The 70971-nt window shown below is 48.5% G+C and overlaps 1 protein-coding gene and 1 pseudogene across 3 annotated transcripts; one reads left to right on the top strand and one right to left on the bottom strand.

The window, feature by feature from the left end:
* Positions 1–992: 992 nt before the first annotated feature.
* On the bottom strand, positions 993–1350 carry LOC132234077 (large ribosomal subunit protein eL31-like; annotated as a pseudogene).
* Positions 1351–27352: 26002 nt separating this feature from the next.
* LOC132234621 (rho guanine nucleotide exchange factor 18-like) lies at positions 27353–69902 on the top strand. 3 transcript variants are annotated; one of them, XM_059695734.1, is made up of 10 exons: positions 27353–27594; positions 57423–57547; positions 64982–65241; positions 66183–66333; positions 66925–67039; positions 67659–67716; positions 68038–68082; positions 68636–68713; positions 69429–69534; positions 69662–69898. In XM_059695734.1, exons 2-10 carry the CDS (start codon positions 57533–57535, stop codon positions 69809–69811), a joined length of 978 nt encoding a protein of 325 aa, XP_059551717.1. In that variant the 5' UTR covers positions 27353–27594; positions 57423–57532; the 3' UTR covers positions 69812–69898. The 3 variants fall into 3 exon arrangements, with proteins under 3 accessions (XP_059551717.1, XP_059551718.1, XP_059551716.1); XM_059695735.1 differs by lacking the exon at positions 27353–27594 and adding an exon at positions 29555–29697; XM_059695733.1 differs by lacking the exon at positions 27353–27594 and adding an exon at positions 32089–32188 and having other exon boundaries at positions 69662–69902.
* The last annotated feature ends 1069 nt before the right edge of the window (positions 69903–70971 follow it).

Raw genomic sequence — 70971 nt, 5'->3', positions numbered from 1 at the left:
CTTCTTCCCTGTCAGGCGTGCATCTCCTAAACTCTAAGGGACCCCACGAGACTTGCAACCAGGAGAGCAGTGGGCAGCAGCTGCTCGTCCCAGGCTCACCCCCTGAACCTGACCCAAGGCCCCCTTTTCTCTGACTTCTCAGGGAACCAAAGCATCCCTCTTCTGTTGCCTCTTTTATCGTAAGTCCTTTCTTAAAAGAAATAAAAATTTAAAGATCTCAGAGACACAAACAACAGTGTGGTGATGACCAGAGGGAAAGGGGGTGGGAGAGGATAAGAGAGAGTAGAGGGGGGATAAATGGTGATGGAAGGAGACTTGACTTTGGGTGGTGACAACACAAAACAATATACAGATGATGTGCATAGAATTGGTTATATCATTTTATTAACCAATGTCAACCCAATAAATTCAATAAAAATATTTTTAAAAGTAAGAAAAAAGAAAAAAATTATTTACTCACGTTGTAGCAAGTGTCAGTGCTTCACTCCTTTTTTGGTCCGACGATATTTCATTGTCAGGATGGATCACATTTTGTTTCTTCCCTCCTTGGTTAGCGGACATTTCGCTTGTTTCCATGATTTGGTTTTTGTAAATAATGCTGCTATAAGCATGCAGGTGCCGTGGGTTTTTTGTTTGTTTTTTGTTTTTTGTTAATCCTCACCCAAGGATTTTTTCCATTGATGAGAGAGAGAGAGAGAGAGAGAGAGAGAGAGAGAGAGAGAGAGAGAGAGAGAGAAAGAGAGAGAGAAAGAGAGAAAGACATTGTTTGGTTGCCTCCCACAAGTGCCCCAACCGAGGCCAGAGATTGAACCTGCAACCCAGGAATGTGCACTTGACCGGGAACCGAACCCGAAACTCTTTGGTGCACAGGCCAACACTCTAACCACTGCGCGAACCGGCCAGGGCAGGTACAGTGTTTGTTTGAAGACTGTTTTCAATTCTTATTTATTTATTTTTTTTTGCAGCTATATACCTTTATTCGACCATCAGCATTAGTTCTCGCCCACATTAACAGTGTAGATTTTTGAAAGTGGTGACAGGCACATAGGTGGCCACTGTATACAGCTTGTTTGGTGAGTCTTCAGCCTCATTTCGTTTTCTGGACAAACGTACCCGGATACGACATGGGGCATCCCTTCCTCCTCCGGCCCAGAAGCTTTGTTGAGCCTGGTGTACGTCCGCAGTCCCCACCTCCTTCAGGGCGACTTTCCGGGTGTCCCTGGGTGCCCGAGGGGCGCGCCTTGAACCCCCGCCCTGGGTGCGCTTGTGCATGTAGATGGTGTGCTCCCTGGTCACCACCTCGGTGATGGCGGAGCGGCCCTTCTCGCCTCCCTTCTTCGCGGGAGCCATCATGCCCGGCAAGTTGGAAAGAAAGAGCGTGGGGTGTTGTGGGAGAGGGAACTGTTTTCCATTCTTTTGAGAATATACCCAGAAGTCAATCTCCTCGGTCAGACGATAATCCTTAACTTAATTTTTTGAGGCCCTGACAAGCTGTTTTCCACAACTTGTGCACCATTTCCCATTCACACCACCAGTGCAAAAGGGTTCAAATTTCCCCACATTCGGGCCAGCACTGTTATTTTCATCTTTCCTTTGTTTTCAATGACAGCCAGGCTCCTGGGTGTGAGTTGGCACTTCAATGTGGTTCAGCCGTGCGTTTCTCTAGTGACTAGGGCGGCTGGACCCCTTTTCAAACACTATCGTGCGTGCTCTTTGGAGGCCTGTCGCGTCCTTGCCCATCGGCAGGTATTGCTTTGAAATCTGGTGTGTGCCCCAACATATACCTTGCGCCCCAGCTCCTTCTCTGCCCGCCAAGCGCCGCACAGCTATGTCCCTAACCACTGTGAGGCCTGGCCTTCCTCCTGTGGGCTCGGTCTCTGCACACCTCTGGGCCACAGGAGGTCTCGAAAAGAGGCTCCAACTGGCTGAGACCCAGAAGACACAGCAACCAGCTTTCACATGAGGTCTCCAGGCCTGGGGAACAGTCTGCCCCTAATTCCTGGTCAGCTGCCACCTCTGGTGCTCGTTACAGCGGGGTTCATGCCCTCTCATTCTCCACTCCCACACCCTCCCCCCCCTCCACCCCACACATACACCCGCTGTGACCCTCCCTCCCACTCCTGAAGGGAAAGAAGTCGTGGAGAACACCCCATGCCCTCCCAGCCGGTACCGTCCTCCATCGGCACCTATCCGCCCTGCTTCCCTCCTCCCCCCAGGCCCCTTGTTCCCATCTGGAGCTGGTCCTTCCCCCACATCTGGTCCTGTCCCTCCACACCTGAAGGGTGTCATCCCTCAGTCAGCCCAGCTTTTGTGTGCCCCTGACCTTCACCACTCCATTCCCCCCCCCCACCCCCACTCCGCTGGGGGCTCACACAGATCCAGCCCTGATCCCGGCTCTGCCACGTTCTGCCTGAACGAGAGGCCGATCCACCTCCCCAAACCTCAAGTTCCTTGTCTGTAGGACGGGCTTTGCCAGGCTCTAGTGAGGGTGGCGAGAGGGAACACGTGGGCAGGGCAACACTGGCCAGCTGTGCAGTAAATACATCGACTACTGTGTTTGCTGGTTACGTCCTGTTAGTCAGCTTGGGGTGCTGTAAGCAAGTACCACTGCCTGGGCAGCTGGCCGTCCACGATCCAGGTGCAGGCACAGTCCGTTTCCTGCGGTCTCCGTGGTCTTTCCTCTGGGTGCACCGCATCCCTGTTGTCTCCCTTTGTGTCCTAATCTCCTCTTATGAGGACCTCAGTCAGATTAGGGCCAACCCTGACAGGCTCATTTTAACTTAACTATCTCTCTAAAGGCCCAATCTCCAACTACACTCACGTTCTGAAGTACTAGGAGTTGGGGCTTCAGCATATGAATCTGGGGGGACACAGTTCAGTTCATAACACGTCTCATTGGAAAGCGGGAGTCCGTTCTCTTTCAACTTTAAAGTAACAGAAACAGCTGCTGCCCCATTCATCTTGCCTTCCCATGCGTATTCCTTTATCTTTGTTATTCAGGTGTCCTGCTGGAGAAAATCAGGCGGAGGGGGATAGAATCACTGGGGCCGATGATGAGATTTTAAATAAGGTGGTCAGAGAAGTCCCTGAACGAGTCAAGAACAAAATCATGTGGACATCTGGGAGAATACTGGTCCAGGCAGAGAGGATAGCATGTGCAAAGGCCCTGAGGCAGAACTGTGCCAGCATGCCGACAGAACAGCAAAGATGTGCATGGGGTTGGATCTTGAAAAATGGACCATCGTGAGCAGTCGTGGAAATAAAATAATAACCTTCCACCGTCACCACCAGGTTATCAACAGCCAACAAAGCTCCTGGGACTCAGCCTCAGCCTCACCATTCTTCAAGGTAGCCTGACCTCAGAGTCCAAGGGGTGGGTCTGTCTGACACCTTGATGCACGTTCTAAACCCAGGCCAACCACACAGTCAGTTTGGAAGTCACCCAAACTCTGCCCACCATCGGGCAAGGCCAGAACAAGCAGCAGCTGATAAGCTGTCTCTATTCTGAGCAGTTCCCATGCCCAGCCCTGACGTGATGAAAGCCACTTCTCTCTCCTTGGCTAAGAAATGTGAATTTGCTCAATGGTGGAAAAAAAAAATCTATAAATATAAAAAGCCAGCCCTAACTGGTTTGGCTCAGTGGATAGAGCATCGGCCTGCGGACTGAAGGGTCCCAGGTTCGATTCTGGTCAAGGGCATATACCTTGGTTGTGGGCACATCCCCAGTAGTGGGTGTGTAGGAGGCAGCTGATTAAGGTTTCTCTCTCTTTGATGTTTCTAATTCTCTATCCCTCTTCCTTCCACTCTGTAAAAAAATCAATAAAATATATATTTTTTTAAAAAGCCAGCAACCAGAACACTGTAACAACCAGAATGACCAGTCGCTATGATGCCCTCTGCGGCCAGCAAACCAGCCCCATCGTGGGTGAGGCTGCTGGCCAACCTCCTGTGGCTCCTCCCCCTGGCTGCCTCCACCCCGGATCATCCCCTACTATCCCAATAGGGGGCAGGGCCGTCCGGCCAACCATCCGCAGCCCCTCCCCCCAGCTGGCCCCACCCCCATTTGCCCCCCACCACCCCGATTGGCCCAAGGCCCCAGCCTGATTGGGCCCCGATTGGGGTGGGCTGGCCAGCCAACCTCCCATGATCTCTTCTTCCTCACAGGCCAGGCCCTGATCTGCCCCGATCAGGGCCGGGCCTGCCGGACCCCACCCAGCCACGAATTCGTGCACTGAGCCTCTAGTAAATAGATAAAACGATTGGAAATGGGAAGTTTATTAAGTTAGGACAGGATTTCAGTTGACTTTGGGGTCCTGTGCATTATAGGATTTTTAGCAGCATCGCTGGCCTTTGTTTTCAGATGCTAGTAGCACCCTCTTCCCGGTCAACAATGTCTCAGACTTAGCCCAATGTCCGCTAGGAGGCAAAATGATCACTGCTGAGAACCACTATGCTAGAATGCTAGCTGCTCTAACAAATAAACCCCAATGTTTTAATTATTTCATGCTCACTTATGTGATCATCTCTTTCTAGGCCTCAGTTTCTACATCTGTAAAGTGGGTGTTCACAGCTGATGGATGATGATGCAGGGATGCCACAAAACAAGGGCCAGGTTTTTTTGTTTGTTTGTTTTTTAATATATTTTATTGATTTTTTTCAGAGAGAAGAAGGGAGAGGGATAGAGAGTTAGAAACATCGATGAGAGAGAAACATCGATCAGCTGCCTCCTGCACGCCCCCTACTGGGGATGTGCCTGCAACCAAGGTACATGCCCTTGATCGGAATCGAATCTGGGACCCTTCAGTCTGCAGGCCAACGCTCTATCCACTGAGCCAAACCAGTTCGGCAAGGGCCAGTTTTTGTAAATAAAGTTTTATTAGCACACAGCAATGCCCATTCATTTACGTATCATTGTGGCTGCTTTTTTTGATACAACAGCAAACCTGAGTAGTTGTGACAGATACCATTTGATCTGTAAAGCCTAAATATTTACTCTCTGGCCCTTTAAGAAAAAGTTTGCCAAATCCTGCTATGGAATATTACACCATCCTTAAAAGTAGCATGCTAAGTCATGTTTTCCAGTAATAACATGGAAAGATAAGCATGATCTATTACTAGGTTGAAAAGAAGTTGCAGAAAAGTATGCATAGTAAAATCCCAGCTTGGCAAGAATTATGGGTGATGGTATTTTTTTCAGCATTTTATTTTATTTTTCATTTAAATTCTTTATTGTTTAAAATATTACATAAGTCTCCTTTTTCCCCCGTTGACCTCTCCCTGGCCACTCCCCCCCTCCTCCCTCCCCCCCCCCACCCCCCCAGCACATGCCCTCACTCACCTACTCTCTGTGTCCACTGGTTATGCTCATATGCATGCATACAAGCCCTTTGGTTGATCTCTTAGCCCCCCCACCCCCATCCCCTGCTTTCCCTCTGCGGTTGGACAGTCTGTTTGATGCCTCTCTATTTCTGGATCTATTTTTGTTCATCAGTTTATGTTGTTCATTATATTCCACAAATGAGTACGATCATGTGATATTTATCTTTCTGCAACTGGCTTATTTCACTCAGCATAATGCTCTCCAGGTCCATCCATGCTGTTGCAAATGGTAAGAGTTCCTTCTTTTTTACAGCAGCATAGTATTCCATCGTGTAGATGTACCACAGTTTTCTAATCCACTCATCTGCTGATGGGCACTTAGGCTGTTTCCAGATCTTAGCTATGGTGAATTGTGTTGCTATGAACATAGGGGTGCATATATCCTTTCTGATTGGTGTTTCTAATTTCTTGGGATATATTCCTAGAAGTGGGATCACTGGGTCAATAGGGTGATATTATTGATTTATTTGAGTATAGAGAACATAAGAAAATACATATGCAGGTATGTATTTGTGTTTATTGCATTCTGGGAGGATATACAGGTTCATAGTGGTTGGGATCACTGCAGGGGACTTCCACATCCCACATTTTTATGTTTTGGGTTTTTTTTTGCAACATGAATTACTTTTTTCAATCCAGCAACTTTTAAAATTCTTAAATTGTGGTAAGATACATATAACATAAAATTGACCATCTTAACCATTTTTTAAAATATTTTTTATTGATTTTAAAGAGAGAAGAAGGAAGAGGGAGAGAGAAACATCAATCAGCTGCCTCCTGCACACCCTCCACTGGGGATGGAGCCCAAATCCCAGGCATGTGCTCTGACTGAGACTTGAAGACTTGAACCATTTGGTGCGTGGAACAGCGCTCAGCCAGCTGCCCACACCGGCCAGGGCACAGCTCGACCCTGTGTAAGTGCAGAGCTCCGTGACATGAAGTGTACGCACAGCGCTGAGCAGCCACCCCCACCACCGGAATGTTCTTCATTTTGCAAAACCGAAACCCTGTCCCCATTAAACACTAACCCTCCACCCTCTCCTGCAGCTCCTGGCACCCACTACGTTCTTTTTTAAAAAATTAAATTTATTTGAGTGACATTGACTAATAGGATCATATGAGTTTTAAGTATATATTTCATTGATATAAAATCTGTATATTGCACTGTGTGCCCACCACCCAAAGTCAAATCCCGCGTATGAGTGAAATCATATAGTTCTTAGCTTTTTCTGACTGGCTTATTTCACTCAGCATAATGTTCTCAAGGTCATCCATGTTTTCGCAAATGGGAGTATTTTGTCTTTTCTTATGGCTGAGCAGTATTCCCCTGGCGGGGGACAGTGTGTCCCAAATCTCATTGTGTATACAGACCACATCTTCTTTATCCAGTCCTCTACCGAAGGACACTTGGTTTGTCTCCGTGTCTTTCTCACCGTGAATAATGCTGTAATGAACATAAGGGCACATATATCTTTGAGAATACATGTTTTTGAGGGGGGTTTTAAGTATATACCCAGGAGAGGGATTGCTGGGTCATATGGTGACTCTAGTTTTAATTTTTTGAGGAATCGCCAGACTTTTCCCATAGTGACTGTGCCGTCTACGCTCCCACCAGCAGTGAATGAGGCTCCCTCTTCTCCACAACCTCCCCATCAGCTGTTATTTGTATGTTGATAGTGGCCATTCTAACAAGTGTGAGGTGGCAGCTCATTGTAGTTTTGATTTGTATTTCCTAATTGCCAGTGAAGTTGAACACCTTTTTATATCTCTGTTGGCCATTTGTATGTCTTCTTGGGCGAGGTGTCTGTTCAGGCCCTCTGCCCTTTTTTAAATTGGGTTGTTTGTTTGTTTGTTTGGTGTTGAGTTTTATGAGTTCTTTATATATGTTGGATATTAAACTCCGGTTGGAGCTATTGTTTGCAATTACTATTTCCCATTTGGTCAACCACCTCTATGTTTTGTTGTTGATTTCTTTTGCTGTGTGGATCTTTAGTGTGACATCGTCCCATTCATTTATTTTGCCTTTACTTCCCTTGCCTTTGGGGTCAAGTTCATAAAATGTTTTTTTGTGACCAAGATCCACAAGTTTAGTGCCTGTTTTTTTCTGTGTGATTTATTATGTGATTTATTATTTCAGATCTTATATTTAGGACTTTGATGCATTTTGAATTAATTTTTGTACATGGGGACAAAATGTAACCCAGTTTCATTTTTTTGCATGTGGCTTTCCAATTTCCCAGTCCATTTAATGAAGAAGCTTTCTTTTCTCCACTATGTGTTTCTGGCTTCCTTGACAAAAATGACCTGCCCATATGCATGTGGTTTTATTTCTGGGCTCTCAGTTTTGTTTCACTGATCTGTGTGTCTGTTTTTTCTGGCAATACCATGCTGCTTTGGTTATCATAGCTCTGTAGCATAATTTGAAGTCAGCGTGATAGTTCCAGCTTCGTTCTTTTTTCTCAGAATTGCTTTGGCTATTAAGGGTCCTTTGTGGGTCCATACAAATCTGATTTTTTTGTTCTATTTATTTTTGAAATGACATTGGGATTTTGCTGGGGATTGCATTAAGTCTGTGTATTGCTTTGGGCAACATGGCCAGTTTGACTGTGTTGAGTCTTCCAATCGATGAACACGGGATATTTTTCCATTTTGCCGTATCTTTTTCAATCTTTTAAAGTAATGCTCTGTAGTTTTCAGTATATAGCTCTTTCACATCCTTTGTTAAGTTTATGCCCAGGTATTTTATTCTTTTGGTTGTAATTACAAAAGGAATTTTTTGTTCTAAGGGTTTTTGTACACCACATCCCCTGGGGGGCAGTGTGTCCCAAAGTCTCGTCTCACATAGCCGCAGCTTCCTCAAGTACAAAACAGGGCCAATGGGACCGGCCTCCCAGGAGGGCTGTGAAATTAAATGAGTTGAAATAAGCCCCATAGAAAGCGTCCAGAGAGTGAAGACCCCACTTTTATGATCCATAACCAGATCTATAATCAGAGCCACTTTGGGGCGCATCTTACAATTGGAAGTATGAGAAAACAAGACTGTGCTTCTCTGGGCGTCTTTTATGGGGGCGCTGGGTTCTGTAAAGATGTGGTTTCCTTGCTGAAGCCCCTGAGTTCCCCCGCAGGGGGGGGGAGGGGTAGTTCCCGAGCAAGGAATGGGCCGGAGGAGGAGTCCAGTCTCCCCCAACCTCATGCTTCTGCCTGGACTCGGGAAACCAGCCCCAGGGTCTGAGGGATTACCACAGAGGGTCCCTGAGCAGGGCCCCTGTTAGCTAATTGCCACAATTAGCAAATACAAATATATTTTCTCTGGCAACACTGGATCCTTAGGTGGGCTGGGCACTCTCTCTGGACAGAATAAATACGTAATGTCTCCTGCACATTTGTAAGTCTATGTTTTGTAATGTGGGCAGGTGTCATTTTTGTTTTTGAAATGCAAATGGATTAAAGGCATTAATGAACTAAGGGTTTTGCCTACACACACACACACAGACACACATGCACACACACATACACACAGAGACACACACACAGAGACACACACACAGAGACACACACACACAGACACACACACAGACACACACACAGAGACACACACACAGAGAGAGACACACACACACAGAGACACACACACACAGAGACACACACAGACACACACACAGAGACACACACAGACACACACAGACACAGAGACACACACACAGACACACACACAGACACACACACACACAGAGTTATGCAGTTGAAAGGAGACCAGAATACTAGTCCCACGAAGGGAACTGCAAGTGCCGAAGGCCTGCAGCTGGACAGCTGCTGTCAGAAGGAGCTGCACGAAGGCCTGGCTGTGGCCGGCGGGTGCCAAATCCTGTTCGGGGCCTTCGCCCGCATTGTCTCATCTAAGCCTATGACGTGGGAATATTACCAAGCAGGAGCTGCAGCACAGACAGGTAGGATTAGGCCCACACAGGCCTCACAGCCAGTGATTGGCAGGATGCGGTCAGCCCTGACCCCTGCACTCCTAGCTCCTGCAGTCTCTGTAACCTCTATTCTCCATTTAGAATATTAAGACTGAGAGGCAAGCATCCAAGTTTTCCGACGTTATAAAGGGACCCTAACACACGGAGAGACCACTACACACCAATGGCTAAAGTTAGAAGGTGACAACACTAAGTGCTGACAAAAGTGTGGCTCGTGTGAATGTAAAATGGTGCATTTTTCAAACCATTTGGAAGACAGTTTACCATGGGACCCAGTGTCGGAGAGCTAGAGCGCTGCTCAAGCCCACTGCTCTGAGTTGCTCTGCGTCCATATATTCTAAATTCTTCCCGACTACACCAGAGTAGGTTCCTTCTTGAGTCCTACTAGCAACACTAACTGTTGGGAACTTAGTCCAAGTTCCTCCTTCATCCTCTGCTCACTAGTTATAGGTGTTGGATCCAAGCCCCTCTGCCAGGGGCTGGACCTCCTAGGATGCCAGGTCTTAGACGGAGAAGCCATGAGAAGTTGTAGGTGTGTAAGAACGAGTCTTTAGTGCAGAAACCAGTGGTTATATTAATCAGACAAAACAGTCTTTACAACAAAGTCCATACAGGCAACCACACACCGCTGGCAAATACACATCCCTCCCACACAGTAGTAGGAGTCTCTGTACCCACGGCCGTTATCTGAGCAGCCGCACACTGCCTCCAGACCTAGAGCTTTACACAGCAATAGTACCCGAGCTCTCCCTTAGCGCTACAGCCTCAGCAGCCTCTCCAGCCTCTCAGGCTCAGCAGCTTCCTGTCTCCTGGCCCAGCACACTGGCTAGTCTCTGTAGCCTCACACAGAAACTCTCTCTGAGCTTCACTCTCAGCACACTGGCTGGTTACCGTGGCAGCTGTATCTGAGTTCTCTATGAGCTCGTAGCCTTACATCGTAGCAGTACCAGCTCTCAGCTCCATCTCAGCTCTCTAGCCTTTTCCCTCCTCTCTAGCCAACTAGCTGGTCAGTACCATGTATTCTGCTCCTTGGACAAAAGAGGCCTCTAGCCAACAATGCATCAATCATTTGGCTAGAGAAGGGCACAGCGTACCATGAGATCACCGTGGCCTTGCAGCTGTGTTCAGAGTGGCCCTGGACATTCCGGAATACTATCAACAAGGCCTCCACACTAATTAGCCTTGACTATCTGGGGACTCTGGCACGGTTTCCACACCCAGCAATGCCATTCCTAGGTATTTTCCCAAAAGAAATTAAAACATATATTTACACAGAAAACTCCTCACAAATGTTTACAGTGGCATTATTCATCATTGCCAACAACTAGATATAAGCTAAATGGCGTTCAGTGGGTGAATGGATAAACAAACAGAGGTATATACTGTGCAATGGGAACACTACTCAGGGGGGGAAAGGACTCACTGATGCACACGGCAACATGGGCAACTCTCAAATGCCTCATGCTAGGTGGAAGAAGTCCGACTCAAGGGGGACTGCACGTCCACTTATATGATATTCTGGAAAAGACGAAGGAATAGGGACAGAGGAAAAGACAGGGATTTCAGGAGTAGGGGTTGCCTACAAAAGGGCATGAGGGAATTTGGGGTAGGCAACGGAATTGTTATACCAAGTGTATCTTGATGGTGGTGGTGAATACATGATGGTGTATGGGTTAGCCGGAGCTCATGGAATTGTATGCGAAAGGATTGAATTGTACGACAGTGGGGCCTTGACTTAGGAGTGTCCCCACTAACGAGTGTCTCTCGGGGGAATTTTTGCATTGAGTTGATAGAGTAATTTGAGTTAACGAGCTCCTTAACGACCTCGGTCTCTGAATGAATTAAACTCATAAGTCAAGGCCCCACTGTATACACAAATCGCATCTCATTGTTTAAACATGGAGAGAAGGGGGAAGCCTATACTGAGAAAATGTAACGCTTCTGGGTACCTTCCTCCTCCCATCTCACAGGAAATGGGATGGGAGATTATACACAACCCTGGGGAGTGAGCTGTACCCTGAAATAAGATGACACAGAGCAGAGGCTGCTGACAGGTGGCCTCAGCTGTGACTGTTTATGGTCTAGACCCGTGGTCGGCAAACTGCGGCTCGAGAGCCACATGTGGCTCTTTGGCCCCTTGAGTGTGGCTCTTCCTAAGCCTGAGGAGTACCCTAATTAAGTTAATAACAATGTACCAACCTACATAGTTTAAGTTTAAAAAATTTGGCTCTCAAAAGAAATTTCAATCGTTGTACTGTTGATATTTGGCTCTGTTGACTAATGAGTTTGCCGACCACTGGCTAGACTCCTTAGCAGTGGTTCTCAACCTTGGCTGCACATTAGAATCACCTGGGAATCTTTAGAAAATCCTGATTTCTGGGCCTCATCCTCCAGAAGTTCTGTTTCTTTGTTATGGGGTGGGGCCACAACATTAGTAACAAAGAAACAGAATTTCCAGAGGATGAGGCCCAGAAATCAGGATTTTAAAAAGATTCCCAGGTGATTCTAATGAGCAGCCAAGGTTGAGAACCACTGCCTTAGAGCAAGAGTTTCCAATTATAGGACAAATAGTGGCCAGGTGCACGAATTCGTGCATACTGAAAGAAAATTAATTAGAAGAAATATTTTAATATCACTATTCACCCTTTCCCTATAATACAAGTGTCAACCAAATTCATGATCGACAATGACAGACTGAAACATATGCGCCAGCAAGAGCTTTATATGTATTGCACATGTGTGAGCCAACAGCCTTTTATAGATATAGAATAAACTTGCTTAATTAGACCTGCTTTCTGATTTAGCTAAACTTTTTCCAGCCCAGTGAAGCACCCCACTTCTCTTTCAGGTAACTGTCAGCAACACAGCAGTAAATATCAACACGAAACAGATTATTATTGCAGATCATGCAGGGAGAACAAAGGGTAAAATATTTAAGGGCAGCAGTGTTTGACTATATTCTGCGCAGTGAGAAAACCTGAGGTCATTTTCAAGGTCCAGCATTTCTTACTTCTTTTCAGCCGGGTCAAGTTTCTAAGCTTTCTAAATCTCCGTTTTCTGGCTAATGAAAAGAAAATGGGCCGAAACCGGTTTGGTTCAGTGGATAGAGCGTCAGACTGCGGACTGAAGGGTCCCGGGTTTGATTCCGGTCAAGGGCATGTACCTTGGTTACAGGCATATCCCCAGTAGGAGATGTGCAGGAGGCGGCTGATCGATGTTTCTCTCTCATCGATGTTTCTGACTCTCTATCTCTCTCCCTTCCTCTCTGTAAAAAATCAATAAAAATATATTTAAAAAAAAGAAAATGGGATTCCACTGAGTCTCCTGTCTACCTACTCCAGGACTCCTGTGAGGATCAAATGAGATGAGGCATGGAAAAACACTTCACAGACATTTGGTTACAGTAAAGTGTTTCTACCTGGGTATATAGTAAATCGTGTTCCTGGGCTGAAGAAACTGCAAGGAAGCTAGTTGTTGCTAGGAAGAGGAAGCTGGGCGTTGCTACTTGACCTCATTACCCGGACTTTTGGACACTTAGCATATTAGCCTTTTATATAGATAGATATGCATCTCTGCCACCAGAGGTGAATCACCTTTATAGGTTAGTTGTTTTTTTGTTTTGTTTTTTCAAGCAGTTGAGCACAAATATTTTAATTCTTTAAAATGAAATTTTCTCTAAGAGTTAACTATAGTTCAAAGCTCATTTTTATGGGATCTCACATTCATCACCCTTTTAAGAGACATCCTATATAATAAAAGGCTAATATGCAAATTGTCCCCTCAGGACTTCGACCACTCACTATGATGTGCGCTGACCACAAGGGGGTGACACGGAATGAAGGAAGGCCCTGGCTGGCAGCCGGCAGCTGGAGGAAGGAAGGCCCTGATCAGCCCTGATCACTGGCCAGGCCTAGGGACTCTGCCCATGCACAAATTTCATGCATCAGGTCTCTAGTCCTATATAATAAAAGCCTAATATACTAAGTGTCTGGTCGTCTGGTAAGCCATTCAACCAATCAAAGCATAATATGCTAATGATATGCTAAGGCCGTTCAACCACTCGCTATGACATGCACTGACCACCAGGGAGCAGACAGTCAATCAGTCAACCAGTTGCTATGATGTGCACTGACCACCAGGGGGCAGATGCTCCAACTGGTACGTTAGCTTGCTACTGGGGTCTGGTCAATTGGGACTGAGCGAGATGGGCCAGACAAGCTCTGGAGCCCTCCCATGGTCCCTCCCTGGCTGGCCAACCTCCCACGTCCCTCCCCCGAGTCATGCACTGGTGGGATCCCTCGCTCTGGCCTGCACCCTCTTGCAATCTGGGACCCCTCGGGGGATGTCGGAGAGCCGGTTTTGGCCTGATCCCACAGGCCAGGCTGAGGGACCCCACTGGTGCACAAATTCGTGCACTGGTCTCTAGAAACATCATAAAAGGATATCAGTAGAAGATACCTAGACATTTCAGCTGAGGGTTAAGATAAAGTTAAGGGTATTTTCAATGTGGAAATCCAAAGAAGACAATGGGAATGAAACAAGTTTCACATGGTCCTACAAATCTTGGTAAAGGAACCAGGTGGAAGCCCAGGCTGGTGGGCAAGTGGGAGAAGGCAAGAAAACATGGTTCAAACAGATGGCACGAGGCAACCGGTATCTAGATAATCCCTATTTTTTTGGCATAGGTAACTCTAATAATAGTCCTGTTGTTACCAAACCAGTCTAGATCCTACCAAGTTAAAAAGAAGTTCCTTACCCTAGCTGGTTTTTCTCAGTGGTTAGAGCATTGGCCCGTGGACCGAAAGGTTGAAGGCTCAATTCTCTGTCAAGGACATGTACCACAGTTGCAGGTTCCATCCCCAATCCCCATCAGGGTGCATGCGGGAGGCAACCAATTCATGTGTCTCTCTCATGTCTATGCTTCTCTCTCTCCTTCTCCTCCCTCTCTTCCACTCTCTCTAAAAATCAATGGAATCATGTCAACCAATGTCACTCCAATAAATTTAATTTTTAAAAAATCAATGGAAAAAATATACTCAGGTGAGGATTTAAAAAATAAAAACGTTTTAAAAGTTTTAAAAAGGAGTGCCTCATCAATTTATTGGGTGTAGGTAGTAACCCATGTCCTTCCGCACCAAGCTGGGTCAGTTCTGGCAAGAAAGTCTCACCATGCCTGAATGGTACTTTGGGTAGGAAGCCAGAGGCCAGGCACACCCCAGTGATGCTCTGGTGACTGAGATACCAGGTGGGAGGAGCGTGGGTCTTATTACTCACTTGGATTTTTGGCCTTGGCGAAGCAATGCCGGTAGAAGCCTAGTGGCTAGTCCAGAGAGACAGAGCATTGAAAAGCTGCTGAAGTGCAGGCCCGAGTGTTCGTAACTCTTTGATATCACACCTCTCCTCTTCTCACTTCTTTGTGGAGGAAAAATCATCAATGATAGATTCCAAAAGGTCTTCTAGGCATCATAGCTCCACTTCTAAAGGTTTGAGACCCTCAGCTTTTGCAATCACTTCATACTGTTTCCACCTGCACTCTATGCTTCACATCTGGAATCACAAAGTGCTCAGGTATCCACCATGTTCCCTTGCTCTCAAAACACACTTTCGAACGTGTCATAATCTTCGGTGGTAGAGGCACATTTCTCCTTGGGTGCATCTTCCTTGGATACGTATATGGGCAGCAGAATCTGCGACCCTCCGTGGGTGAGCAGGCCACCGCACCCCAGGGTGGTGGGTGATCTCAGATGTGCCATCACCAGAAAGCCCTGGTGCATCTCTTCAGGGAGGTACTTGCAGGTGGAACGAGATGGCGAGGACCCAGCTGAGCAGGAGCAAAGGTGGCCACACTAGGTGGCAAGGGCAGTGCTGGGGTTGTGGGCCAGACAAAGCAGACAGGGGCTGGCACTGTTCACCACGGGCCGCTACGCTCCAGAAGTGGCCCTTTTAGGTTTCTCAGCACCTTTTTTTGTTTGTTTTACATGTTTTACAACAACTGCTTGAAAACTTTCCTTCAATTTTAGAAAATATTTGAAATCATGGACAAATTAGAATTTCACACATTTTCTGATTTTTACCATAATTTCAACTACAATCAGGTGATAATCAAATACATGCTGTCACTCTTCTGTTGTTGCTGTTGCCACTATCCTGGGTGGGAAATGACAGCCCGTTATTCCTGAATTCACACTCTCTGGGCTCCGAGGCTATACTTTCATGTTCTTTGTTCTTGGTTCTGAGATGCTTATATCCTTTCTCAATTTTCTATTTATGTTTGTCTTTTTCTTCTCAATGTGTGGAAATTCTTTATACAGGGTGTCCCAAAAATGTATACTCACTTTAAATGACTATAAAGTCGGTGTGTATGAATGTACAGTCCATTTTCAAAATTTAAAAGAATCTACAGAAATGAATACTTTTTTGTCAATGCCTGTTTTCAAACTGATGGCCGTTCTGGTCTAGTCACTGCTGATAACGCAAAGCAATGGAATTGTAAACATCAGGAATAATTTTGTTCGGGAATTATAGGCCATCGATTCATCGACTACTGCCCGTTTTGTACTGTAATATTTTATGGATCACCATAAAAAAAAAAGTCTAGTGGCACTTTAGGATAAACTATCTTTGTTCAAATTTTAGCCTGGCTTCACCCATTATTTCATATCAGTTAAACCTGAAAAGAAGTGAAAATTAAGTGAGTTATCAGCAGTTAAAGTGTGTATACATTTTGGGGGGACACTATATATATATATATATATATATATATATATATATATATATATATATATATATGTATGTATGTATTAACCCTTCTTAGACAAAACAAAATTGATCGTTACTTATTGGTTTTGTTTATAATATTATTTCCCTAAAATTTTTATTAATCAGTTATTTCTATCTTTTCATTCATAGCTTCCAGGTTTCCTGTCTTCATTTTTTTTGGTTTGTTTTCTTTTTAAAAATATTTGCAACCCTTTGTTGTAAAAATCGACCTGTAGCCCAGCTGGCATAGCTCAGTGGTTTAGCATTGACCTGTAAACCTAGGAGGTCATGGTTCAATTCCTGGTCAGGGCATATGTCTGGGTTGCAGGCTTGATCACCAGTGTGGGGTGTGCAGGAGGCAGCCAATCAATGATTTTCTCTCATCGCTGATGTTTCTATCTTTCTCCCTCTCTCTTCCTCTCTAAAATCAATAAAAATATTTTTTAAATAGCCTTGTAAATTCTTTCTACTATTTTTATTAGTTTTGTTTTGTTTGCATTTTATCTTTAGTCCATCTGGAGTTTGTTTTATTTTTTTCTGCAACACAGATATATTTCACTCAGCCACACCTCTATTAATGGTGGGAAGAGGCAAAGCAACCTTAATGGCTTCCTGTGTCCCACATCCATGCCCCTCACTAACTCAGGCATGGCCTGGCCCCTGGGCGGTGGGTCCAGTCCATCCCTGATTTTCTGTTTTTGACCTATGGTCTTAGCTTCGCCAGAGAAGTCCTGGGAAAGCACTGCCCTCCAGTGGCCAGTAGCAACTACAATCTGATGACAAAGACTTCTCTGAACGCTGAATAGATCTGTTCATGACTGGGCTTAAATTCTCCAGGAGTATATTCCCATAAGGATTGAAATCAGGGACTTGAACATATATTTGCACACCCATGTTCATAGCAGCACTATTCATAGTAGCCAAAAGGTGAAAACCACCCAAGTGTCCATCAACACATGAATGGATAAATGCAGTGTTGTCCATCCATACGATGGAATATTGTTCAATTATAAAAAGGAGGGAAATTCTGAGAAAAAAAACCAAGATGGCAACATAGGTAAACACCTGAGATTGCTACCTCTCACAACCACTTCAAAAATACAACTAAAAGACAGAACAGACATCATCCAGAACCACAGAAAGGCTAGCTGAGTGGAAATTCTACAACTAGAAGGAAAGAGAAAAGCATACCGAGACTCAGAGGAGGTGCGGTGCAGAAGTAAAATACAAAGGTGCGGAGGTGCATGCAGAGAGGGCTGGCAGCTGAGGACACGGTTGTCTTTTTCAATTGGGAGGGAGTCTCAAGCTCTGAGCTCCAGTTCCGGGTGAGTCTCTGGGGACCCAGACTCATACGGGAGAAACGGGACTGTCTGGCATCGGTCGGAACTCGAGGGCAGCTTTCTCTCAGAGGTGCTCGCAGCAAATGCCAGGACACTAAGAAGCGGGGCCTCTGAGGGCAGGACTGAGAGCAGCCATAACTGCTTGCTCTGCCCTGTTGATCCCCTGGGACCCCGCCCCACCCAAGCCGTGCACAGAGGCTTTTGCATATGAAAGGCCTGGCCCTTTGCAATCTGAAAATTACTTAACAAACTGCAGCTGGCCCAAGGCCCCACGACAATTTACATTGCTTCACAGCTGGCTTCTGCTGGGTAGCCTCAGGCAGAGGCTAGATTAGCACCTCCTTAGAGATCCAGGAGCCAGTGTGCCCAGTGGTCAGAGTGGAACCATCCAGATTGCAGCTCCTCAGATCCATAAAGGACACACTCAGGGGGCAGACTCAGTGAGCACCAAAGCCCCACTGAAGCAAGTCTTGTCCTGGAGGGGTGTCTCTAGCACAGAAGTTCTCCCATTGCAGAAACAGCTGATTCTCACAGCCAATTGGCCTGGAGGTCAATCCCTCCCAATGTTACCTACAACAATCAAGGCTTAACTACAACAAGACTGTGCACAAAGCCCACAAAGGGTGCACCAAGAGTGTCTACCTCAGGTAATTGGGGAGGCTGAGCCACTGGGCCCTATAGGACACTTAGCACAGAAAGCCACTCTATCGACACAGTGAAGCATAAAAAATGTCGAGACAAAGAAACAGGACACAAATACAGAAATGGAGGAAAGCATACTACTGGATATAGAGTTCAAAACCACACTTTTAAGGTTTTTCAAGAATTTTCTAGAAACGGCTGATAAACTTAATGAGGCCCTCAAGAAATCTAGTGAGACCCTTGAGGTTGTGATAAAGGACCAACTAGAAATTAAGCATACACTGACTGAAATAAAGAATATTATACAGACTCCCAACAGCAGACCAGAAGATCGCAAGAATCAAGTCAAAGATTTGAAATATGAAGAAGCAAAAAACACCCAACTGGGAAAGCAAAATGAAAAAAGAATCCAAAAATACGAAGATAGTGTAAGGAGCCTCTGGGACAGCTTCAAGCATACCAACATCCGAATTATAGGGGTGCCAGAAGAAGAGAGAGAGCAAGATATTGAAAACCTATTTGAAGAAATAATGACAGAAAACTTCCCCTACCTGGTCAAAGAAATAGACTTACAAGTCCAGGAAGCGCAGAGAACCCCAAACAAAAGGAATCCAAAGAGGACCACACCAAGACACATCATAATTAAAATGCCAAGAGCAAAAGACAAAGAGAGAATCTTAAAAGCAGCAAGAGAAAGACAGTCAATTACCTACAAGGGAGTACCCATACAACTGTCAACTGATTTCTCAACAGAAACTTTGCAGGCCAGAAGGGAGTGGCAAGAAATATTCAAAGTGATGAATACCAAGAACCTACAACCAAGATTACTTTATCCAGCAAAGCTATCATTCAGAATTGAAGGTCAGATAAAGAGCTTCACAGATAAGGAAAAGCTAAAGGAGTTCATCACCACCAAACCAGTATTATGTGAAATGCTGAAAGGTATCCTTTAAGAAGAGAAAGAAGCAGAAAAAGGTAAAGATACAAATTATGAACAACAAATATGCATCTATCAACAAGTGAATCTAAAAATCAAGTGAATAAATAATCTGATGTACAGAATAAACTGGTGATTATAATAGAATCAGGGGCATAGAAAGGGCATGGACTGACTATTTTTGGGGGGGAAAGGGGTGTGGGAGATTCGGGAAGAGACTGGACAAAAATCGTGCACCTATGAATGAGGACAGTGGGGGGGAGGTGAGGGCGGAGGGTGTGAGGGGAACTGGGGGGAGGGGAGCTATGGGGGGAAAAAAGAGGAACAACTGTAATAATCTGAACAATAAAGATTTAATTTTAAAAAAAGGAGGGAAATTCTGCCTGGCCGGTGTGACTCAGTGGATTGAGCGCCGTCCCATGCACCAAGAGGTCACCAATGCAATTCCAGGTCAGGGCACGTGCCCGGGTTGCAGGTTAGATTCCCAATAGTGGGTGTGCAGGAGGCAGCCGATCAATGTTTCTCTCTCATCAATGTTTCTATATCTCTCCCTCTTCCTTCCTCTCTCTTTAAAAATCAGTAAAAACATATTTTTTTAAGGAAGGAAATTCTAACACTTGCTTCAGTGGGGATAAACCTTAGGGATATTATTCTCAGGGCAGGAGATTGAACCTGCAACCCAGGTAGGTACCCTTGACTGGGAATAGAATCCACAACCCTACAGTGCATGAGCCAATGCTCTCGCCACTTAGCACCACCAGCCAGCACAAAGACTCACCAATCTTGTTTAACTTTTCAAAGAACCAGCTCTTGGTTTCATTAATCTTTTGTCTTGTTTTGTTTCTGTTTTTATGTCATTTATTTCTGCTCTGATCTTTATTATTTCCTTCCTTCTACTTACTCCAGGCTTTTATTGTTCTTTTTCTAATTCTTTTAGATGTAGGGAAGGAGTGTTTATTTCAGATTTTTCTTGCTTTTTGAAATAGGCCTGTAAGACTGTGTACTTTCCTCTCAGGACTGCTTTCACTGTGTCCCATAGCTTTTGGGTCATTGTGTGTCTGTTTTCATTTGTGTCCAGGTAATTTTTTATTTCTTCCTTGAGCTCATTGATAACTCATTCTTTGTTTAATATCGTGCTATTTAGCATCCAGGTGTTTGAACATTTTTTAATTTTTTTTTATTGTGGTTGATTTCTACTTTCATGCCATTGTGATCGAGAAGATCCTTGATATGAGTTCAATATTCTTGAATTTATTAAGACTTATTTTGTGTCTTAACATGTGGTCTATCTTTTATAATGTTCCATGTGCATTTGAAAAGATTGTATATTCTGCTGTGTTGGGATGAAATGTTCTGTAAATGTCTGTTAAATCCATCATATGTATTGTGTCATCTAAGGTCACTGTTTCCTTGTTGACTTTTTGTATGGAAGACCTATCTAGTGATGATACGGGGTGTTAAAGTTCCCTACAATGACAGTATTGCTGCCAATCTCTCCCTTAAAGTCCACCATGAGCTCCAGCTGGTTTGGCTCAGTGGATAGAGCATAGGCCTGTGGACTGAAGGGTCCTGAGTTCGATTCTGTTCAAGGGTACTACCTTGAGTGCAAGCTCCTGGCCTTGGTCAGGAGAGGGAGAGGGAGAGGGAGAGGGAGAGGGAGAGGGAGAGGGAGAGGGAGAGGGAGAGGGAGAGGGAGAGAGAGTGGGAGAGGGAGAGGGAGAGGGAGAGGGAGAGGGAGAGGGAGAGGGAGAGGGAGAGGGAGAGGGAGAGAGAGTGGGAGAGGGAGAGGGAGAGAGAGTGGGAGAGGGAGAGGGAGAGGGAGAGGGAGAGGGAGAGGGAGAGGGAGAGAGAGTGGGAGAGGGAGAGGGAGAGGGAGAGGGAGAGGGAGAGGGAGTGGGAGAGGGAGAGGGAGAGGGAGTGGGAGAGGGAGAGGGAGAGGGAGAGGGAGAGGGAGAGGGAGAGGGAGAGGGAGAGAGAGTGGGAGGCAACCAATCAATGTGTCTCTCTCACATTGGTGTTTCTCTCTGTCTCTCCCTCTCCCTTCCACTCTCCCTAAAAATCAATAGAAAACTATCCTTGGGTGAGGATTTAAAAAAAAAATAGGAAGTCCAGCAGGAGTTTTGTTTATATATTTAGATGCTCCTAAATTAGATGCTTATATGTTTACTAGAGGCCCAGTGCATGAAAATTCATGCACTCGGGGGGGTCCCTCAGCCTGGCCTGCACCCTCTCATAGTCCGGGACCCCTCAGGGGATGCCTACCTGCCAGCTTCAGCCCGCTCCCTGGACATTCCTCTGGACAGCTATTTATTATATAGGATAAGGATTATATCCTCTTGTTGGATCAGTCCCTTTAGTATTATGTAGTGACCTCTTTATCTCTTTTATGGCCTTTGTTTTTAAGTCTATTTTGTCAGAATTAAAATAGACTGTAGTTCCCCCCCCCCAAGTTCCTTGTTGTTTTCATTAAGTTCCTTGTAGTTCTCACTGAGTTGTTTGAGCATCCTTATAACAGTTACTTTGAACTTTGTATCTGATAAATTGCTTGCCGCTCCCTGGACATCCCTCTGGCAGCCTGGGAGCCCTTAGGGGATGTCTGACTGCAGCTTAGGCCCATTCCTCTGCAGCCACCTCTGCGGAAGGCGTGGTCTGGGACTGGGACCGGCCCCGTGCTGTAGCCTCTCCCACCGCCTCTTCGGAGGAGGAGCACTGGGACCAGGCCAGCACCACTGCCTGTGTGGATGGGGGGTGCCGGGACCACCATGCCTGGCCTGGCGACGCAGGCTTGCTATCCCCGCCCCCCACCCACTGGTCGTTCCAGCAGGTCTTTCCAGAAGGTCATTCTGCCTTCTGGTCTAATTAGCATATCAGCTCTTTATTAGCCTATATAATAAAAGCCTAATATGCAAATCAACTGAAGGCGGAACGACTGGTCACTATGATGCGCACTGACCACCAGGGGGCAGACTCTCAATGCAGGAGCTGCCCACAGGCTCCAGACAGAGGGAGGCAACTGGCGGTGGTGGGGGGCGGGGCCGGTAAGCAGGCGGCGCCAGGCTGGTCAAAGCAGGTGCCAGTGGGGGCCCCCCGATTGCCCTGCCAGTCACCCCACAGATGGGCCCTGATTGCCAGCCAGGCCTAGAGACCCTACCCATGCACGAATTTCATGCACTGGGCCTCTAGTATAGGATAAGGATTATATCCTCTTGTTGGATCAGTCCCTTTAGTATTATGTAGTGACCTTCTTTATCTCTTTTATGGCCTTTGTTTTTAAGTCTATTTTGTTAGAAATAAGTATTGCTCCCACAGCTTTTTTTTTTCCATTTGGATGGAATATTTTCCCCAATCCCTTCACTTCAGTCCGTGTGAATCTTTTGTTCTGAGGTGGTCTCTTATAGACAGCATATATGTGGGTCATGTTTTCTTATCCATTCAGCTACCCTATATCTTTTGATTGAAGCCGTAAATCCAGTTACTTTTAAGGTTGTGATAGGTACTTATTTATTACCATTATTTTCTTTATGCCTATGTTCCTTTCTCTATTTCTTCTTCTTCTTAAAGCAGTCCCTTAAGCATTTCTTGCAATGCTGGTTTGGTGGTACTGAACTTCTTTAATCTTCCTTTGTCTGGGAAGATCTTTATTTCACCTTCAATTTTAAATGTAACCTTGCTGGATAGAGCAATCTTGGTTGCCAGTTCTTGCTTTTCATTACTTTGAATACTTCCTGCCATTCCCTTCTGGCCTGAAGCGTTTCTGTTGAAATATCTTCTGACAGCTTTATGGGAGCTCCCTTAACCATCTCTCTCTTTTAATGCCTTTAAGAGTCTTTCTTTATCTTTAACCTTGGTCATTTTAATTATGATGTGCCTTGGCATTTATCTCTTTGGATTCATCTTGATTGGGGCTCCCTGTGCTTCTTAAACTTGTGTGACTTTTTCTTTCACCCGTTTAGGGAAGTTTTCTGTCATTATTACTTCAATCAGATTCCCTGTCCCTTGCTCGCTTTCTTCTCCTTCTGGGACCCCTATGATACAGATGTTATGTTTCATGTTGTCCTGGAGTTCCCTTAAGCTATTCTCATTCTTCATAATTCTTTTTCTATGTGTTACTCTGATTGGGTGTTTTTTTCCTACCTTCTGTTCCAAATTGCCAATTTGATTTTCTGCTTCATCCAGCCTACTTTTAATTCCTTCCAATGTAGTCTTGATGTCAGATAGGGTATTCTTCTTTCTGACTAGTTCTTATCCATGGTTTCTATATCTTTTTTCATATGTCTTCTGGTCTAATTAGCATATCAGCTATTTATTATATAGGATAAGGATTATATCCTCTTGTTGGATCAGTCCCTTTAGTATTATGTAGTGACCTCTTTATCTCTTTTATGGCCTTTGTTTTTAAGTCTATTTTGTCAGAATTAAAATAGACTGTAGTTCCCCCCCCCCAAGTTCCTTGTTGTTTTCATTAAGTTCTTTGTAGTTCTCACTGAGTTGTTTGAGCATCCTTATAACAGTTACTTTGAACTTTGTATCTGATAAATTGCTTGCCGCCATTTTATTTTGTTGTTGTTTTTCTGGAGATTCCTCCTTTCTTTCATTTGAGGGTTGTTTCTTTGTCTTCCCATTTTAGCTGTCTCTTTGTATTTGTTTCTATGTATTATATAGAACTGTTATGACTCCCAGTATTCATGGTGAGGTCTTATATAGTAAGTGTACTGAGGGAACCAGTGATGCAATCCCCTGAGCCAGATGCTCTAGGAATGTCCCTTGTGTAGGTTATGTGGATCTTGACTGCTATTGGCCTGTTTTGTGGGTGAAATTAATGCTCAGGCTGGCTGGCTGAGGTTCAACCTGACCACAGAGTGCAAGCTGCTCTGCAAGTGCAGCCTGAAGGTGTCTGGTTGGACTCAGTAGCACAATCTTCCAGATCACCTGTGCTCCTTGCTCCAGGGATGTTTCTTATGGGTTATGTGCACCCCCTGTTTTGGTTGCCTCTTGATGAATGCTGTTGGCCCTTTCCTGGGTGGAGTTAACCCTTCTGGCTGGGTGGCTATGAGGGTAAACCTTGATCACCAGGTATGCAATATTGTGGAGTTGTTCCCAGTAGTGTCTGGTGCCTACCAGATTCTTCCTTTAGGTGTGTTGCTTGTGTGGCTGGTGAGATCAAGTTCTGATGTGGTCTAAAGCCCACCACTAGTTTTATTGGTTTGGGTCCACTTGAGTGGGTTTTGGGTATAGATCACTGTTAGACGTTTTTTGTAACCAGTTTAGGGCTACCTGTCTGAAGCTCCCACAGTGTTCACTGTTAATGTCTCCATCTGTTGAACCTGGGTGTGCATGGGAGGGGCCAATCTGTGCAGGTGGGTCAGCTTCCTGGAGCTCTGAGCTGGAGTCAGATGAATAAAAGACCTAGACTCCCTGAGGTTGGCATCCACCTGTTGGCTACTCTGCTCCCCTTCCAGGTTGCCTGGATTTCCTCCAGTGTCTTATGCAGAAAGGCTATAGAGTGAGAACACGCTGGCCATGCCCACTGACCCTTCCACAGGGCTCAGGCTTGGTAGGTGGGGGTTACCAGGTCAGGCAGACAGGATTAGTGGATGCCCTAGTTTGGTCTGGCACTCAATGGGGAGAATGTGGTCCCGACTCCACAGCCATACCATTTAGACTCTGCCAGAGTCTCCAACTCTATCTCCCCCAGGAGGAGTGCACCACAGGGTTAGGTGTAGGCAGCTGCCCTCACTGCAGGAGGGCAAACAGTTTGAGAAAGCCTTCTTTTGGGGGTGGTACAAAATGTGCCAGAGGAGGGGGGAAATGGCACTTCTCCTTTTAGCTCTGTAGCCACACCCGCTCAAGCCGTGGACTGGAGCCTCTGAGGTAGATGCACTCTGAATGTCCCTACTCTGAGCAGAGCCTCCTTCCCCCCTCAAAACTGAGCCTAGCAGCATGGGGCAGCTGGGCTTTCCCTGCTCCCTCCCCAACCCCTGCAGGGTTTGGAGGTCAAGGTGGCCCTCCCCTTGGGGTGGTGCCAGCCCTTGGGAGGGGAGAGAGCTACTCACCTCCATCTATCTCTGCAGTGACTGCCAGAGACCCTAACAGAATGTTCTGAGGGGGTTACATCAAATGTCTCAGCTCTGAGTTGTGAGCCCTGCCCCTGAAGATATGAGTTTAGCAGATGGGGCCAGCAGATGGGGAATGCAAATCCAATCCACCCTTTGATTGAGGTGATGTGGGCCCTTGGCCCTCAGGAGGGGAGCTAGCTACCTTCTCCTAGCCTGGTGGTGTCCTGCTAGTGAACCTAACAGGAGGCTCCAAGCGGGTTGTGCCAAATGCCCCTGTTCTGCATTGAGCTGCAATGGCAGGCTGGTGCCAGCATATCCAAGTAGTCCTTTGTCGGGGGTTGTGTAGGGCTACAGGAGGGGTGCAAGTGCACGCCTCCCCCTAGCTCCACAGCTGACTGCTGCCTGAGACCTTAACAAGGGCGTCTTCCGGTGGGTTGGTGTGGCACCTGCCTCACCTGTGGAAGGGGAAAGCTTGGCCCTTGTTCCAGAGCCACTCAGTTCAATGATCATCTAAGAGTCTGTCTATAGTTTCTCCAGGAAGAGTGCACTCGGGTCCCTGTTGAGTGCAGTACAGTCTTTTATGCCAGACTGGAGGTTTCAGGGTGGTGTCTCCAGTGTTTGGAGGACAGGGTTAGTGCACTTTCTCCAGCTGGTGCTGTAAGAACAGAAGTGATCGACCCTGGGAGATGGTGCCTGAGGGCCGGGTGGGATGTTGACTCAGGACCAGGACCTCAGTAGCCTACCTTCCAGATCTCCAGAGCTATGCCACCCAGATCTTCTCTTTATGGCTTCCAAATGCCCCGAGTCTCCTTCCCCCTACCAGAGGCCCTTGTGAGTGCCAAGAGAAGCCCTTGTGTGTTGGCCCTTAAGTAGAGCACCTGGGATTCTAGCAGACTCCCTCCTCTTTCCAGCAGACAAAGTCCCCACTGATTTTTGCTGCCAGATGCTGTGCAGGCTCTTCTTCCTAGCACTGGTGCTGGGTTGGGGGTCCTGGCATAGGGTTGAGACCCCACTTTCCTTGAGGGGACTGGTGCAGTTGTGATATTTCTCTAGCTTCTCAGTCACTGTCTCTGGGTTCAGGGACCAGCCTTCTCTGCCTCTCGGCCCTTCTTACCAGTCTCTTCCTTCTTACCAGTAGCTTCCTTTTTCAATCCTTGGATACCATACTCCTGGCCAGGCGTCCTTCTGTTGTTTATTCAGGTTGGTTGCTCTAAATGTTAGCTGTTAACCTGGTTTGGTGCCGGAAGGAGGTGTGCGTTGCTTTCACCTACTCCTCAGCCATCTTAGAACCCCACTTCAACCATTTTTATAGTTTAGCTGCATTAAGTACCTGGTGATAGATTTAAGTGGTTATTACTTTTGTTCTTAACATAATTTATTTAACTGCCAATTTATATAATTAAATTTTGATGACAGCTGCATTTAACAACAGCTTGCAAAATCCCTGAACGTTTAACAACTGGCTCTGTAAGCCGACTCGAGATGGCTGAGCTTGTCTTTGTGTCTCCTCACAGGCTCCCCCTACCCTCAGAGTCCAGGTGTGTGCTCCCGTGTGCCGGTGTGTGCTCCCGTGTGCCGGTGTGTGCTCCCGTGTGCCGGTGTGTGGCTCCACATGGCACCATGCATAAGCTGTGTGTGCCTTGCATGCACCCAGCTGTCTCTATGGGTAGACTGCTCTCTCTGCACACCAACATGTGGTCCTGGACCCATAGGTGTCCACACACCTGTGTGCCAGCATCCTGTGTGCATGAACCCACGTGCCTGAGTCCCCACTCCAGTGATGTGCTGGAGCCACGCTGAGCACTTCCTCCTAACTCCACACTCAGTGACATCAGGTTGGCTGATGAAAGCAGCTATGATGGGAGTATTTGTACGATGGGAATCAGCAGATGCTAAGTACCAGGGTTTCATTTTCTTTATTTCTTTTATTTTCTTATTTTGGTCACAGAGGTGGTTATTAACAATTTATCAGCAGACCATGGGACCCAGGTGCCTCCATGCCCGATGTAACCAAGTGTGTACCCACATACCAGTGCATGGTCATAAGAGTGTCTGAGCAACTATGTCTCTGGATACACGTGACTTTGTGTTCCCATGAGTCTCTGCCTGTGTACCCATGCGAGGCCCAGAGCCCTGTTCCTCTTTGGCAGTTGGTTCTACAGGAAGCTGTTGGGGTGGGGGTGAGGGTGCTGAGGCTTCCCCCATCCCCCACTCATCTCTTCAGGACACCTGCACCCACAGGGCTGAGTGGTGGAAGTGAGTACCCTGCTTCTAGAACCCCAAGCCTATGCTGTACTCAGACCCCCACCTCAGCCCACAGCTGGGGACCGAGGGACCAAGCAGTCGGGCAATTAAGGAAAAGGAAGTTGAGGTCACCCTGCAGTTACTCTGGACTCTGACCCACTGATGTTCCCCCTGGACAGGCTGGAGGCCTTGGCCATGGGTAGTGGGGGCTGCAGGAGCCGGACTGCGTGCCTGCAGCAATGAGGACAAGTCTCCATGTGGTGAGTGACCATCCTGGGGGCTTGGGAGTGGGGGGACAGATGGACCAACAGGGACAGATTGGCAGCAAGGCCTGGTGCAGCCTGAGGGGCAGTGGACAGACAGCCCATCCTATTTCTCTTGGCCCTCTGGTCAGCCTGCTTTCAAGTGAGCGGGCGAGGTGGTTTGACCTGCTTGTTTGTCCTGCAAAAGTCTGTGGTCCTAAGAGGTCTCTCCAGGGGCTGGGGTCCATGACAGACCACAAGGTACAACAGGAGGATGGAGCCCCTTGTGGCCAAAGTCTGGGGAAGAGAGACAGTGGATGCTAGGGGGAGGGTCTTGTGCTTCCTGCAGCAGAGTCGCCAGGCATGCTTCGCTTTTTAAACTGGAGATTTTGGAACACACACACCCACACCCCATGCACCTCCCTGAAAGAGAATTTGAAAGTTGAGGCTGGGGTGCCTGACTTTCAAAACAAACACTTCTGCTTCAGGCTGATGTGTGAGAGCCAGGCCTGAGAACGGTTGCTCCCCAAGCTGGCTAGCTCACCCAAGGAGAAGAACCCTCCACCCGGCAGCCCTCCAGCTCCCCTTCCCCCAAGGAGGTGCTCCTGGCTCCCACCATGGCCCACCTCGGGGAGCTTCCCGCCCCAGGCTGCCTGGGGTGGGGTGCAGTAGGGAGGAAGGCTGTGGTTTCGTTCAGGGCACACCCAAGCCTCTGCTTCCTCCCAGCCCCCAAGGCCACACGGCCACCAGGCGGGTTCAGGCACTCTGGGGTCCGGGAAGGTGACCCGGAAGCCGCCAGGAATGGGTGCTTTTGGAGTGGATGGCTGAGGCCGTGGAGCTGGTGAGTGAGGCTGGGGCACATCAGAGAAGGCCTCCAGGGCCACTCAGGTGGCTGATCCCACTGGCCCAGGCTCCTACAGTTCTAAGAAGGTTTGACAACCAAGCAAGATCAAGGGAGGACTGCTCGCCTTTGAGCCCCCTTGCCATGGTCCCGGGCCGCTCTGGGAGGGCTTCTGGGCAGAGCCAGGCTTTTCACTGGACCTGGAAGCACCATGGAATGTCAATGGCAAACCCATCAGCATGTCTTGTCTCGGCCGTCTTCGCACACCCTGACTCCCAGCCCTGACACGGTGCTGGACGCCTGCCACACTCAGTATCATACAGATGACGGGATGGTCGTGTCAGCCTGCTGTGGGTTCAAATCCCGCTCCCCTGCCTCTGGGCAGCCATGGGCAAGTGACTTCACCACGCTGGCCCTCCCTTCGTTCCTCCATTAAAGAGCTGTCCTAGCCCTTACAAGTAAGATCAGAGCACAGGCCCCCACGCAGTAGGAGCTCAGAAAACGTGGTCAGACGTTCCTGTTCCTTCACCCTGTCCCTGTCCCTGTCCCCCAGCCTTGCTTCCCTGAGCAGTCCCTGACAGGCAACCTGTGTGCATCCTTAGCAGCTTCTGGGCCACCCTGGAAGGAGAACCTGATGGTAGGTCCAGTCGTTACTGAGTTTGCAGGGTGGGCTCCTGAGAAAGGACTAGACAGAGGACAGCCGTATCCTTGGGCCTCTTTCTGGTCTGCTTCCCAGTCCCTTACAGACCACATTCATATCCAGAAACTCCCGCGAGAAAAAACACGGCATCGTGTCTGCCTCACGTCACTAGCTTCCTGCCTTCCGGGGCCCTGACCCCTCAAGCCCCAGTGCCAGGGCCTCCCAGTTGCGGGCGGGGGTTTCCCTCCAGTTTTGTCCAGCTTTGGGGCTGTTCTTTTTAAGCCGCCTACGGTGCTGGGTGTTGGTGGACAGCGTGTGTTTTGTGTCTTTCTACAATAAGCGAGCTTGCACTGTTAGAAAGGGTGTCCTTGTCGGATTGGTAAAGTAAGATTTTTCTAAAACCTCACTGCCTACTGTGCTCTAACCTCGCGTTCCCCTGGTTCTGGCCTCCTGGGCTCCTGCCTTTGGTGCCAGGGGCTTGATGGGGGCTCTTCCTGGCTTCTCACTGCCCTAGGTGTTCCCAAAGTTCTCACATCTGCCCTCCACCCAGGGACCAAGGGGTGCCCGAGGCGTTGGTAGCCTGTTGGGAAACATGTGTGGTGGGAGATAAAGAATTCAAACCTGGAGCACAGCAGATGAGGTGCTTTTTAAATGTCCACGAGCTGTTCTCTGGGTTCTATGTTTGTGTCTGACTGTGTATGATTGTATGTGTCTGTGTCTGTCTGTGTGTGTGTGTGTGTGTGTCTGCCATTGTCCACAGGTATTAGTATATAGAGTGTGTGTTTTTGTGTCTTTGTGTGATAGCAATGAGGGAGGGGCAGGGGGGTCACCAGGGCCGGTGGGAGAGCAGGAAGTGACCAGGACAGAGCCCTGGGAACACAGAGTTTAAAGGTCAGGCAAAAAAGGGAAGATTAGGCCAGCTGGTGTGGTTCAGTGGTTGAGCGTCAACCCATGAACAGGAAGTCATGGTTTAATTCCCCGTCAGGGTGCATGCCCAGGTTGCAGGCTTGATCCCTGGAGGGGGGCGTGCAGGAGTCAGCCAATCTGTGATTCTCTCTCATCATTCATCAATTCAGCCTGTCGCATCATAGGAGGAATGAATTTCTAGAGGGATGTGGTCAGAGGTAGCCAGTCGAGGTGAGTCGGGGAAGTGTCCTTTGGATTTAGCCTCAGAGAGAGCTAGGAGGCTGAGGGGATGGAAATGGGACTGCAGTGTCTGTGCAGTTGGGCGGTGTGCAGGGGCAAAGACGGGCGTGTGGAGAACTCTCTGAGAAGGGAGGGAAGAGCCTAAGAAGTCGCCAGACAGCCAGGAATTTTTCAGGGAAGAATGAAAACACCAGTAAGAAGGCAGCACTTGGCTGCTGGCGGGTGCGCACACAGCCATAGCTCTGGGTACACCCAGATCCCGCAGACACGCAGACACAGAGCCCAGGCAAGCAGCAGAGCCCTCACAGATGCCAGAGCAGGTCCCACCCCTCAGATACTAATGGCCTGCACACACATGTGCACACACACACACTCACGCACATACACACACACACACTCACGCACATACACACACACACACTCACACACACTCACTACACACACTCACCACATACACACACTCACTACACACTCACACACTCACATACACACACTCACACACATTCACATACACACACTCATATACACACATTCATATACTCACACACACTCACATACACACACACACACATACACACACTCATGTGCACACTAACATACACTCACTCACACACCCACATACACACACTCACACACATACACACACTCACATATACACACACTCACACACACTCACATACACACACTCATATACACACATTCATATACTCACACACACTCACATACACACACTCACACACACATATACACACACTCATTTGCACACTAACATACACTCACACACCCACATACACACACTCACACACACTCATACACACACATACACTCATACACACACTCACATACACACACTCACACACACACACATACACATTACACATGCTCATACACACATACACAATCCCAGACATTTGAAAAAGCACATAGATAATATCATTCAGCCTCAAAAAGAAGGAAATCTTGTCATTTACAACAACATGGATGACCTTTGAGGGCATTATGCTAAATAAAGTAAACCAGACAAATACTATAAATAAAGAGAAACAAATACTATATGAGCCCACTTATCGTAAAAAAACATCAGGTTTGTGATTGCTGGGGGTGGGGGAATGGGTAAAGGTGGTCCAAACATAGCAACTCCCAGTTACAGATGACTATGCCCTGAGGCTGTAACGGCTGCACACCGTAAACGGGCACAGTGCTGAATGCCCGTTACATCACCAACACCGCAGGGAACCCACTAGGCCAGTGGTTCTCCACCTTCTGGCCCTTTAAATACAGCTCCTCATGTTGTGACCCAACCATAAAATTATTTTCGTTGCTACTTCATAACTGTAATGTTGCTACTGTTATGAGTCATCATGTAAATATCTGATGTGCAGGATGGTCTTAGGCGACCCCTGTGAAAGGGTCATTTGACTGCCAAAGGGGTCGCGACCCACACGTTGAGAACCGCTGCACTAGATGCTGAGTGTGAACACACACGTGGACACTCAAGACTTGCACTCAAACACTCACCTGACGGCACACGCACTATACACCAACACAAGCGCCCCGTTAAACAGGGACAGGGGCACACAAACACAGACACTCAGTTCTAGCCTGTTTCCCGAGGACCCACCGTCACCACTCCTCCGGCCTCTCTTCAGCTCCTCTTGGAATGTCTTGTCCAGCCCAGGTAAGAGGCCGATAGGGCCGGGGGTGGGGATGCTGCTAGAGCTTGGCCTCCCCCCAGACTGGAGTCCAGGGGCCCCCATAGCCGACGCCAGCCCCGCGATCCCACCAGCTGCTGCATCTGGCAGCCCTTTGCAGCAGTCCCCGCCCCTCTTACTGGCAGCCCCATCCTGGCAAGGATTCCCGGCTGAGCTCTGCTCCATCCCAGCTGCACTCACTCGCGCAAGCCTGCCCCATGGCTGACCCAGGGCTCAACCACTCCTGGCCAGCCTTCCCTAAGCTGCGGCTGAAGCGGTGGGCCTTCAAGAGAGGTAAGAGGGCCGCGAGCAGGGGCACAGGCCAGCACACAGGGTCCCCTGGACCACCTGCCCACCGCCCCGCCTCAAGCTCTCCTCGGGCCGGGGGCAGAGTGCCTGAGCCAACCCCCAATTCCACATCCCGGGACCCCATGGCACAGCCCGGACTGTGGGTCCCCCTTGCCCAGGAGGAGGCGTCTTCCCAGACTCCGCAGTAACTTGTCTCAGGAGGTAAATTTGCAGAAGGAGAGGATTCACCTTGTAGCTCCCTCGGGGCAGCCTGGTAGCTTCCTGGGGCCCCTGACACTGTGAGCTCTGGCTGGCTGTAGGGCAGGGGCTCAGCAAGAAAGAGCAGGGCTGAGACCCCAGGGGTTCTGATAGGTACCTTCCTTGAACACACACACACACACACACACACACACACACACACACACACTGGACAATGACACCCACCCCCGTCCTGGGCCTCAGTTTACCTCTGTGGTGGCTAGAGAGGCCCTTGTATTATATCCCCCCTTCCTGGGTGAATTGCTTTTGCAAAAAGATACTTCTTAAATCTCAGGAGGAATTTAGCCCTTGAAGATAAGCAGATGGTGTCAGGGCCATGGTGTGTGGTGACACTGTGCTAGCAGCCCCCATACCATTCCCACGACCTTTCCACAAGCATCTCCGAGGCAGGCCAGCCCCTCTGCTCAGCCTCATCCGATTCTGGCGCCCATTACTTGTGAGAGCTGCGTACTTGTTCAAGGTGGCAATGAATGTCCATTTGAGGGGCAATGAGAAGATTCATTAGTTCTTTTATCTACAGACTCTCTGAGGGCCTATTGTGTGCTGGGCACCCTGCTGGGGGAGATAGCAATATCAAGGGACCTGGGGGTGGGGCTGGGGAGAGAGGGTGGCAACTGAAGAGCAATCACCATGATGGGAATTGCTGCCCGTTGTTAAGTCTCATGCAATTAGACTCAGAGAGGTTGAGTGGCTTGCACAAGGTCACACAGCAAGGACAAGCTAGAGGAACCAGCATTTTAAACCAGTTCTGTTCCAAGGCCACCTTTGAGGTGTTTTACCCAATGAACAAAGCTGCCAGTGTGGGCAGCTGGAGGGCTGGGAGGGTTTTTAAATCCACCAGTGGGTGGCAATGCTGGTGAATTTAAGGCATCAGCTGCGGATCAGCAAGGCAACAGTCTGTGACCCAGGTCCTTGCAAAGGCCTACCAGCTCCTGGTCACCCAGCCCAGCCAGCCTCCCTGCCTGGGTAGGTTGAGGCTGTGATTTATAGGCAGCAGATGAGAGTGAGCTGTGGGAACCTGTGGTGACTCTTAAACCATTTTGTGGCTGGTGCTGCAGATACTGCTGGTGGAATAGGCTGCCTGGACCTGAATCCAGGCTGACAGCTTCTTCAAGAGGATCTTGTGGGGGGATGAGGGGAGCAGAGTGACTCCCCACCAGCGTCCTTCCGTCTTTAGCCCTGGAGGGCATAGGGAGAATGTCCTGTTTGTGTCCCTCTTAAGCTCTGGAACTAGCTGCCTGGAACTTCCTGTGAAAATGGTGGAGTTGGGCCTTAACTGGTTTGGCTCAGTGGATAGAGCGTCGGCCTGCAGACTGAAGGGTCGCAGCTTCGATTCCGGTCAAGGGCATGTACCTTGGATGCGGGCACATCCCCAGTAGGGAGGGTGTGCAGGAGGCAGCTGATCAATGTTTCTCTCTCATCGATGTTTCTAACTCTCTATCCCTCTCCCTTCCTCTCTGTAAAAAAAAATCAATAAATTATAAAAAGAAAGAAAGAAAATGGTGGAGTTGGGTTTAAGGAGGCAGACAAGCCAGGGAGATGGGGTGGGGACCTCCAGGGAGGTTCCTGTGGCAGGGCTGCACTACCCCTTCTCCGTTGTTCCAGTTACCCCTTCTGGCCATACTTTTTCATTCATTCCCCAAAATATAGTAAGTACATACATAATTAGTGCATCCTGAGCCTCAACTTGGTTTCTTTCTTCTCTGGATTCTCTGTCATGATTCTGACCCCATTCCATCTATACCTCTCACCGGCTCATCCCCTAAGAATGCCATCTCCTGATGTAATTCATCACTGCCTCTGGGCCCTGCCACATCACCTAACCCCCCCACCCCCAACTATCCATCCTTCCATCGTCGATCTATTCACCCATCTCACCATCCATCCATCCATCTAACCAACTATCTTCCATTCAACCAGCCAACTGTTCTTTATCCATCCACCTAACTATCCATCCATTCATCTGTTCATCTGTCTATCCATCTAAACATCATCTACCTAACCATCCATTCATCTAACATACATACATACATACATACATACACCTGAGCATCCATCCATCTAACCATCTATCCACTCATTCACCCATTCATCTGTCCAACCAACCAGCCAGCCAACTATCTATTCATCTAACCATCCAACCAGATAGCCAACTATCCAACCATCCATCCATCTAACCATCCCATTTATCTAACCATTCACCCATTTAACAATCCATTTACCCATCCAACCACCCACTCATTCATCCATCTAACATTTATTCACCCATCTATCCACTCATCAGCTCACCACAGAATGGCCTGTTGCTTATAAGTATTGCTTTGAGTTGGAAATACCTAGGTTTACATCCAGCTCTTGCCCTTACCAGCCTGGTGTGACCTTCAGAAAATCAGTACATCTCTCTGAGCCTCGTCGGGGTCCCCTTCTGTATAGTGGGGACTCAGAGGGTTGCTGTGAGGATAGAAAAATGCAATTATGTGATGGCCTCAGCAGTAGCCCAGGCACATAGGAGCTGACTACTACACATGAAGTTTTACACCCCAGCTGGTCTGGCTCAGTGGATAGCGTGTTGGTCTGCAGGCTGAAGGGTCCCGGGTTCAATTCTGGTCAAGGGATGCATGCGGGAGGAAACCAATAGATGCGTCTCTCTCACATCAATGTTTGTTTCTCTCTCTCTCCCTCCCACTCTCTCTAAAAATCAATGGAAAAATATCGTCAGGTGAGGATTAAAAAAAACAGCTTAAGATTCTACTTGGGGCTTGGAGATATGACAGTGAATCAGATACAGAACCTGCCCTTATGGACCACATGGTCTGGAGCAGGGGTCAGCAAACTCTCTGTAAAGGGCCAGAGACTACATATATTCGGCTTTGAAGGTCATGTGAACTCTGATACAACTATTGAATTTTGCTGTTGCAGAATGAAAGCTGTCATAAAGTGGGCATGGCTGTAGGCTTGGAGCCATAGTTGTATCCTGGAACCCCTGGTATAGAAGGGCACAAATAAACCAACGGCACCACAGCAGGGTGTCGGGAAAGGGTGCAGAGCAAGTCCAAGTTCTCTGGCAAAGACTCACAGCAGAGGATCAGAGTCCTTGATTGTCATGCAGGAGCGGGGGCGGGAAGGGTGGTGAGGACAGCACAGAGGCAGGCGGGAGAACACTGAGTGTGGGTTGGGGGCGGTTGAGAGGGCTGACATCCATCCCGGTGTCACAGACTGTAGCTCAAGGTTCAGTCTATGACTGAATGACAGTCTATGACTCTACGACACAAAGATTCGTGCTCAACATGCGATACCAGGATCAGAGTTGAGTCTGTCATCAGAATCCAGCTCAGCCTGTTCCGGGCTCAGAAATTTCTATCAAAAGCCTAAATTCATCCCTGACCTTTCACCTTTAGCCTTTGGACGGCAGACCTGCAGGGGGGCAAACGCCAGGCATGAGCTTCTGTCTTTGGCCTCTACAGGCTGTGGAAGGCTTCGGCCTCCATGCACCCCTGCCGAGTGCAGCAGGCAGGCCCTGCCGCCTCTCCCGAGGCCCCTGGAGGACTTGGCCCAGAGAAGGGTCTGCCTCTCCCTCCCAAGCTCCCATCAGCCTCCAGGACCCACCTCCACATCTGCTTTTCCTCATCCTTCAGCCTGCTTGTTTTATTCCAACCTTCCCCTGAGTCACAGATGTTGCCCTGGCTCCAGGTTGGGGGAGGGGCTCGATGCAGGCTTAATGAGGGCAGCAGACCAGCGTCCCTCAATCAGCCTGAGGGGTAGGTAGCTGGGGAAGCTGTGATGATGGAAACTGTGACATGGTCACACCTGTGGCAGGCCGAGGGCATCACGGCTCACCTACCTGGAAGCAGTGGAGCTGAAGCCGTGTGGGCCTGCCCCGTCATAACTCCGAAAGGGGCCTCAACACATTTTTCTGGTTACAGCTGCGTAGACATATAATTCATACACCATGTAAGTCACCCACTTTATGTGTACAAGTCAATGGCTTTTAGTATATTCACAGCGTTGTGTAGCTGTTGCAATTTTAGAACATTTCCATCACCGCCTCCCCCCCGCCCCCCCCCCCCCGCCAAAAAAACTGTATCCTTTACCTATCAGCCCACAATCCCCCCTTCCCCCACCCCAGCCTGGGGCAACCACTAATCTACGTTCTTAGACCCTATAGATTCACCTATTGTGGGTATTTCACACAAGTGCAATCACATAGCATGTGGTCTTTTGTGACTGGCTTTTTTGACTTAATGTTTTCAAGGTCCGTCCATGTTGTAGTGTGTGTCAGTGCGTCACTCATTTTTATGGCTGAGTAGTATTCCATTGTATGGATGGAGCACACTTTGTGTATTCATTTATCCATTGATGGATATTTGGGGCTATTTCCACCTTTTGGCTATTAAAAATAATGCTGATATGAACAGTTGAGTACAAGTGTTGGAGTAGAAATACATACGAGTTTATTTCTCTTGGGTAGATAGCTAGGGGTGGAATATCTGGGTCATATCTTAACCATTAGAGGAACTGCCAAGATGTTTTCCAGTCTTCTTAGTTTTCTGTACAGTTTTTGCGGGGAATGGGGGTTGCACACATGTATGTGTATATGTAAACCCTTTTCGTTCATTTATTCATCAAATGTGTTTAATTCTGCCTTGACTATTTTTTGCCATTTTTGCTACCTCCCAAAGGCTCCAGCAATTTTGTATTCATAATTTTGTATTCTTTTTCTCAAAGGAGGCCTCCCCAAATTGTATAAACTTCAGCGCCGCCCCCCCCCCCCGCCACACACACACACACACAACTTGGGGCATTATGCAACTGGGAGGAGAGGGAATTAGTGGTTATTGACAGCCCTGTGCTATCCCCTTCTCTGCTCACCGCACATTGGAATAGAGAGGGATATCCTCACCCCCACTCATCCGCTGATGGGCACTTAGGCTGTTTCCAGATCTTAGCTGTGGTGAATTGTGCTGCTATGAACATAGGGGTGCATATGTCCTTTCTGATTGGTGTTTCTGGTTTCTTGGGATATATTCCTAGAAGTGGGATCACAGGGTCAAATGGGAGTTCCATTTTCAGTTTTTTAAGGAAACTCCATACTGTCTTCCATAGTGGCTGCACCAGTCTGCATTCCCACCAGCAGTGCACGAGGGTTCCTTTTCCTCCACATCCTCTGCAGCACTTGTCGTTTGTTGATTTGTTGATGATAGCCATTCTGACAGGTATGAGATGGTACCTCATTGTCATTTTGATTTGCATCTCTCCAATGATTAGTGATTTTGAACATTTTTTCATATTCCTCTTGGCCTTCTGTATGTCCACTTTCAAAAAGTGTCTATTTAGGTCCTTTGCTCATTTTTTAATTGGATTGTTTATCTTCCTTTTGTTAAGTTGTATGAGTTCCCTATAAATTTTGGAGATAAACCCTTTATCACATGTATCATATGCAAATATGTTCTCCCATAAAGTGGGCTCTCTTGTTGCTTTGTTGATGGTTTCTTTTGCTGTGCAGAAGCTTTTTATTTTTATGTAGTCCCATTTGTTTATTTTTTCCTTAGTTTCCATGTATCATTAAATGTATTGCTATGACATATGTCTGATATTTTGCTGCCTATGAATTTTTCTAGGATTTTTGTGGTTTCCTGTCTTACAGTTAAGTCTTTTGTCCATTTTGAGTTTATTCTTCTGTATGGTGTAAGTTGGTGGTCTAGTTTCTTTTTTTTTGCATGTACCTGTCCAATTTTCCCAACACCATTTATTGAAGAGACTGTCTTGACTCCATTATATGCTCATGCCTCCTTTGTCAAATATTAATTGAGCATAGCTGTTTTGGGTCGATTTCTGAGTTCTCTGTTCTGTTCCATCGGTCTATATGTCTGCTCTTGTGCCAGTACCAGGCAGTTTTGAGAATAGTGGCTTTGGAGTATACTAATAACTTGATGCCTGAGTGGCCAATGAACAGGTTACTCCAACACACGTTTCTGTGAAAGAGAGGCTAAGGCACTAGTTTGCTTTAGGAGTAAGTAGCCTTGATTGCCTGCCTCGTTGGCTTTTTATTGTCACAACAGCTTGAACTAAAATTAGCCTCTAGATACAATCCGAAGGGTAAGTATCCTTGAGAAAGCATATGCTTCTACAAGGTCTGATCTTAAAGACTAAACAGAGAGATTCTAGCAACACACCCAGGGGATCGGACTTGTTTGGAAAAGTCAAGGCAGGGGCTGCTGCCTTCGGCAAGGTCCCCTCAGAGGCCCCCGACCTTCCAGAGAATCCTCCTCACAGACATTCCAACCACACCCCGTGCTTCCCCACATCTCCCCGCTTTTCGTTTCCTGGCTGCAGAAGACAGAGGGAGGCGGCGAACTTTCTGCTTTGGAAGGTCAGGGTCCGTGAAGCGCGTTCACTGCTCGAGTTCTGATTTTGTAGACTGTAAGAAAACAAAGAGAATTACAAAGACAGCAATGGTTAGTCCGATCAGGTACCAATTGATTTTAGGAAACTACGTGGTGGGGTCTATCCACTCCAAATGCTCCTTTACCGCATTCCAAGCAGTAGTCTGTTTTTCATGTTTATTGATAGCAAGTAAGGACTCTAATTTGCCTTTGACACATGTTTACTTCTTCAGTCAGGGTATCATGAAAGACCCCCTATGATGCTTTTTAGCACCAATCCACTAATGGCGACGACTGTTCCATTTCAAAGGGGTGACACATACGTGCTTATGCTCCCAATCGCAAGTTGCTATAGCGCCCTGTCTTTCCCCCAGATATTCAGTGGCTGCCTCTATTGTCTGTAGTCTAGCTAATTTATTTTATCTATGTGCTGCTGTACAGTGAATTCCCTAGTTACATTATATGCCGTATTGTCCACAAATGTGGCCGTCTGCACAGACTCAGAAAGACCCACCATGGCGACACTGGCAGTGGTAAGAATAACTACAGCCGAGATGATGGCTGCAGTGAGCATCCCCCAAAATCTTCTGGGCCGTAAGTGGCTCAATGCCCCTTCTAAAACTTTGATAGCTGACGAGCCTTGCTATTTCCTGGTGAGATCAACAGGTATTAGGATTTCTGCTTGTCTCCTAAGCACCATAATAGTGCTGATGGCCAATGAGGTAATATTCTGGGTGGTAATACAGGGTGGAAAATGAGCTCCTTCTCTAACCTGTACTAGAAAAGATGAACTATGGCTGATTAGTAGATCGGGGCCCGTAACAAAGACAAAGGGGTGAGTGGTGCAAATCAGACTATTGTCAGTAAGATTATTAGTGGCCAGAGGGGTTCTGACAATCACCGTGCCACAATTTCAAAGGGCTAAAAACATGGCCTAATCTCCATAAAGTTTCCTGAACTGGCAAGCCTAGTACTTGAGGTCGTGGGGAACTCATCCCTCCCCCAGTCCACACCTAAGGCGTGCCTGCATCACCCATGTAACTAGCATTAGGGGCACGGTGTACCAGAGTGTCAGTGTGGCTGGCTTGCAAATGAGCATGTGGGCTTCAATCTATAACCTGTTGGTCCCCTAGGACCGTCAAATGGGCATGATTTCCTCAATCAACTTCCCAAGGAATGCCTCAGCAGAGGGGTCCCACCGCTTATTTTGCTTGCACGGAGGGATGGGGGGCACAGTAGCATTGGTCAGATTACCACAGGCCAGACTGCCTGCTGAGAGAAATAGTTAATTTACCAAATAGCTTTAAAAATGCCTCCTTATATCTGAAAAACAGAAAATTTAAGAATTAGTAATACTTTTCAATAAAAGTTACAAAAACTATATAATCATTTTCTTTTTATTTAGTTTTATAATAAAACTAGAGGCCCGGTGCACAAAAATTTGTGCACTCGGGGGACTGGGGGGGTCTCTCAACCTGGCCTGTGCCCTCTCGCAGCCTGGGAACCCTCGGGAGATAACGACCTGCTGGCTTAGGCCTGCTCCAGGGTGGCAGAGGGCAGGCCCAATCCCTAGGTGCAGCCCCTGGTCGAGCTCAGAGCAGGGCCGATTAGGGAGTTGGGGCGCCGCCCCCTGTCATGCATAGAGCAAGGCAGATTGGGAGGTTGTGATGCCACCCTCAGTCACACTCAGGGTAGGGCCGATTGGGGGGTTGGGGCACCGCCCCCTGTCACACTCAAGGCAGGGTCGATGGGAAGGTTGTGGCACCACCCCCTGTCAAGCACAGAGCAGGGCCAATCAGGGGGTTGGGGCACTGCCCCCTGTCACGCACAGAGCAGGGTCCATCAGGGGGGTTGGGGCGCTGCACCCTGTCACACACAGAGCAGGGCCGATCAGGGGGTTGGGGCGCCACACCATGTCACACACAGAGCCGCAGGGCGATCAGGGGGTTGGGGAGCTCCCCCTATCAGGCACAGAGCAGGGCTGATCAGGGGGTTGGGGCGCCTTCCCCTGTCACGAACAGAGCAGGGCGGATATGGAGGTTGGGGCCCCGCCCCCTGTCACACACAGAGCCGCAGGGCGATCAGGGGGTTTGGGCGCTGCCCCCTGTCACGCTGATCCCGGTGCTGGGAGGCATATTACCCTTTTACTATATAGGTTAGAGGCCTGGTGCACGGGTGGGGGCCAGCTGGTTTGCCCTGAAGGGTGTCCTGGATCAGGGTGGGGGTCCCCACTGGGGTGCCTTGCCAGTCTGGGTGAGGGGCTGAGGGCTGTTTTCAGGCTGGCAGCTGGTCACACACCCTTCAGGGTTGGGGTCCCCACTGGGGTGCCTAGCCAGTCTGGGTGAGGGGCTGAGGGCTGTTTTCAGGCTGGCAGCTGGTCACACACCCTTCAGGGTGGGGGTCCCCACTGGGGTGCCTGGCAAGTCTGGGTGAGGGGCTGAGGGTTGTTTTCAGGCTGGCGGGTGACTGAAGCTCCCAACTGCTCCTTTTTTTCTTTTCTTTTTTCTTTTTTAATTTATTGCTTAAAGTATTACAAAGGGTATTACATATGTGTCCATTTTATCCCCCCGCCCTAGACAGTCCTCTAGCATCCCCTATCCCCCAGTGTCTTATGTCCATTGGTTATGCTTATATGCATGCATACAAGTCCTTTAGTTGATCTCTTACCCCCCTACCTCCTGCCCCCCAACCCTCCCCGGCCTTCCCGCTGCAGTTTGACAATCTGTTTGAGGCAGCTCTGCCTCTGTATCTATTATTGTTCAAAAGTTTATAATGGTCTCTATTATCCATGAATGAGTGAGATCATGTGGTATTTTTCCTTCATTGACTGGCTTATTTCACTTAGCATAATGCTCTCCAGTTCCATCCATGCCATTGCAAATGGTAAGAGTTCCTTCCTTTTCAGAGCAGCATAGTATTCCATCGTGTAGATGTACCACAGTTTTCTAATCCATTCATCTACTGATGGGCACTTAGGCTGTTTCCAGATCTTAGCTATGGTGAATTGTGCTGCTATGAACATAGGGGTGCATATATCCTTTCTGATTGGTGTTTCTGGTTTCTTGGGATATATTCCTAGAAGTGGGATCACAGGGTCAAATGGGAGTTCCATTTTCAGTTTTTTAAGGAAACTCCATACTGTCTTCCATAGTGGCTGCACCAGTCTGCATTCCCACCAGCAGTGCACAAGTGTTCCTTTTTCTCCACATCCTCTGCAGCACTTGTTGTTTGTTGATTTGTTGATGATAGCCAGTCTGACCGGTGTGAGATGGTACCTCATTGTTGTTTTGATTTGCATCTCTCGGATGATTAGTGACTTTGAGCATGTTTTCATATGTCTCTTGGCTTTCTGAATGTCCTCTTTTGAAAGGTGTCTATTTAGGTCCTTTGCCCATTTTTTGATTGGATTGTTTATCTTCCTTTTGTTAAGTTGTATGAGTTCCCTATAAATTTTGGAGATTAGGCCCTTATCAGATATGTCATTGGCAAATATGTTTTCCCACACAGTGGGTTTTCTCGTTGTTTTGTTGATGGTTTCTTTTGCTGTGCAGAAGCTTTTGATTTTGATGTAGTCCCATTTGTTCATTTTTTCTTTAGTTTCAAGTGCCCTAGGAGCTGTATCAGTGAAGAAATTGCTTCGGCATATGTCTGAGATTTTGTTGCCTTTGGATTCTTCTAGAATTTTTATGGTTTCCTGTCGTACATTTAAGTCCTTTATCCATTTTGAGTTTATTTTTGTGTATGGTGTAAGTTGGTGGTCTAGTTTCATTTTCTTGCATATATCTGTCCAATTTTCCCAACACCATTTATTGAAGAGACTATCTTGGCTCCATTGTATGTTCTTGCCTCCTTTGTCAAGTATTAATTGAGCATATTGGTTCGGGCCAATTTCTGGGCTCTCTATTCTATTCCATTGATCTATATGCCTGTTCTTGTGCCAGTACCAGGCAGTTTTGAGAACAGTGGCTTTGTAATACAACTTGATATCTGGTATTGAGATCCCACCTACTTTGTTCTTTTTCAGGATTGCTGCAGCTATTCGGGGTCTTTTTTTATTCCAGATGAATTTTTGGAGAGTTCGTTCTAGATCTCTGAAGTATGCCGTTGGTATTTTAATGGGAAGTGCATTGAATTTATAGATTGCTTTGGGTAGTATGGACATTTTAATGATGTTGATTCTACCAATCCATGAACACGGTATGTTCTTCCATCTGTTTATGTCTTCCCCTATATCTTTTTTCAACATCCTGTAGTTTTCTGAGTAGAGGTCTTTTACCTCTTTAGTTAAGTTTATTCCTAGGTAGCTTAATTTTTTGGTGCGATGGTAAACGGGATTGTTTTTATAATCTCTCTTTCTGAAAGTTCACTATTGGTGTATAGAAATGCCTCAGATTTCTTGGGGTTAATTTTGTATCCTGCTACATTGCCAAATTCATGTATTAAGTCTAGTAGCTTTTTGATGGAGTCTCTAGGGTTTTGTATGTATAATATCATGTCGTCTGCAAATAAGGACAGTTTTACTTCCTCTTTTCCAATTTGGATGCCTTTTATTTCTTCTTCTTGACTAATTGCAATGGCTAACACTTCCAGTACTATGTTGAACAGGAGTGGAGAGAGTGGGCATCCCTGTCTTGTTCCTGTTCTTAGGGGAAATGGTGTTAGTTTTTGTCCATTGAGTATTATGTTGGCTGTGGGCCTGTCATATATGGCTTTTATTATGTTGAGGTATGATCCTTCTACTCCCACCTTGCTGAGAGTTTTTATCAAAAATGGGTGTTGAATTTTGTCAAATGCTTTTTCTGCATCAATTGATATGACCATGTGGTTTTTTTCTTTCAATTTGTTTATGTGATGTATCACGTTTATTGATTTGCGGATATTGTACCATCCTTGCATCCCTGGGATAAATCCTACTTGGTCATGGTGTATGATCTTTCTGATGTACTGCTGGATCCGATTTGCTATGATTTTGTTGAGGATTTTGGCATCTATGTTCATGAGGGATATTGGCCTGTAATTCTCTTTCATTGTGTTGTCTTTACCTGGTTTTGGTATTAGGGTGATGCTGGCTTCATAGAATGAGCTTGGAAGTGTTCCTTCCTCTTGAATTTTTTGTAGTAGTCTGAGGAGGATAGGTTTTAGTTCTTCCTTGAATGTTTGGTAAAACTCCCCTGTGAAGCCGTCTAGTCCTGGGCTTTTGTTTGATGGAAGCTTTTTGATGACTGCTTCAATTTCTTCCATAGTTATTGGCCTGTTGAGATTTTTAGATTCTTCCTGATTGAGTTTTGGAATGTTGTATTTTTCTAGGAATTTGTCCATTTCCTCCAGGTTGTCTAGTTTGTTGGAGTAGAGCTGTCCATAGTATTTTTTAACAATCATTTGTATTTCTGTGGGGTCTGTTGTTATTTCGCCTCTATCGTTTCTGATTTTGTTTATTTGGGTCCTCTCTCTTTGCTTCTTGGTGAGTCTGGCTAGAGGTGTGTCAATCTTGTTTATCCTTTCAAAGAACCAGCTCTTGGTTTCTTTGATTTTCTGTATTGTTTTTTTTGTCTCTATGTCATTTATTTCTGCTCTAATCTTTATTATCTCCTTCCTTCTGCTCACTCTGGGGTTTTCTTGTTGCTGTCTTTCTAATTCTTTGAGTTGTAGAGTTAGATGATTTACTACCATTTTTTCTTGTTTTTTGAGATAGGCCTGTAGAGCTATAAACTTCCCTCTCAGGACTGCTTTCATTGTGTCCCATAGGTTGTGGATTTGTGTGTTTTCATTGTCATTAGTTTCTAGGATGTTTTGAATTTCTTCTTTGATTTCATTGGTAACCCAATCAATATTTAATAGCATGCTATTCAGCTTCCAGGTGTTTGAGTATTTTGGTTTGTTTTTATTGTAGTTTATTTCTAATATTATGCCATCGTGGTCTGCGAAGACGCTTTTTATGATTTCAATCTTCTTGAATTTGGGGATACTTTGCTTGTGACCCAATATATGGTCTATTTTTGAATATGTGTTATGAGCACTTGAGTAGAATGTATATCCCGTGGCATTGGGGTGAAGTGTTCTGAAGATGTCTATTAAGTCCATCTGATCTAGTGAGTCATTTAGGATTGCTGTATCTTTGCTGATTGTTTGTCTAGCGGACTTATCCAGTGATGTCAGTGGTGTATTTAAGTCCCCTACTATGATTGTATTGTTGTCGATCTCTCCTTTGATATCTTCCAGGAGTTTTTTTTATGAATTTGGGTGCTCCTGCATTGGGTGCATATATGTTTACCAGGGTTATATCTTCTTGTTGTATTGATCCCTTTAGTATTATGAAGTGGCCTTCCTTATCTCTTGTTATGGCCTTCACTTTGAGGTCTATTTTGTCCGATATAAGTATTGCTACCCCAGCTTTCTTTTCCTTTCCATTTGCCTGAAAGATATTTTTCCATCCTTTCACTTTCAGTCTGTGTGAGTCCCTTCTAATGAGGTTGGTTTCTTGTAGACAGCAGATGTATGGGTCATGTTTTTTTATCCATTCAGCCACTCGATGTCTTTTGTTTGGAGCATTTAGTCCGTTTACGTTTAAAGTTATTATTGAAAGGTACTTGTTTGTAGCCATTTCTTTTTTTGTGTGGCTGTTTTCTTTCTGAGCTTTTTATTTCTTATTTTTATACCAGTCCCTTTAGCATTCCTTGCATTGCTGGCTTGGTGGTGATAAACTCCCTTAGCCTTTTTTTGTCTGTGAAGCTTCTTATTTCCCCTTCAAGCTTGAATGATAGCCTTGCTGGATAGAGTATTCTTGGATTCAGTCCTTTGCTTTGCATCACTTTGTAAATTTCTGTCCATTCTTTTCTGGCCTGATGTGTTTCTGTTGAGAAATCATTTGACAATCTAATGGGAGATCCCTTGTATGTAACTTTCCGTCTCTCTCTTGCAGCCTGTAAGATTCTCTCTTTGTCCTGAACATTTGCCATGGTAATTATGATGTGTCTTGGTGTGGGTCTTTTTGGGTTCGCCTTGTTTGGGACTCTCTGGGCTTGTGTGACTTTTTTCTTCCCCACCTCAAGGAAGTTTTCTGATATTATTTCTTCTAATAGGTTTTCTAATCCTTGTTCATCCTTCTGTTGTTCTGGTAGCCCTATTATTCGTATGTTGTTTCGTTTCATGTTGTCGCAAAGCTCCCTTAGGCTCTCCTCCTGTCCTTTAATTTTTTTCTCCAATTGCAGTACATTTTGGGTGTTTTTTGCTTCCTTGTCTTCTAATTCACTAATTCGGTCCTCCACTTCTCCTAGTCTACTGTTGATACTTTCTTTTTTTTTTTTTTTTTTACTCTTGATACTTTCAATGGAGTTTTTCATTGCAGCTATATCACTCTTCATTTCTTCTTGGGTCTTACTTAAGTTGCTGATTTTTTCATCTGTTTCTTCTAGCTTCTTCCATATGGTATCGATTTTTTCATCTGTTTCTTCTTGTTTCTTGTAGAGGTTGTCGATTTTTTCCTCCATCCGGTTTATGCACTCTAGGACCCTTATTCTGAATTCTTTTTCTGTCATGTTGCATGCCTTTGTATTACTTAGCTGCTTTTCTGGAGAGTCCTCCTTCTCCTTCCTTTGGGGGTTTCTTTGTCTACCCATGTTTGATCTCACTGACATATCTAAACGTTGAGTCGTTCAGTGGTTGCTCCCTTGGTGGCAGTGACTCCTTGGTCTGTGGTTGCTCTTCGGGCGGTTGCGGTAGCAGCTGCTCTTCAGTTGGCAGCAGCTCCTCTGGTGGGTGCTGTTCACAGCTGTCGTGGCTCTTCTGGCTGGTGAGGCGAGGTTTCACGTACAGCTGCTGTTCCTCAGCAGAGGGTGTGGTGCTCAGGAGGTTGCTGTTGCTTGGATCTGCTGCGTTGATTTAAAGGCACAAAATACAACACAACAAAGCACCACATACCAGGCACTATACACAAATATATTCACTATATTAATAACCCCAAATAAAGGTGACCACCCGAATTAAGAGAATTAGGGGATAAGGAAGAAGGAAGAGAAAAAGATAAAAGAGAAAAAAGAAAAGAAAAGTAGGGACCAAAAAAGGAGTGCAAAAATGAAATTGGGAAAAAGGAGGGGGGAAAATAAAAGCGAGAAAAGAAAAGAAAAGAAAAAAAAAGAGCGAAAAGAGAGAATGAAGTGGAAGAGGGGAAGAGACTTTTTATATGAGGAGAATACTCCTATAGAACAGCCACTAATCCCAACAAATTCCAGCAACAGCTCCCTGGAGATGAATGCAAACTAGAAACAACCAATAATATAACGATGAAAATAGAATGGAGAACACTAATCCCAAAATAAAATAAAGAGAAAATAAAATGGCACTTTAAAAAATGGTAAAATGGTAGCAGTAATAATACTGGTTAAAAATAAGAAGGTAGTAATTAAAAGGGTAAAATCAGGTGATGGAAAAAGAAGAAAAAAAAGAAGAAGAAAAAAAAGAAAAAAATTGGTTTCTTAGTTAAAAGGTGAAAAAAGAAAAAAAAATTGCTGTAGTGAAGGTCCTTCGGTTCTTCTATTCTTCAGTGTGGCTCGCCTTAGACCTGCCAGGTATTCAGGAGAGTGTTGAGTTTCCCTGCGATACACTGTTCCTCTGTGTTATAAACCACAGTCCTTATTTTAAAGCAGACCGCATTTGTTTCCCAGACTGCCTTATTTTGTGTTTAGCATAGAGTCAGTTTGTGGGTCAGCCTCTGGGTGACAGTGTTCTGGAGTTGGCCTCTGAGGCTATAGGGCCTCTCTGTCCAGTGGAAGTTCACTGCCCAGAGCTGGCTGCGTAATAGTTAGTTACCGGCGCTGTGTTGTTGCTGGGATTGAAAATCCCTCCATAGGCCAGACCCTGTTAACTCCCAGGGACTGATCAGGTTATTTTAATCCTTGATCTCTGATCTCGTACAGGGTGGAATCTGGGTGTGGCTGTGCTCCTTGCCTGGGGGCTGGGGGGAGGAGTCTCACTCTCCGGAGAGAATGGCTGCCCCAGTCCTGGGCTCAGGGGTGTCTCAGCACTCAATTCACTGCCACCTCTCCTGGCCCCCCTTCTCTCCTCAGTCTCTCCCCAGATTCCACTCCTCAGCACCCTCTCCCTCTCTTCAGCACAGGTGAGTGTCTGTATCCGAAATGTCCCATGAACAGGATTCAGTGAAAACAAACAAACAAACGCCGGCCGCGGAAACGGAGAAGGCTTGGTTTCTGTAAGCTTCTTCTCTTACCAGGACTGCATGGTCTGGTCAGCTCTTCAGGCTGCCCCCTTTAGGCTCAGTCCTCTTTCCAGGGGAGTTCTGCTCTTCCTGGCTGCAAACCGTCTCACCAGCTGAGCAATTTCGCCAATTCGGTGTGGGTGTTATTAGTTTCAGCTGCTGACTCCATTTGCTCCGGGACATGACCTGGGACGCGTCTGCCTATATCACCGCCATCTTCCATCTCTCCTTTTTTTTTTTTTATTCTGGGCCAGCTTTCGCTCTGGCTCCAGCTCTGAGGCCTCTGCTGCTGAAAGCAGGTATCTGGTTTGTTTCAGTTCTATAATCGAAACACTGTATCAACTCCAGCTCTTAGATCCCGGCGGGCTAAAAGCAGGTTTCTGAGGTTTTGTTTAGCTTCTATATTTGTAACAATATTTCAAACTGCAAGCTCAGAGGCCAGCAGCGGCAGGCAGGGAACATTGGTTTCCTCCGTCACTGAAGCAAGCAAGCCTCATGTTAGCTTCAAGCTGTCTGGCTGCCGGCCGCCATCTTGGTTGGCAGTTAATTTGCATATCGCTCTGATTAGCCAATGGGAAGGGTAGCGGACGTATGGCTAATTACCATGTTTCTCTTTTATTAGATAGGATTGTTGTTTCTCCTGATTTTTTTCTACTAGTATTTCTATAAATTTAGATACTTTATAGAGTAATGTAAATGACATGGAATCTTGTCCTTTCTACAAAATGTAATATTCTACAATAATATAACTTATAACAATTAGTTATAAATGAAAGTATATTAGAATTTATTTAATATGCATATATAAATAGAATATAATTATTATTTTCTCATTTGACAGAATTTCCCATATACCTTAAGTATAAAATTTTCTTTATGAGGAGAGAAAGTAAATTTTAAAATTTAAATCCTGGGAAGGTAGTCAAATATATTATATATTACTAGAGGCCTGGTGTACAAATTCATACATGGGTGGGGTCCCTCGGCCTGGCCAGCAATTGAGTCCTATGGCGCGGCAGCCAAAGGGAGGGACCACAGGAGATTGGCTGGTGGGGGGAGGAGCCAAGGGAGGTTGGCTGTAGGAGTGCATTGACCACCAGGGGGCAGCTCCTGCATTGGGCATATGCCCCCTGGTGGTCAGTGCATGTCATAGTGACTGGCCAACCGGTCATTTGGTCGTAACGGTCGCTTAGGCTTTTATATAGAGAGATTATTATTATTAAACAGTATTAAGTAATTTATTTAAAGTAATTAAGTTTTTATTAACATAACATAATAATTTTAATAATCTATATTATAAAAGGCCAGTGGCCATAACACCGTAACGCCATAATGACCAAACGACCTGTCACCAGGAGGTGCATGGAGCACCTCTTGGTCCCTCCCCCGGCCCATGAGCAGCAGCTCTTGCAGCGTGGTGGGTGTGGCGCCTCTTGCGGCATGGCGGGGTACAAGGTGCCTCTCATGGCACAGCAGGAGGCAGGGCGCTGGCAGGAGGTGGGGCACCTTGCACAGTGTAGCAGGAGAGGAGGCGGGGCGCCTTGCACGATTTCACACACTGGGCCTCTAGTCCTATCTAATAATAGACAAACATGGTAATTAACCATACCTCCGACACGCTTCCCATTAGCTAATCGGGGCAATATGCAAATTAACTGCCAACCAAGATGGTGGCTGGCAGCCAGGAAGCTGAAGTGAACATGAGGCTTGCTTGCTCCAGTGACGGAGGAAGCCAACGTCCCCTGCCTGCCACTGTCGGCCTCTGAGTTTGCACTCTAAGAAACAATGTTGCAATTATAGAAGCTAAACAAACTCCAGAAACCTGCTTTCAGCCGTCAGAGCTGGAGCGAGCAGGACCGCAACAGTGTTTCAATTATAGAACCCAAAGAAACCCCAGAAACCTGTTTTCAGCAGCCGAGGTCTCAGAGCTGGAGCCGAGCCTCAGAGCTAAAGCCAGCTCTCAGCTCCAGTGACAGCCCCAGAAGGTAAATAAATCCCAGAATAAAAAAGAAAAGAAAAAAAGGAGAGGTTGGGAGCTTCAGTTGCATGCCAGCCTGAAAACGGCCCTCAGCCCCTCACCCAGACTGGCCAGGCACCCCAGTGGGGACCCCCACCCTGAAGGGGGTGTGACCAGCTGCAAACAGCCATCATCCCCTCATCCAGGCTGACCAGGCACCCCAGTGGGACCCCCACCCTGAAGCAACAAGATGGCGGCTAATTTGCATACTGAAGGCGGGCTGCAGCAGGCAAGGCTGTCCGTGGTCCGAACCCAGATCCGTGACCTGGCGGGTGGGGGGGCAGTGCTTGAGGCTGTCCACGGTCCGAACCCAGATCCGTGACCTGGCAGGCGGGGGGGCAGTGCTTGAGGCTGTCCACGGTCCTGGGACCCGGATCCGTGACCCTTCCTGGTGGGGTGGCAGCTCGCACAGGGGCGGATTAGCCAGGGTTGAACAGGGCAGGATGCCTGGCTTCTGCCCAGCCCAAGTCACTCTGGGCAGGTGAGCAGCGCAGGAGCCTCTGGACAGGGGAGGCAGGCCGGCGGAGGGCGGCCTGTACTCCCCAAATGGCGGTGCTGACAGCTATGAGCTTGCCAAGCGGAGCCTGCAGGCTGAGCTGAAGTAGCGCCTGCAGGCCATCAGCGCCCAGGAGTGGCTGCGCAAGATCCACCTCCTGGCCAGAAGGTGCAGGATCGCAGGGACAGCCACCGTGGTGGGCCAGACTGATGTCCTCCTGGCCGCACCATGGGGCTTTGCGGATCTGCAAAGCCAGAGGCCTCCAGTGTGCACATCCCCCACTGGCATGCGAACATCCCCCAGCACACTGTCACCCTCCCACGCCTGCAACAGTTGCAAAACAATTTCCCCCCACCTCTCCACCGCACTTCCATCAACCCAGCATGCCTAACACCCCCACAGGATGTACACACATCCCCTCTGATGCACTCACATCCTTTGGAGAGTGTCTGGGTGTTCTGGGTGCTGAGGGTGGGCGCCTGTGAGATGACAGTGAGAGGGCAGAGTGGTGATGCCCTGTTCCTATGGAGGCCAGCGCAGCTACGAGATCACCTCTGGGGGGTTAATGCAGGTGCTGAGGCAGGAGCAGGTGCAGACAGACACACCTGGTGGGCACGGGCGGCCCTCTCTGAGGTGCCTTCGGTCAGCATTCAAGATCAAGAACCCAGAGGCGGAGAGGAATTCCATCCTCTCAGTGAAACAGTGGGATAGTCGGGGAGACTGTAGAGGAGGAATGTGCACTTTGGGTGCCAGCACCCATGAGCGAAGGCTGCCCTGACTGAGCCTCACTTGCTTGGAGCCCAGCACACTCCTGCCAGGCAGCGGGTGACAGGACGTGCTTTTCCGAATTAATGAGAGAAAATGTTGATTCTCCTGCTGCCCACGAAGGTGGAAAGTGAAGTGGGGAGACATGTGGGGAGTGAGCGAGGTTCCCTGTCTGGGGGTTCCAAATCTGCTGTTGGTTTCTTTCACCGCTGACTAGAGATATACAGGGTGTCCCCCAAAAATGTATACACACTTTGAATACCTACTAATTCCAGTGGTTTTAAGCATAAGAAATAAACAACAATGGAGCTGTTATCTGTTAAAAGTGTGGGCACAAACAGGTCGTTAGACATTCCCTGAGGGGTCTCAGATGGGAGAGGGTGAAGGCCAGACTGAGGTACCCCTTTCCCCCATCTACCCCAGTGCACAAATTTCGTGCACTGGGATACTACTATATATATAAAATCTTTGCTTCTTAGGCAAATACAAGAAAAAACTTTTTTTCTCCCTTACTTTTAGAAATAGGATTTTTCCAATGGAAAATATACTTATATCTTTAAGAAGCATAACAGAGATAATATGACCTTGACAACTCTCAGGAGGCTGGAGAAAGGGTGGGTGTGTATGTGGGGAGATAGCAGGCTCTGGGGTTTGTTCCCAGGACTGCAGTAACTCCTAGGCCTCTAATGGCTTTAGTGTAAAAGTATGATTTAAATAATTTATTTTCCATATTTTTTTCTTTTTGAGTAGACTAACAATATGAAATCATGTATATAAGGAGAGATCTTAAAAACAGAAATAAAAAACCCCTACAGTAAATGAATGAGTTCTCACAAAAAAGATAGACTGGGACATTAGCCTTAGAATCTTATTTTATACTAGAGGCCCGGGCGGGGAGGGGCAGTGTCCCTCAGCCTGGCCGGCACCCTCTCACAGTCCCTTGGGGGATGTCCACCTGCCAGCTTAGGCCTGCTCCCCGCAGGGTCCTCTCTCTTTATTTCCTGGTGAGCCTGGCTAGAGGTTCATCAATCTTATTTATCCTTTCAAAGAACCAGCTCTTGGTTCTATTGACCATTTGTAAATTTTTTTTTGGTCTCTATGTCATTTATTTCCCATCTGCTCTTTATTATTTCCTTCCTTGTACTTTTCTGGGCTTTTCTTGTTGCTCTCTTTCTAGTTCTTTAAGTTGTAGGGTTAGATAACTTACTACCAGTTTTTCTTGTTTTTTGAGGTATGCCTGTAATGCTATGCAGTTCCTTCTCAGTGCTGCTTTCACTGTGTCCCATAGATTTTGAATTATTGTGTTTTCATTGTCATTTGTCTCAAGGGCATTTTTTTATTTCTGCTTTGATCTCTTTGGTAACCCATTCATTGTTTAATAGCATGCTATTTAGCCTCCATGTGTTTGTTTTTATTGGAGTTTATTTCTAATTGTATGCCATTGTGATCTGAGAAGATGATTGATATGTTTTCAATCTTCTTGAATTTGTACAGACTTATCCTGTGTCCTAATATGTGGTCTATCTTTGAAAATGTCCCATGTGCACTTGAGAAGAATGTATATTCCATAGCTTTCAGGTGAAAAGTTCTGAAGATGTCAATTAGTTCCATCTGATTTAGTGAGTCATTTAGGATTGCTGTTTCTTTGCTGATTTTTTGACTAGAAGATTTATCCAGTGATGTCAATGGGGTTTTAAAGTCCCCTACTATGAGGATTGTATTGCTATTAATCTCTCCCTTGATATCGTCCAGATTTTTTTTTTAATGTATTTGGGTGCTCCTATATTGGGTGCATATGTTTACCAGAGTTATATTCTCTTGTTGAATCTATCCCTTTAGTATTATGAAGTGCCCCTCCTTATCTCTTGTTATGGCCTTCACTTTGAGGTCAATTTTGTCAGATATAAGTATTGCTTCCCCAGCTTTTTTTTTCCTAGAAAATTTTTTTTCCATCTCTTTACTTTAGTCTGTGTGAATCCTTTGTTCTGAAGTGGGTCTCTTGTAGACAGCATATATATAGGACTCATTTTTCTTATCCATTCAGCAACTCTATGTTTTTTGATTGGCGCGTTTAACCCATTTACATTTAAGGTTATTATCGATAGGCACTTGTTTGCCACCATTTTAATTCTTTATGCCTCTATGCCTTCTTCCCTTTCTAGTTCTCCTTTTTACAGCAGACCCTTTCACATTTCTTGCATTGCTGGCTTGGTGGTCATAAACTCCCATAGCTTTTTTTTTTTTTTTTTTTTTTTTGGTCTGTGAAGCTCCTGATTTCACCTTCAATTTTGAATGATATCCTTGCTGGATAGAGTATTCTTGAATTCAGTCTCTTGTTTTGAATCACTTTGTATACTTCATTCCATTCCCTTCTAGCCTGATGTGTTTCTGTTGAGAAATCAGTTGATAGTCTAATGGGAGATCCCTTGTAGATAACTTTCTGTCTTTCTGTGGCAGCCTTTAAGATTCTTACTTTGTCATTTGACATTTGTCAATTTAATTATGTTGTGTCTTGGTGTCAGTCTTTTTGGGTTCATCTTGTTTGGGACTCTGTGTGCTTCTTGGACTTGTGTGACTTTTTTCCCCCAAAGTCAGGGAAGTTTTCTGTCATTATTTCTTCAAACAGGTTTTCTATTCCTTGCTCCACTTCTCTCCTTCTGGTTCCACTATTATGCAGATGCTGTTTCCTTTTGTGTTGTCCCAGAGGTCTCTTAGACTCTCCTCCTGCTTTTTAATTCTTTTTTCCAGTTGCTGCTATGCTTCAGTGTTTTTTTTTTATCTTGTCTTCTAACTCATTGATTCAATCCTTAGCTTCTTCTACTGTTGAAAGCTTCCATCGTGTTCTTTATTGCAGCTATGTCATTCTTCATTTCCTCTTGATTCTTGGTGACTCTTACCCAGACGTTTGAGCATGCTTATAACCATTACTCTGAATTCTTTCTCTGACAAATTGCTTGCCTCTATTTCATTTATTTCCTTTTCTGGTGATTCTTCCTTTTCTTTCATTTGGGGATTGTTTCTTTGTCTCTCCATTTTTGCTGTTCCTTTGTAATTGTTCTGTGTATTAGGTTATACTGCTATGCCACCCAGATTTTTTTAATTGGTCTCATGTAGTAGACCAAGCATGCCAAACTCAAAGGCTAACATGGGCCAAATAAATAAGGTGTAAGTTTATGTGGGCCGCAAAAAAACAAAAGCTTCAATTTTCATAGAAACTTAGGTTTATTTCAATAGAGACATGCTGAACACAAAGAGCTGAAATAAATGAGTGATCATTAATATAAAATAATAGAACATTTTAATAAAATTCATATTTTTCTTGAACATTAACTTTCCAGACACTGAATAATTGCACAAATTAATAAGCATAACACAAATAAACCTATTTTTCTTGTTCTTCGAAAGCAAAATATTTCCTGTTGCACACACCAAACAAGTCAGTACAAGACTAGTGAAGTGGCAGTCAGCTACTAAAATATTCTCTGCTACTATTAGTGGAGAGAAATGGTGCACCTGTGTGTGAGGTGCGTAAGGGAAATGAATGCAACACGATTATAGTAATCAGTCATTAATGAATGTTGTAGTTTGTTATTAATAATTATGTAACAAGATATTTATAAAAATTAAGCTACAAAATTTTTATTAAAACGTTTCTTACATCCCCTCATATTGGCTGGGCTGCAAAAATATTTGTTGTGGGCCACATGCGGCAAGTGGGCCATGAGTTTGACATGCTTGTAGTAGATGTTTTGTGTGACCCAGTGGTGCAGTCTCTCAGGTCTCCTACTTGAGATATTTAGGTTCTCCCGATGTAGTTGGGTCTGGAATGTTATTTTCCTGTTCATGGATGCAGTCTCCTCTCAGGGTATCTGATTATGTGGCCCACTCCCTACCACATCATGCCAACCGTTGTGGAGGCGCTGACTGAACAACACAAAATACGATATGACAAGACACGATACAGAAGGAACAGAACACAAATGTAGACAAGACATCTATAACCCCAATAAAGGGACCACCACAGAAAAGAGTTTGGAAATAGAAAAGAGAGAAAGAATGATAGCAAGAAGAAAATAAAAGGCTATGGGTTGAGAACACAACAAAACAAACAAATAAACCAAAAAACACCTAGAAAAAAGAGGGGTCAGAATCCATAGATGCAGAGCTTAAATAGAGAAAACAAGGTTGAGGAATTGGATGAATAGAGCAAGGACCTATTTAGAATAGAGAAGGGAGAAAAGAAATGAGAAGACAAGAAGAAAAAATTTAAAAATTTTTCTTTTTTCTCTCTTTTTGACAAGGAGAATAGAGGAGAGAGTAGATAAGCCTATATTTAGGAAGTGAAACAAGTTAAAAATTAGAGAAGAAAAGAGCAAGAGAAGAGAAAATAAAGGAAAAAATTGATTAGTGAAAAGAAAGAGAAGGGGAAATGGAGTAGGAGCAGGGAAGAGGAAATTAGATATATGAATAAACCAACAGACACTAGAATACTAAGACATCAATAAAGTAGATAAAGACTTCCCATTTTTAAAAGGGGTGGAAAAGAAAGGAAAGAGAAAAACTAAAATGGGGATAGGAGAAGAAACACAGGAGGAAAGAAAGAGAAATGAGGAAGAAAAATGGTGCAAAAAAAGTAAAATATAAAATAAGATAAAATGAAAAATAAAAATATTTTAATAATAAAAATTTAAAAATAAGAAAGTGAGTGTCATTCACTTTGCCGAGTTGTAATGCCCCACGGGAGCTGGTGTAGGACCCCACTCTTCTGTTCTGTCTGCTAATTCTGGGCTCCCTGTTGGGTACTTAGGTGCTGGCCCCTGTCAGTCACTTCCTTTTGGCCTTTAGCACCCTGTTGAAGCTCCAAGCGATCCAGGGGTCCTCTGCTTATGTCTGTCCCCCAGGCCTTGCTGCAAGCAGGTGAGGCCAATCTGCCCTCTGCCTGTCTGCCAGCTGTCAGTCTTAGTCACTCAGGTGTCTGTTTCTGACAGGGCTTCAGGTAGGGTTGGTGCTGTTTCACTTTCAGGGAGTAAGATGGGTGTTTTTTCCTGACCCACAGCTACTCCTCCATGAGTGGCCCAAAATATTACTCTGGCCTCAGTTGGTCAGAGATCCTGGTATGGAGACCAATGGGGCTGTCTGGCCACCTGGAGTTTTTATCAGTCTGGTTCCTGGAATAGCAGGGCATTCAGCCCCTCTTCCATCCAGTCACTGAGGGCTCTTTGGGGGCTATTCAGAGCCTGTTTCCTTTGCTCAACATACAGGCAGGGTGTGGCAGGCTGTATTACCTGCCTTGAGGCTACTGGGAGGGGCTAGCGCTTCTGGGGAGAAATGGCCACTTAGGTTTGGAAGCTTGAGAATGTCCCAATGCAGGATTCTTGGCCGTGTCTCCCCGCCCTACTTCCCTCCCCAGCCTCTCCTCAGGCATCTCAAGTCTGTGCCTTTTGCCTCTTTCCCTGTGCTGAAGCCGCGTGTTTGCAATCGAAAAGTCCTGTGTTCGGGGTTTAGCGAATAAAAGCAAGGACAAAACAACCATGAAACTGTGGATTTCTCTCTCCCCAGCATTTCACTGCTCGGGCTGCCTTTCGGACCACCATTCGAGGGGCAGCCTTTCGCAACTATGGTCTTAGGTACAGATCCCCCAGCCACCAGCAACCCTGTGGCTTTTCCTTTCCACAGTTGGATGTTATGCCTGTGGCCAAGGGATGTGGCTTTGGTGCAATGCAGCTAGCTTCCTCCTCACCCTCTCGGCCTGCTGGCCAGCTGTCCCTCTCTAGCCCAGATCCCCGTTCCTACCATTCTCCGAGTGTCCTCTGCCCTTCCTTGTAAATTGTCTTCTCTGCTGTGTCTAATTTGTTAATTCCAGGTAGATGTTCTCCGATTTAGTTGTTTTACTAGTCTAGCCCCAGGACGAGGTATCCGACACAACTGCCTATTTGGGCCACCATTTTCTCTCCTCCTCTCTAAAAACCACCATCCCATTTCAGAGATAAGGAAACTGAGGCCTGTGGAGAGCCATGGCAGATGCAGAATTCAGGGCTCCTCAGACCTCCCAGCTCAGCCCTGACCCCTCGTCCTGCCTTTCTCCACAGGCTCTGAGTCCAAGCCATGTGTCCAGCCTTTTGACCCTGGGGCTGCAGCCTTGACCACCAACAGCAGCAGTGGATCCTGGAGACCTGAGCACCTGGAGTTCTTCTCCACCATGGGGGATGAGCAGGCAGGTGTCTGACCACTGAGACAGCGGAAGCAAAGGCACCAGGACCAGCAAGTACACTTCATTTAGCACCTGCATGTCACCAGGCACTTTGTGTGCATTGTCTCAGGAGACCTCATTACGCCTTGGCAAATCAGTTATTACCCCATGTTACCGATGGGAAAACTGGAATCATTTCTGGAACAAGAGGGAAAGGGAAGGATGGGAGGGAGGAAAGGTGGACAGAGAGATGAATGGGTGGATGGACAGATGGACAATGTATGGAAGGAAGAAAGGAAGGAAGGAAGGAAAAAAAGAAAGGAGGGGGGAGAGGGGAAGGAAGAAAGAAAGAAAGAAAGAAAGAAAGAAAGAAAGAAAGAAAGAAAGAAAGAAAGACAAAGAAGGAAGGAAGGAAGGAAGGAAGGAAGGAAGGAAGGAAGGAAGGAAGGAAGGAAGGAAGGAAGGAAGGACAATGTATGGATGGATGGATAGAAGGAAGGAAGGAAAGAAGGACAGAGGGATGGATGGATGGATGGACAGATGGACAATGTATGGATGGATGAAAATAAGGAAGGAAGGAAAGAAGGAAGGGATGGAGGGGGAGGGAAGGGGAGGAAGTGGGGGAAGGAAGGAAGGAAGGACAGATAGACAAGGTATGTATGTATGGATGGATGGATGGATTGATGGAAGGGTGATTAGGTGGGTGAGTGGGTATGCAGAAGGATGGATGTAAAGGGAAAAGAAAGCTCACGTGGGAGCTCCGAGCTAGAGCAGCCCTGCAGAGTGGTCTCAAGCCGGGCTGAGATGGCCAAGTTACTGCAATCACACATCAATCAGTTGTAGCCTGTGGGCTTCTCAGGAAAGGGTGTGATTTCCCAGAGGCTGACAGCCGGCAGCCATCTACTGACAGTCTCCACAACATCTGGGGCAGCATGTCCTCACTGAAGGGGGATCTGGGTGGCATTTTACACTGCCCACTACTCTAAGGAAGGGCATTCTATGTATCCACCTCCCTCATCTTATCTAATAAAAGAGAAACATGCAAATTGACCGTACCTCTGCTACACCCACAAACCACACCCACCAGCCAATCAGGAGCAAATATGCAAATTAACCCAACTAAGATGGCCATGGAGCTGGAGTGAGCAGGAGTTTTGGGTTGCCCGCAGCAATGGAGGAAGCCAAGCTTCCCGCCTGCCCTGCCGGCCCTGAGCTCTGCTCAAGGCTTCAAAGTTTCAATTATAGAAGATAAATAAATCCCAGATACCTGTTTCCAGCCTGCAGTTGTGGCCAGCCTGAAAACAGCCATCAGCCCCTCACCCAGAATGGCCAGACACCCCAGTGGGGACCCCCACCCTGAAGGGGGTGTGGCCAGCCTGAAAACAGCCATCAGCCCCTCACCCAGGCTGGCCAAGCACCCCAGCGGGACCCCCACCCTGATCCAGGACACCCCTCAGGGCAAGCCAGCCCACCCCCACCCACGCACCAGGCCTTTATCCTATATAATAAAAGGGTAATATGCATATTGACCGTAACAACAGAACGACTGGGAATGACTGGTCGCTATGACATACACTGACCACCAGGGGGCAGATGCTCAGTGCAGGAGCTGCCCCCTGGTGGTCAGTGCGCTCCCACAGAGGGCACTCTGCTCAGCCACAAGCAAGGCTGATGGCTGCCAGCACAGCGGTGGTGGTGGGAGCCTCTCCCGCCTCCTCAGCAGTGCTAAGGATGTCCGACTGCAGCTAAGGCCTGCTCCCCGCTGGCAAGTGGACATCCCCCGAGGGCTGCCGGGCTGCCAGAGGGATGTCTGACTGCCAGCTTAGGCCCAATCCCCCGGGGAGCGGGCTTAAGCCAGCAGGTGGACATCCCCCGAGGGGTCCCAGACTGTGAGAGAGCATAGGCTGGGCTGAGGGACGCCCCCAAGTGCACAAAATTTTGTGCACCGGGCCTCTAGTCCTATATAATAAAAGCCTAATATGCAAATTGTCCCCTCGACCAAGAGTTCGACCGGGCGTTCCACCAGGGGGTGGGGCCAACCTCCTGCATCCCCTCCCCCCCCCACCAGCCCCGCCCCAATCACCCCCCATCCAGACCGGCTGGCTGGACCCCACCCATGCACGAATTCGTGCACTGGGCCTCTAGTTTTATGTAAAAGAACACTAGGACCAAGCAGGGAACTATTTGGCCCAAGAGTCAGGGATGATATAGGATGAACAAAAGTAGGACAGAGATGCGAATTGAGTGATGGCTCCTTCCAGGATTTTGGACCTCTTGAGTAGGAGCCATGGGCTGCAGACAGTCAGGCCAACAAGATGGTGAGGGAGAAACTGTGTGCCTGGGGGAGCAGTGAGCACTCGGCATTGCAGGGTGCTCCAAATAAACACCTCCCCCTGTATCTCAGCCATTGGCACTCACTCACCATAGCTGGAGGCAAGGGGAGCTATTGTCCTTGCCCCTCCTTCCCATCCCGCACCCCCCCCCCCCCCCCGCTCCACTAGCCCTGTGAGTGCTGCACTGCACAGCCCTCAGTTCTGTCCGCATCTCTCCCTCCTTCTCCAGGCCCCTGGCAGAGGTCACCATAACCACTCTCCCAGGTGATCTGCACAGGTGTCCCCACTGCTCCACCAGCTTCTGTCTTGCGCCCTTATACCCCCTGCCAAGCCCATCTTGGCTCTGCATCTTGCATGATCTTAACAAAGGCAATCGCAACCCCTAGCCTCCCTACCACCACTGGTTGGAGCTTAAAGATTAAATCCTTAGTTGGCCTACCAGGCCTCCTGGTGCCACCCCATTCCCCTCCCTCCACACCTCCAGCCATCAGGAACGCTTCTCTGGCCAGTTGTTGGGAGGTACTGTGAGTTCTCAGGCTGTGGGCTTCTGAACATCCTGGGTTTTGTTGCCTGAAATGCCCTCACCACAGCCTCTGCCTACCCAACTCCTGTTCATTCCTCAGGGCTTCACTGGCTATCACTTCCTCTAGAAAGCTGGCCTTGATTGATTGATTGATTGATTGATTGAATTTTTACATTTTGTAGGACTTTTTATTGACACTCTGTGAACTGATAAGATGTAGATCATTTTAAGATATATGAAACTTGGTCCTGGCCGGTGTGGCTCAGTTGGTTGGTGTTGTCCCCTGTATCAAAGGGTTACCTGTTCGATTCCTGGTCAGGGCATATGCCCAGGTTGCGGGTTCACAGGAGGCAACCAATCGATGTTTCTCTCTCACACATTGATGTTTCTCTCTCTCTCTCTCTCTCTCTCTCTCTCTCTCTCTCTTTCTCTCTCTCTCTCTCTCTCTCTCTCCCCTTCCTCTCTCTCTAAAAGTCAATTTAAAAAAAAAATCGGTAAGTAAATAAAATGTATGAAACTTGACTGATATGGTCAGTTAAAGGAATAATTTATATGTCATGTGGAGACTATTTTACGTGGTTGGAACTAGGGTTTTTTGGTTTAGTTTTGGCTGTAGAAGCTGTCTAAAGATTATCTAACTTTTTTTAACTAAGTTGCAGTTAGTAGGTCTTCACGCCAATGATTACCCTGGGGTTTGCACTTTTTAAAAAGAGATTTTTCTAAGCAAAATTCCAATCTAGAATTCCTGCTCCTCCAGACTGGGTCAGGGGGCTCCCTTCAGTCCTTCCCCCGCCCACTTCCTGGAACATCACAGGTTATAATTGCTGGATTCAATCCCCAGTGTTCCCCAGTCCGCTCCAGGCAGCCAGGGACTGTGTGACTTGCCCAGAGAAAGGGCCCTGACTCCTGAAATATAGAACTTGGAATATAAAAACAGTAACCAACCTAGTACTTGCTTCCATCAATCGAGCGCTTGCAATGTGTAAACCTCATCTCATGTTACCTCAAAGCCATCCGACTAGAAGGCAACATTCCATCCATTTTAGAGATGAGAAAACTGAGGTCCATAGGAATTGGCCGTGGGGACACTGAGCCAGCTAAGAGAGCCATGCCAGGACTGCAGACCTGGAGTAAGGCCTATCTACCAGGCTGCCGTGCAAGAACCGTCTGTCCTGGTATTTGTTTGCTATTTTATTTAAAACCGATTCCCTTTTGCCACAGTGAGATGGTACAAGGGACACAAAATGCATGAGGTCACTTTGGTGTGCTCCTTTCCCTAATAGAAAAGCAGAAAACAACTCCGTACATTGTTAAAGACATGTGTGTCGGTGCACTGTTCAATCTGCACGCAGTAAGCCCGTCTGCAGGGGGTCCCGGGGGTATCTCGCCTCCAGGTCTGAATGGGGAGCCCATTCCCCAAGGCTTTCCGTGGTCCAGAGAGCGGAAGCCTGAGCCCATTACAGTGATAGTCAGAGGCCTGGAAAGGCCCCCTGGGGCCAGCTCACACTTGCTCTCCCAGGTGTGAGGAAATGTTGGAGGAAAGGTGTACGTGCCTAGTGAAGCCCCTGCCTGTTCCTCTAGCAGTGTACCTGCTGCAGGAGCGGGGACCCTGTGCCCCCAGCCCGCCACCCCCCGCTCCGGCCGGCTGCCCGCTGCTGCCTCCTGTGAGGGACACCAGATGCGAGAGAGGGAGAGTCCCGGCCCAGGCCAAGAGGCTGTCCTGGCGTGTTTATATTTATAGGAGGATGAAGACCAGAGCCACAGGGACACGTTTGGGGCAGTGGCCAAGGAGGAAGGAGATCACAGAGGCTGTGCAGGCACCAGGGATGGGACTGGGGGTCTGAAAGGAGGCCGCTGCCCAGGTCCCAGGAGGGCCAGGCATTTGGACAGAGACTACAGAAGGGACCCTGGTGTGCACAGGACAGAGGGCAGCAGAGAAGGAGCAGCCGGGGAGGTGGGAGGGAAGCAGACATGGGCACAGAGGAGAGACGCCGGAGGAAAGGAGGCCTGGGAAACAGTGTGGCAGGTCCTTGAAAAACCAAAAATGCAATGACCACGGGCCCCAGCCAGTCCGCTTCTGAGTACCTACCCCAAATAGTGAGAGCAGGGGCTCAAACATATTGGCACACCCGTGTTCAAAGCAGCACTACCCTCCACAGCCAAAACGTGGAGAAACCCAAGTTCCCCCCAGCGGATGATGGATGTGCGCCATGTGCTCTGTTTACACCCACACCACGTGGTCCCTCCATACAACAGACTGTTACTCAGCCTTAAAAAGGAATGGAATTCTGGCACATGCTAGAATACAGACACACCTGGAAAACATTAGGTTAGAGGAAATAAATCAGACACAAAAGGATAAGTATCATGTGGCTTCACTTATAGGAGGCCCCTAGGGGAGTCCGAGCCACAGAGACGGGGGAGTAAAGGGGAGTTAGTGTTGGATGGACACAGGGTTTCTATTCGGGAGGATGAAAGCTCTGGAGAAGGATGGTGGTGACATCATGTGAACGCACTTAATCCCACTGAACTGTAAACTTACAAACGGTAAAAAGTGGTAAATTTTCTTGTGTATATTTTGCCATAATACAAAGAATGACAAGGGAGAGGTCAGACTGTAGAGAGCTCCAAGTGGGCGCGGTCAGGAGACAAGGCCAGGCCTGCAGGACACTCCCTTATTCCAAGGCCAGTGTGGCCACCGCCGCTGCCTCCTGCAGCCAAGATCCTCAGCTGACCAAGAGCCTGGCTTTCGGTTAGCGGATATTTTTCCACTTCAAATTGGAAACGTCCCCACACCAAGACTCAGCAGCAATCCCTCTGTTCTCCCTTACCTGGTAAAAAAGACCGGCCGTGCCAAATGGTCCAGGGGTAGGGTTGCAAGGTTGCACACATAAAATTACAGGACACCCAGTTGGATTTAAATGTCAACCACTGCAACATCTGGGTTCTACCTATACTAAAAACGTATTTGTTGTTTACCTACAATTCAAATTTAACCAGGTGTCCTGTATTTTATCTAGTAATCCTATCCTAGGGCCCTCTTGCAGAATTCATGGAGAGGGACACCTTCAGGCCACCCATTGGGGCAGTCCATCAGGGCTTCCTGAGATCACCTGGTGCCTGAGGCAGGAGAGGCCCACCCACCCACTTACCTACCAAACACTGATCCAGAGACAGTCCTAACAAAGGCCGGGAAAGGGAAAGAGGGACCCCTTACCTAACCTCAAGGGGTCGGGATAATAGCCTGGAGGGCGTGCCAAAATTGGGTTTTGAAGGATGAGTAGGAGTTCACCAGGCTGACTCTAAGTGGTCTGGGAGAAAAGGGTCTCCAAGAAGAAGAAAAGGCAGGTGTCCTGGCTGGGAAAATTGACAAACAGAATGACTGGGAGGAGGGAGAGCAGGGCAAAGGAAGTGGGGGGAAAGGAGTAGAGAGCAGCGAGTAAAGAAGGAACATAGGGCCTGGATCCAGACAGACCTGAGTCTGAGCCTAGCTGGGCTATTTATGGACTGCGCGGCTCTGGGTTAGTCCTTCCTCCCCCCTGCCGCTTTGTCTCCTGACCCGGAAAATACTGCCCCCTGGTGGAGCTGCTGTGGGATACACATCTGCGGGTCTGGTGTCTAACCCTGCCTGGCATGTTGCTGCCTCCTGCGGGGGCGGGAACCTGAGGCTACCCAGGGGCCAGAAGCAGGAGGCGCTGACCCTGGAGCCTTTCGTACTGCGCTGAGGGGCTGTTGGGGGGGAAACGGCAGTGGAGGACTGACCGCTCAGATGTCCCCGAGTCCTCTGGTAGGAGGGGGCAGAAATGGGGAGCTGAGCCAGGAGGGTGCAGGGTCTAGTACTGTGATTCCTTAAATGTTGAGAATTTGTTCATGAATCTCCTTGCATTACTTTTGAGTTGCTTTAACAATTACATTAAAATATTATCTTGATTCCTGAGTTTTGCCCCCCCCCGCCCCCCTTCAGTTCTATGCCTGAGGCAGATGCCACCCTTGCCTCACCCTAGTCCAGCCGTGGGCAAACTACGGCCCGCGGGCCGGATCCGGCCTGTTTGAAATGAATAAAACAAAACAAAAAAAAGACCGTACCCTTTTATGTAATGATGTTTACTTTGAATTTATATTAGTTCACACAAACACTCCATCCATGCTTTTGTTCCGGCCCTCCGGTCCAGTTTAAGAACCCACTGTGGCCCTCGAGTCAAAAAGTTTGCCCCCCCCCCCCCCCCCGCCCTAGTCCCAGCTTGGCAGGGAGATGTAGGGTCCAGGAGAAGTGTGAGCCCAAACAGCCCTGCGACGAGGAGCCTGCACTGCAGCAAGGGCAGCCCTCCTCTGTGAGCGGGGTGAGCAGGCAGGGCAGGGCTACTGAAGACAGTGGGTCCAACGGGAACTCAGAGGGAGGTGGAAGCCCAGGCTTCCTGCCCCTTTCGGGGGGAATAAAGCTTGAAGGCCCGGGTGAGCCAGAGGCCTGAGGGACTGCCTCCATCCCAGCCCACCCGCCCTGGGAAGGCGCCGAGCTCAAGTGGGACTGGAGGGGTATGGGCAGGTCTGGTTCTTGGGCCTCTGCTGCCTTCAGCCAATGTGCTCTTCCCCCACCACCTGCAGGAGGAAGCTGGTCCTGGGCAGCTCGGGGAAAGCACAGAGGACCTCAGCCTGGACTGGGGGGCCCTTCAGGGCAGCCAGTATCTCCAGGACCTGGGCCTTGAGGCCCCTGCCCACCGCCAGCCTGGAGCGGCCAGGGACAGTGACCCCCCAAGCGAAGCAGCAGGAAGCGGTTCATCCTGCTCCAGTTCAGCTGGACCCCAGGGCCTGCCTCGGAGATGCAGCTGGGCGAGGTCCCGCAGCTGCTCTGACGGCTGGCAGAGGTTGGTGCCGCCACTGGGCCTCCCATGACACCCTCCCAGGACCAGGGGTGTCCGCACCGGCAGAGGCAGCCCCTCCCAAGACACACATGCATGCCCACACACAGATCCACGTGCTGAGTGTGTACAAGCCCCAAAGACACTGTACATACACACCGCCGGCAGGTGCGATCCCAGGTGTGCACACTTGCCCAGGCACACTAGGTACACCGCTGCCCATGTCACCCCCAGGCTCGCACATTCACTCGCTCTGACCCACACCTATAGGCCTACATGTCCGACTTGCAGGGCAGTGGCACATGCATGCTCAAAGCCACAGATGCGCTTGTAATCAAGACACATATTGCCCTAGCCTGTTTGGCTCAGTGGGTAGAGTCTGCAGACTGAAGAGTCCCAGGTTCGATTCCAGTCAAGGGCACATGCCCGGGCTGTGGGCTCCATCCCCAGTGTGGGGTGTGCGTGCAGGAGGCAGCCAATCAATGATTCTCTCTCATCATTGATTCTATCTCTCTCTCCCTCTCCCTTTCTCTCTGAAATCAATAATAACTTTTTTTTAAGACACATAGGAGTGATCGACTCCACACACACCACAGTGGCAGCCCTAAAGAGTGGAGGCGGGTGCTTTAGCCACCCCCACCCAACCCCTCCAGCCCTCTCACCCCAAATAGAAAGCCAGTCCATGTAAAAATGGGGGGTCTGTGATGCACAGGCAGCTTCAGCAAATCCACCAACCTGGTTCCCCCTCCCCCTCCCCCTCCCCCTCCCCCTCCCCCTCTCCCCCTCCCATCTTCCTCCCCCTTCCCCTCCGATACGGGAGATTGGACCCCTCTCTATGGCCCAGAGGGGTCATCTGTGGGTCCTCCCAAACCCCCAGATTCTGGAGCTGGTGGAGTGGCAGCAGGTGGAGACCTGCTGAGCCCTGAATCCTGCCCTTCTCCCCCCAGGTTCAGCCTCGACTCCTCCGCTGTGAGTGAGGGGCCGTGTCTCCCTCGGGCGCTGGCGACCCTTGCCCTGAACCTTCCTGGGGAGAGTCTGCAGGCCTGGACTAAAGAGTGTCTCTCTGGGGGCAGGACCCCAGCGGAGCACCCAGGCAAGGTGGGTGCAGCCTGCGGCCACCTGGACAGCAACGCTCCAGGCCCAGGAGCCGTGCTGCGGCGGGAAGGGGGCCTCGCCCATGGACTGACCTGCCATGGCTGGGCGGCCGGTGCTGGAGCCCACAACGGGGGAGTCTCAGCCCTGAGGTCGCAGCCCAGGCCTGAGTTCCTCCCTGAGGAGGGCCCACAGCAGCGGGTCCTTGGCCAGAAGTGCAGCCAGTTGGTGGGGGCGCGGGGCAGGGGGGACTCTCAGAGCCCTTGCAGCGGAAGGGAGGCCTGTCTGTGATGGGAGTCTGGGACTCCAGCCCACAGCCGGGAGAGAAGCCTGGCCCCTTTGCTCTGACTCTGACCTGCAGACCTACTGGTACTGGAACCTGCACTCACAGTTTCAGGGCCCGGCCCACAGCCCAGCAGGGGAACTGCCACGCATCTCTGGGAGGGTGAGGCTCCAGCCTCTGGCTGCAGGGAGACCCCTGCCCTGTGCCTGGGGCGCCTGCATGTGCTAGAGGCTGGGGCAGAGCCCTTGATCGGGAGCCTTCCTGCAGCCTCTGGGCCGGCTTAGCGAGCTGCTCGTTCTGCTTGTTCCCTGCAGGAAGGTGACGGCCTGGAGGAGAGAGTGAGGTCCCAGTCGGTTCCCGTGACCTTGGATGAGGTCAGCGCCCTGGAAAGCTCTCGGGCTTTGGAGGTGCCCACTCACGCTGCCCAAGGTAGCCCGGCCTGGGGTTTCCCTCTTGGGCCAAGCAGGGCAGTGGGGCTTGTGGAGGTCCTGGGGGAGGGGTTCCAGAGAGCGGGAGAGCCTCCAGCATCTGCCCCTCCTCCACCCCCTCCCCCAGGGGTCTGGAGCCCCCACCACTGCCATGGCCTCGCCTCCCTTCTCGTTCTGACTCTGTCTCTTTCGTTGCCTCCCTGCTGGCCTCAGACAAACTCTGGGTCCTGAGAGTGTGTCTCTCTGGTGTCAGTCAGACCTGCAGGCTACACCCAGACCCACCACTTTCTGACCAGCCTCAGCCCCTGCAGCCTTCTGCATAAACTGAGACATAGTGTCCCTCCTTAGGGCCACTGGGGGTTCACACACACACACACACACACACACACACACACACACTCACACACACACACACACAGCACTTAGCACATCCTAAGCTCTTGTGAAAAACTGGGGATACCTCCCTCCCTGCTCTCTTCCCTCTCTCCCCTCCTCCTGAGAGTGGCGAGGCCCCTCTGGCCGACCTCAGGTCTGCAGGGGGGGGGGGTCCCAGGGAGCCCACAACAGGGTGCAGGCGGGGCTCCTCACGCCTGTGCTCCCTGATGCTGGGCTACTTCCAGGCCTGGAGCCACCGGTGCTGGAGGGTCTGGGAAAGGACCACGTGGAACCGGATCATGTGTGAGTGTCTGCCCCGCGCGGGGAGGAAGCCCGGTGGCCACCGAGGGGCCCAGGCTGTGGGAGGCGGTGTGCAGGTTTCAGCATTGCCGGCCGTAAGTGACCCGGCAGCCACGGTGCCTCTCAGTCCCTCATGACCTCACCTTCTCCCAGCGGAGGGACCCAGGCCCCTCAGAGAGGTTCCCACCGGCCTCAGGAGGGGGCCGGGCTCCTGGCTAGGGTCTGCTTCAGGACCCAAGGCAGGTGCGGCCATCCCCGCTCCGCTCCTCTCGGGGATGGGTCTGTAATCTGGGACGACTCTGGGCTATTTTATTCCCACCCCAGGCTGATGGTCCAGCAGGTACTGCAGGAACTTCGACAGTACCATGGGTAAGTGGAAGGGAGACAGGCAGGGAACAGGGGTGGGAGGACAGGTGTGGGGCAGACGGACTAGACGGGTATGGGGGACAAGTGTGGGAAGGACAGATGTAGTGGATGGTTGTGGAGAAGTGTGGGGAACACAGGCTTGGAGGAAGAGGTTGGAGGACAGATGTGGAGGGATAGGTATAAGAGGCCAGATGTGAGAGTAAACAGGTGTGGGAAACAGGCTGCAGAGAAGACAGGAGGAATGGGGACAGGATAGGGGAGGGAGGCGGTGGGAGGGAGGCGGTGGGAGGGGAGGGGAAGAGAGCAGGGCCACCCTGGGGAGGAGGGAGCCGCGCTGGCCCATGTGCGATGGGAAAAGATGCATCTCCCGCAAACACTGCCTCCCTCCTGTCGGAACATATGCCCCAGTGGCCACACATGCCGGCCCACATGTGGAGGAAGGGTGGGCTCTTGGGCCATGGCGGCGGGCGCACACCAACCACAGACACCTGAGGGGGAGGGGCTACTGGGAGGGGGAGGGGCTGCTGACCCGGTGTCTGCCCCTCTGGTCCTACAGGGCTCAGCAGAGGGCTCACTTGTCCGTCAGCCCCAGAGAAGGCCCCTCAAACCTCACCTGGTTTGAGTTCCTGTCCGAGTGAGTAGCAGAGCTGCTGCAGGCGGGGCTGCAGGCGGGGCAGGGCAGAGCCCAGCCCTGGGTTTGCACAGAGTGTCCTGCGGCCCTCCATGCCTGGCCTGGGCTGGGGGCAGGAGCTGGGTCCCCCTCCTCTCACTGGAACCACCAAGGGCAACAGCAGGGGTGAGGGTGGGGCTCCTCATGCACCTGCGGGGGGGGGGGGGGACTTCCTGGAGGAGGTGACAGCTTGAACTGGGTTCTGGGGGAAGGGCAGGGTTCGCCAGTCCCCAGATCAGAGGATGGGAAGGGAAAACAGTGCCTTCTGGACTGGGGACCGGTGTCAGGTGGGGCTGGGAGGAGGGACAGTGGAGGAAGTCAGCAGGGCCAGGTCACCTCTGCTAAGCTAAGGCCATAGCTGCCTAGTGACTGAGGATGGTGCGCACAGATGACTGGGGCAGGCAGGGTGCAGACTGGAGGCGCAGAATCCCCTCCAGGGAATAGAGTCTGCCCAGCTGCGCTTGTTTGTCGTTGACCTAACAAGTATTTATTAAATAAAGATGTGCCTGTAATCAGGGGGGCCATGGCAGTGATGCGGGGAGGACCATAGAAGAGGTGAAACAGGAGGAGGAGGCCACAGGGAGATGGATGCAGGTAGATTCCAGGAGCGGCGTGCAGGCCTGGCTCAGAACGGCCTCTGACCCTGCTGCCCGCCCTCATCCACCTTCCCACCCCTCAGGAGCGAGGATGGAGCCAGCAAGATGGAGAGGAGTGACAGGGGCACCATCAGGGCCAAGTGCAGACTCAGCTCCCTGCGCAGTCGAGTCAGCAGGCACAAGGACAAGGTGAGGGGTAGGACACGGCCCCCTCTGCCTTCCTCGGCATGTCAGAGTGCCCCTGGCCCTGCAGCCCTGCGGTTCCAGGCAGGCCTGGATACACAGGCATCCTAAGTGTCTCCTCTGTCCCCCACAGGGGAAAAGCCCCGTCCAGCTGAAGGACAAGGATCAGGATGCTCGAGAGAGAAAGGAATGTGTCACTGGCCACCAGCTGCCGCGAGGAGCCGTCTCTGGCCACTCCCACTGCCCCCTGTGCAGCAAGCCCTTTCTCAGCTCTGGTAAGTAGGTGGCCCAGCCTGTCCCCTTGGATGGTGGCCACTTTCTCTACTTTTCTAATCGCGCTTGTGGCCGCCTTCGCTCTTTGCACTCTTGTCCGATTTCGCCCTAGCCAAGGGCGGGCTGGCCTTGGCTCCCTGGAGAGCGAGCACCAGGGCCGGTCCCCAGGGACAGGGGCCATTTGGTTAGCGAGGGGCCCAAAAAATTCCCTTTCAAGTTTCACTTTTGTCGTTGCAAAATCCTCTTGCAAAATGTGGACTTGGGCATATGTCTCTCACAGCTCCTTCTGAGGGCACTGGGCACGGGCCAGTCCAGGTCTCTCTCCTCGCGTCTGGCGGTTACTTGGCCTGTGGCTGCAGAACTGCAGGCCTCATGTGGTGTCTCCCCTGTGTGCGTGTTTGTTTCCCAATGTGCCCTTTCTGATGAGGACACTAGTCAGCTGTATTGCACTAGTGTGACCTCATCTGAACTAACGACGTCAGCAATGACCCCATTTCCAAATAAGGCCACCTTCTGAGATACTGGGGGGATCAGGACTGCAACCTATGAATGGCGGGGTGTTACCAGAAAGGGGACCGGCTCTGAGTGGGTCTGCCTAGGGCCAGCTGGTACTGTGCGGGTTCTTGACTTCATGCAGGAAATATTTCACAACAGGAGTCCAGGTGACGATGAGGGAGCGTTTATTAACGCTGGGGGCAGTGAGACAAAGGGCTTAGCGTAGAGGGAGCAACAGAGAGCCTAGACTGGGCTGGCCTGGCTCTCTGGGAAGTCAGAAAAAAGGGGGCCTTGGGGACAGGTTCGGGGATTAGCCCGGGGCAAGCTGCTGCTGCCCATTGCTCCCCAGGTTGCAAGTGTCGTGGGGCCCCTTAGAGTTTCGGAGATGCACGCCTGTGGGGGAAGAAGTGGGGAAGGAGGGGAGAGGGGGTGGCGGCGGCTGCTCCCCGAGGAAGAGCATGTGTTGGGTCATTTGTCTTGAGGCTTCGAGATGGAGACTCTTCCCAAAACGGTAAGACAGCTGTCCAGGTGCGGGGCCTTGGACCCGGGCAGATTCTGAGGCCGCTGACCTTCTGGGAGGCTTTCACCCCGTGTCGGTCGTGGGTAGACAGTCTGGCCTTTTAACTGGCTTCTCACAGTTGGGCCAGTAACCGGTCCCTGTCATAATTTACTAAC

The sequence above is a fragment of the Myotis daubentonii genome, chromosome 5 (assembly GCF_963259705.1).
Source record: "Myotis daubentonii chromosome 5, mMyoDau2.1, whole genome shotgun sequence".
Taxonomy (NCBI): domain Eukaryota; kingdom Metazoa; phylum Chordata; class Mammalia; order Chiroptera; family Vespertilionidae; genus Myotis; species Myotis daubentonii.
The sequence above is the reverse complement of the archived record's forward strand: the minus strand, read 5'-3'. Positions and strand labels throughout refer to the sequence as shown.

Bases quoted from the DNA above. Each gene is read 5' to 3' on its own strand.
- LOC132234621 (XM_059695733.1), top strand. From the start codon at position 32,113: ATGGCTGACCCAGGGCTCAACCACTCCTGGCCAGCCTTCCCTAAGCTG. The intron at 32,189-57,422 runs GTAAGAGGGCCG...CTTTCTCCACAG, and splicing joins GCGGTGGGCCTTCAAGAGAG to GCTCTGAGTCCAAGCCATGT. The intron at 67,717-68,037 runs GTGAGTGTCTGC...TTCCCACCCCAG, and splicing joins CACGTGGAACCGGATCATGT to GCTGATGGTCCAGCAGGTAC.